This window comes from Varanus komodoensis, unplaced genomic scaffold (assembly GCF_004798865.1).
Source record: "Varanus komodoensis strain SLA01 unplaced genomic scaffold, ASM479886v1 scaffold1, whole genome shotgun sequence".
NCBI lineage: Eukaryota > Metazoa > Chordata > Lepidosauria > Squamata > Varanidae > Varanus > Varanus komodoensis.
The window spans coordinates 90249453-90321359 of record NW_025335268.1 but is presented as its reverse complement, the minus strand read 5'-3'; the positions used below and the strand labels follow the sequence as shown (position 1 = coordinate 90321359).

Here is a 71907-nt window from a genome sequence, read left to right as displayed (position 1 = left end):
GCTTGCAGCATTACGGTGGGTGATGAATTCAGGTGCGCACAGAGCTGAGCTCCTCCTCCTTTGTGCCTGCCATCCCCTTTGAGCATTGGCTGTGCTGGAGAGGGGAAATTCCTTTGCTGCAACATGAAAACCCAACCTCAAGAGGGCTGGGCAAAAGATGAAAGGCTCCCCAAGGCAGTCGGACTCCTCCTCCTCCTCCTTTTCAAGCTAGTTTCCATTTAAATGTCTCCAAATGCAGGCTCCGACTCTTGCTGACTTTTCTGGCTGGTAGGAAGTCTCTGCTGCTTCAGGATGGGGCACTTCAGCAACTAGACTCCAGCCAGCTGAGAAAAAGCCTCTTTTTAGGGCTTCCTCTCTTAAGGATGCTTCTGCTTCTCTGTTTGGGGACTGCCTCTCACCTTTAGTAGCCTCCTAATCATATCAACAAGCTAAGCAGGATTGGTGGTTTTAGAGGTGTCATTGGGAAGCATCTCCCACGGGAAGAGGCAAAGAGATTGCACTGTGGCCACCAGATACTCCTTGCTTCTAGGAGCAGCAGAAGGTGCAGAGGACTGGGGCCACAGACTGTGCCCCCCCAGATGTTTTTGTAAAGCCTCTGGACCAAGCCCTTGAGGAGAGGTTTAGGATGAGGTGACTGGATGATGACCAGGAGGGTTCCTCTGCATGGACCTGGTGACCAAGTTCCCCGATGTCTGCTCTGCTACTGGTTTGGGCTGTGCTTCTGCACTGGGGAATCGACCAGTCCCTAGCCAGAGGAGGAAAGTCATGGGACCACTGCACAGGTAAGAGCTGGGGCTTCTCAGCACAAATCCTGAGGGGTGTTTGCAGAAGGGTCGCAGCACCTGGCAGTCACCTCCTCACATCCCTTTGCACAGTTAGGTTACAAAGTGCAAGGCAAAGGGGCACCCAGACTTCCACCCTCCCCTGCTACTCTCCACCATGACACAGAGCTAAAACAGAAGGGAGTCTGCTGCAGTCCTTGGCTTCCTTAGCAGCCATGCATGTCTGGGGAAAGGAAAATGCCATAAGTACCATTGCGATGTCCAGGCTTGGCATTGTGCAGCCTGGTTGCTCCGGGAGCAAAGGACCCGGAAGCCCGTTTTCTTGCTTGGTAAGTCAGCTACGAGTATGCTGGGATAGGGAAAGAACTGTCCAGCGAGCAACATAATTCTCAGATGATTACTCTTGCATTTAAGGAGAACAGCACCGTTGCGTGGAAGAGAATCTATTGCAAAGGAAAAGCTGTCACTGCATTAGGGTGCCTTTACCGTATCATCGTCCTGCCTCCACAAAATTGCATGGGTGGTGTGTTTCTAACAGAGATGCCTTTCACTTGTAAGCCATCCATGTCTTCCCACTGCTTTATCTTTTTTCTGACTACAAAAGAAGAGCTAAGGAGGGAAATAAGGAATCACTGCTCCATTGCTAGTACTAGGATTGGTAGCGCTGGGTAGAATAAGGATGGATGACATTTCCCATCTTAGGTCAGTTTTGATGAGAAAGTTGCAACATTTTTCCATATGCAAGAGAAAGGCATCTTGCCTTTTTCAAACAAAAACTGAGATCAACAGATTTATCATCAAGGCCCAGGGGTCTGAGAGTTACCTCTTATAAGTCTGGTTTTGAATCCCTGCATATTTAACCATGTTAGTGTTGAATTGGGGTGCCGCCTCATTTTTTTGATGGACTCCTATAACAGCTGTATAGCTCAGAGTGATGATGTCGCCCTGTCCATCCGTGAATAACTGCAAATTTGTCCCGTGCAGATGGGTGAGAGTTTTGCTTCAGTTAATTTTGATTAGAATTGACTAAACATTTGCCAAAATTCAGAAGGTTCTTCATAGTCTTCAGAGAAATTGACTTTAAAAATTGATGTAGGAGAAAGTAAACTGACAGATGTTCACATCCTACTCTGGAAGCACTGACAGTGTTCAAACATTATCAAAGTCCAAGAGTAAGTGGTGCTTCAGTGCGGCCTGTCAGAAAGAGATCTAGGTATTTCATTGTCACAAAAAGGACAGCCAGTATCAGGCACTCTGTTACCCTACAGGCAGTTAGTTGTAGGTGAGGTTTTCATCATGCAATCACCAATGCTCATTCACAGAATTTAATGCTGGGTTCAGATCCCGACACCTTCTAGTTGCACCTCTGCCCTGTTCTCTCACCACTTTTTTCATCTTTTTTCTCAACACAGATGATGTCTTAACAATACAATGTCTTCAGACTGGTAGCACAGGGATACCTTTGTCTGGGGCACTCTTATTTGAGCCAGAAGTTAATTTTCTTTCGATTCTGCCACTTTGCCTGGTTGTGGATAGCAATACACTTCTGAGAACAATGTTCTTTTTCTCACAGCTGTTCAGTTCTTTGAGAAATTTCAGGTGACTGAAGCAAAACTGACACAGTACCCAATCTTCTTTGTTGAATAGGCATTTCTTTCTAGTGCTTATCTAGAGGGTGACGACCAAAATGACATCGGATGGACATTTCCCCAGCATTTAGGAAGAACATTTTGACACTTGCACCCAGCTCCAGTTTATTTTTTTCTCAAGTAGCCATGTTTTCAAATTAGTATACTCTGAAGTTGCCACAGTGTGGAACTGTTCAATATAGACAAAGAGAAGGGTTTGCCTGGGTCCCTCCTGATGTTCATGGCCCCAGGCTGGCTTTGGTCTGAATGCTCTGATTCCTTTGACTGATAGAATCTCAGCCAATGCAAGTTGAAGCTATACCTGCTAGAATACTTCAGATTCAGAAAACCTCATAATTGTTGCCCCTAACGGAATCAGCTTTTTAAATGTGTTGGACTTGGGGAATGTAATTGTAGTAATAAATTCTGTCTTAACAGTTGCTTGAGGTGCACCTCCTTCTGGTTTTTTGCTAATTTTGATGCTGTCCTCCCTCCCTCCCTCCCTCTCTATGAGCTTGTAGTCCTTGGGAGATTACTGTTGCTTCACATGTAAAAATGTTACTGCATAATAGAGAATATCTGTCTTTATATTAATGTGTAACCCACATATAGACCATCACAAATGATAATTGCCCACATTTTCCCTCTGTGGTCATGAAGGATGCATACACTGAGAAGCTGTGTGGATGACAACTTCCCAACATATGCATGGCTAAAAACTCACCTGTGCAAACATCTTAGATTATTATCTACAGGTGAGATGTATATTCATTTCTAAAAAAGATGTGATTTCTGTACTGTGGAGCACTGTGACCAGTACTGGATGGACTGGACACTTTAAGAAGGATGTTCCCATTCTGGAGAAAGATCCACATCATTCTTAACTTCCTGGCTTTTTAACAGTTGTAACTTTAATATTGCTTGTGAACTAAATAATAGAAAGCTGATCTGAATTAAAATGCATCCGAAAGGAATATTGAGCTATAACTGAAAGGAATATTTAGTTGCAGTTATAAACCAAAAGAAATGCAGAGTTTTAAGTGAAATTGCAAGGCTTAAAAAATAAAAATAAAAAACTTCATCATGAAAATACACCTGTTAGGGGAGTATCTTTAAGTATAATTATATCTGGACATGCCTTCTCAGAATCTAAAAATACCCAGTCTCTTTTAGCCAATGTGAATGCTTAGTAAGAGGCAGTGATTTATTTCTTGGACAAATTAGAGTGAGTTCAGTAGTAGTCTCCTAAAAATGCACATTCACAAGCCCACATCTGTTCTGACCTTTTTTGTATTTATTCAAGCATATTCAGCAATATCCAAGAGCTGGGACAGGCCCCTAAATTAGTTAGATCAACAGTTTAAGCAATCTTTTTGTTTTCTTCAAATGTTTCCATTTCACCAATTGCAAAATAAGGAACAGTTTCATTGAATTGGTTCACTTGAAAGCAAGGCTGAGTAAAGTACCCTGGAAGTCTGGTTTGTCTTAAGGTGATATCCCTACCTAGATTTCTGGCTTGTTTCTCCCCCATAAACCAGAGAAACGACACAGCAATAAACCTTGAGTTATTTCACTAGCTCATTGGAAGGCAGAGTTTCAAATGCCATACTGAAGAACTCCGAATGCATGTACAAGCACACTGCTTCTATATGATGAGCCAGGATTCTGGAGGGTTCTGATGCACAAAACCGCCATCATCATGAGTGAACTAGATCAATGAAATTGTGCATCATTTTTCTATGTTAGCATGTTGCTTATCAAGGGCAATCACATTTGCAACTAACCTGAATTTATAAGATCTTCAAAGCTCTTTGTAGTTTATTCATGCTAAGTGTCCTTAGACTTTGAAACGAAAAGTTCAAACAAAATCTAAAAGCTCCTGTTAAAAGAGTTTAAACAGGAACACCAACTATGATGAATGGTGGGCAATGATTTCAGTTCAATGAAAATCCGCCTGAGATTTTGGATGCATCCCACTTTGTTTCTTACTGGCTTTGGAACTATTGGAGACAGTCCCATTTGTTAAATCTGTGGTATGTGAATGACCAAGGAAAAAGAAAAAAATGAATAGTGTAAAATGCGAAATTGCACCACTAAGCATAACTCAACTAACTGTTATTCTAGCTGTGCTTTAAATAAGAAAGGACATTCCATACTTTGAGTTGTTAATTTGGACTAGCATCTTGATTCTGGGAAAGCGGTTGGAATGAAGCTGTGTTTGTCTGCTGCAGAAAGACAGCAAAACCTGATTTTGTGCTCTTATGTTACATGTATATGCCTCCCTCTATATTTGAGTTATTATTCTGGAGGCACTGAGCTATCTTTAGTGATGCATAATTTCTCTGTGAATTCATCCTGCTTCCCTGTTTCCTAGGTCTTTCCTATTATTTTAAAGCACTGAAATAATTGTAGAGTTACGCAGTTCTGGAAATGATCTTACTTTCAATCAGCTAACCTTATTGGAAATTGTAGTTGTGTTATTGTGCTGGGAGGGTGTAACATAGAAAATGTTATATTTTGGGCCAGTGATGAGATTTTTTTAACAGTATGCTACTTTAAAGCATGGATTTTTCCCCAATTCATGCCTAATACTGTCTTATACTGGTTTCCTTATTTATTTATTTCATTTCTATACCACTGCATAGCCAAGGCTCTGTGGGGGCAGGGGATACAACAGTGCATAAAAACAATACGATCAGAGTCTGTAAACAGAGTATAAAATCTTATCAAATGAAACATAAAAAATAAACATAGTTACACAATACAGTAAAGAGTGACTCTGGAAAAGAAAACCATCTGGAGTGGGTAATCCCCTCAAGCCCCTGGATATCCAAGTATATCCTTAAAAGTCTTAGGACCATAAAGGACCATCTTAACCTGGTACAAAAAGGATGACAAGTTAGCACCAGGTGGACCACGATGGGGAAGTTGTTCACTGAGAAAGCCCCCCCCCTTGTCGCCAACTTCTGTGCCTCCCTTGGAGTTGGCACTTGGATGAATGCCCCAGATGCTGCATGTCATGCCTGGGTTCATTGCAAATGGGAGTGGGACTTGACAGGTATTGAGGTCCTAAACCTCGTAAGACTTCATAGGTTAAAACCAGCATCTTGAATGGGACCCAGAAGCATACAAGAAGCCAATGCAAGCAGGCCAGAACTGGTCCTGTGTGTTTGAAACTATGGGTCCCAGATATTTATCTGGTTGCCACATTCTTCATGAGCTGCAGCATCTGAAAGTTATCAAGAGCAGCCCTATATAGAGTGTGTTGCAGCAATTTAGAGATTGCCAGGGTGTAGATGACTGAAACCAGGCTATTTCTGACCAGGAGTGTAGCTGGGGCCACCTGAGCTCCAAGTGACAAAGAAGGATCAAGAAGAACCCCCAAGATACGAACCTGCTCCTTCAAGGTGAGTGCAACCCCATCCAGAACAGGTTGAACACCCTTCATCTGGTCAAAGGAACTGCCTGCCAACAGCATGTCAGTCTTGTCTGGACTGAGCTTCAGTTCATTCGCTCTCATCCAGTACCTTGCCACAGCCAGGCAATGTGTTTAGCACCTCCACAGCCTCATCTGCTGATGATGAAAAGGAGAACGAGAGCTGCATGTCATCAGTATACTACTGGCAATGTACTCCAGAGCTCCGGACGACCCCACTCAGTGGGTTCACTTAGATGCTAAAGAGCATGAAGGTCAGAACAGACCCTCGAGGAACTCCATGCTGGAGAATCAACAGGCTAGAACAATATTCCCCAAGCTCCACCTTCTGGAGGTGGCCCTCCAAGTGGGAGCAGACCCTCTTCAACACTGTACCCTCTACTCCTGACTGAAAGAGTTGGCCCAGAAGAGTGCAATAGTCAATGGTATCAAAAGCCACTGAAGCTGAGGAGTATTAACTATGTCACACTCCTCCTGCCCTCCTCCCAGCATAGGTCATCATGCATGATGACCAAGACTGTTTCCATGCCAAAACCAAACCTGAACTCTGACTGAAATGGATCCAGATGATCAGTTTCATCCAAGAGTGCCTGGATTTGATTGGCAACCACCTATTCAGGAATCTTGCCCAGGTAAGAAATATTTGCTACCAACCTAAAGTTATTAAGATTCTCCAGGTCAAAGGAGGTGGTCTCAACTGCTGCCTCTTTCAAGCACTCCTTCTCACCTCCCTGGCTAAGCTAGTTGTTCCTTGCTTGCTGGCTTTCATAAGCCAGGAATGGCAAGGATCCAGTAAAGAGGTGATTGCACCAACCTGCCCAAGCATCCTGTCAACATCCTTGAGCTGTCCCACCTGAAACTCACCCTGTAAAACTGGACCAGGCTGTGCTCTGGGTATCTCAACAGATTTGGCTACTTTAACTCTGAAATCTAAGTCCCAGCAGATCCAAGAGATGTTTTTCTGGAAGTGCCTCAGATGGTTCTAAGATGCACGTCTTGGATGTGACATTCTAAATCACTGGAATTGTGATAAGCTCAGGGTCTGCTAACTGTTCTGTATACATCTGTTAACTAATCTAGGCAAACAACATCATTCCCATTCTAGATGACCTTAACTGAAATTGGTTTGGCAATAGGAAAGATTAGGTGTTCGAAGCATTAGAAATAGGGTTGGGGTGTTTTTTGTTTTTTTGCATTAATAGCAGATTGCAGAGATGGATATACTAACAGATTATAGTTGAAGAATTTGCCTCCAAGTCTCAAATGTGAACAACCTTTGTAAATTATTAGAACAGAAATTGTTTTCATTATCATACTGGATAGAGATTTGGGTGTGTAACTTATATTTTTATTGTCATTTATATACATCTTTCTGTTTTTTTAGTTGAAAATAATAACTGGGTAGTGGCAGGTACAGATGGATGAATATCTTGGCCAAGCAATAGCCCCAGTCGAACAAGTACGGATATCTTTGGGAAGAACTTCCAATACAATCTAACTGAATGATCAGGGCCTTTGATTCCTTTCTTGGATCTTGTTTATGCAGCAAATAGCAGTGAACCAATCCGGTTCTAGAGCACACAAAAGGAAACATGAGGAGTGCTCTTTGGAACGCAAAGCACATTCCCTCTTAGGCTCCTTCCATTCTCAAAGTGGAAAGTCAGCTTTGCAGATATTTCAGAAGAAGTGTGGGCAGTACAGCAATCTCCATTTGCTTCTCTGAGTGCATTAAAACTTCAGATAAAATAATGTGTAGATGAATTGCAGAAACTTGCTCCATAAGACTGAATTGGGAAGTGTCTGTTTTCTGAAGAGTGCAACTCTCTCTTTCTCTCATTCTCTCAACAAAGTGCATAGGAGTTTATAAGACCAGTGCAAATATACATACTATGAGTTAGAGTCACACCATACTTGGACTGAGTAGACACATTTAAGTTTGTCAGTGGGGCTATGCTAAGTGGGATTAAGTCAGTCTGGATCTACCATGTAACTTCAATGTACATTAGATACTGCAACCTTGTGTATCACGTGAATTCTTGAAATTATTAGACTCTATTTTCTTCCCTGGAAAGGAGTATTTTGCTAATTCACCTTGACATTAAAAGAACTAACTGGAGCATATTCCAGAGGAGAACTCAGCCAACTAGCCTTAGGTCCCACAGTTGAGGTGAATGCCTATCAAGGGATGGTGTCCTTGGAGCACTGCCTCCATCTCTTAGGGCCTGGCACAGCGAGCCTCCTCTCCCAGCCAGGGAACAACCGGGCTGATGGATTGCTGGCAAGACTGATCAGATTACGAGTACGGACAGTGCGAAACACGGATTCCCTCCACGAGGCTTCACAGCTCTGTGTCACCCCTCCCAGCACACCTGGCAGGTGCCTCAGTCATTATCTTGCCCAGCTGCCAGATCATCCTATTGGCTGGACGGGGCTGTGCTGGAGCACCCACGTAGTTTTGTATGACACAAATGTGATGCAACACTTTCCAGTGGTTTTGCATATGACATAACAAACACATCCCTTTCCCCAGGAATGTGCCTTTATTGAAACTTCTGAGTATTATTTTATGTATATGGGAAGAAACAATTTTAAATTTGGATGACTCCATGGTACCTTGCTTGTCTGTTTTTACAGACGTTTTGTGTTAGCACTGTTGTGGGGTTTAAAAACAAAAGTTAAAGGAAGGACTCTGGAGACAATATCACTGCCTTGTGAAAATGTGTAACCTGAGTGTCTGCGACATCATTCTGAAGATGTACAAAGGCCAAATCATGATTTCTGGGTCACCTCACCCTCACCCTTGGGGAATGGCCCCTCCCTCAGATTTGTCTTAATAAGCATGTAGGATTTTATGATGGGGAGTACAAGCCCCAGTGGCTGCCTCCGTGCTTGCCCAACCTAGCCAGCCAGAAGTTACTCATGAGTAATTGGTAACTTGACTTGGGTTTTTTATATATAAAAAGTTGTTAGGCGTTTGTAACTAAAGGCAATGAAGTTAAAGATGACAGGAGAGAGAGAGATTAATCCAAAATCCTCAGTTAAGCAATACCTTTATTAGAACCCACAAACATGCCCATTCTTTTATGTTCTCCAAAACTTATCATCCGCCTAGGTGGTACTAAAGACAGGGCATTGCGGAAGACACAGGGAGTTGTGTTGGTTGTTCATAAATCCTGATGGGGCACAGAACAGGGATGAGCAAGAGCAAAGCTGTAAGTGCTCTAGCTTGGGTGGCACTGCCTACTCGACAATCTTGCCAAATGCTACCTGGGCTAAGCCGTGTCCTTTGGCTTCTAAGCATCACAGGCGCTGTTGTCTCTGTGTGACAAGAAGACCCGCATTCCATTGTGTTGTGTGTTCAGTTTATGCACTTCAGCTTAAGTTTTGTCACCTCTGAACTGATGCAGGCCAGAGGCTGATGTACATATTCCATCTGTGCAGACCACTTGTTTGAAAGATGTGTGTCAGGGTGATTTTGCCTCAGCCTTTCCCATTTCTCCGGTTCAGGAGCCGTGGGAGCCAGCCTCGGTTGCTTTGCCAAGCCCCCCCCCCCCCCGTGTTGTGCGAAAATGCAGCCCTCCATCCAGCATTCCCTTGGGTTGTGTGATGTGACCATCTCCACCTCAGGTGAAAGAGACCCAGCCAGAGCCTTTGCAGCAGAAGCTGCTTAACTGTCTCTTGAGTTATTCACAGCTGCTCTTCTGTGATCATTAATGAGAATCTCTATAATCCCTAACTCATTTTCAGCTCACCTCCCACATTATTCAAACCCCCTTAATTATTAAAGAGAGTTTGTATGATGTGGGAGGTGAGCTGAAATGACTGCTTTGGCTTTCATTTTACTCAAATTTGAGGAAGACTTGCTCTTCCGTCTCCGAGGAATCTGTCTGCAAGCCACAGGCAGCTGAGATGCCCAAAGCACTTCTGGTAACCTACCACAGTCAGACGTTCCACTGGGAAGAGAATGTGAAGTCATTTGGACTAGCTGAGAAGAAGCATCCTGTTCTGGGCTGTACAATAACCGCTTCGTATTTTCCAATGATTATGATACCATTATTAGCAGTAGTAGTATTAGAATTTTATCCCGTCCCATGCTGAGGTTCTGGCTTTAGAGCATGAAAAAAACATACACACTGGAATTTCCCAATGTGCTCAGCTGTTAACTTTTGGCTCAGTTGTCTTTTATCTTGCAATTGTTTTAAAGTTTGCATCACTGGAAAGATCCCAAGAGATTAGAGGGGAGAGATTTCCTTTGGAAGGAGTAGCCACAGAAATCATTCTTTATTTTCCCTATATCAAGAATTCAGGAACATGATATAGTCGAGTAGCCATTCTTAGAATTGTTTTATATAATCCATTTACACAGAGAAACACAAGAGATCCTATACATGCTTTCTCTCCCTTCCTCTCTCCTTCATTTAGGGCTTCTCTGGATGTGCTGTCCCGATTCTTCTCCCACAGTAGTTTAGGGATGGTTTACACAACGTCAACATCTCCAGGGCCTCTTCTCTGTTGCTGTTGTTGTTTTTACTCTTATTTGAAAAAGGGGAGCAAACTATTAAGGACTTCTCTACTTGCCATTTTACATTTTCTTTTCTTTTCATTATGGTAGGAAGAAAGTGCCCTATACACAGTCCCCCCTCCTGCACCAGTGTTAGTATCTCTAACCAACTACAAGATAGTGCTGTGTGTAGCCACACTCTAGCAGAACTGTGATTCTACATGAGGCTTTTGTTCCAGTTTGAATTTTAATAGCTGACCTTCCTGGCTCTAAAGAAAGCCAGGCAAATACTCAAAAACACAGGAGAGGTTCTAACAACATTCTAACAAGGCTTCTCTAAGTGAAGGATCACAAACATACAGTAAATTCCTCTTGAACTGAAGCCCAAAAGTGCCAGTATGCTATAAAATTCTACTGAATATTTGTGTAGCTTTGCAATTCCACTATACCTCTACATCACCTTGTGGTTGTGAAATGGAGCATATAGAAAGGCAGAGAAATAAAAACTGATGGCAGGGTAGGGTGGGGGTGGGGTTAACATGTAAGGAGCCAATCATCAATTCCTCAAAAAGCCCAGAAGCAGAATCATGGTCAAGTGGGTTAAAAGCCTAATGCAGATAAACTGCTTTTCTCCATGAGAGGTTTAAGTCTCTTGGTGTGCACTCTGCCTCCCTCCCTGCCCCCCACACACAGCTACTTTTTCATGGCGAGGCTTTCCTTAGAAGTCACCATGCAGTGAAAATGTATAAACTGTATAAAGTCACAGCATTAAATCTAGAGGTGTCCCGCTTTAAGTTGAATACGTATCTCACTCACAAAAGTTTGTTTGACCCCTTGTGTTCAAGAATTGTATGAGAAATGAAAGCCAAAGAGGCTTTTCTATTTGTGCAAGCCTGGCATCTGTTCTCGAGTCCACATCTTATAACACTGCCCAAGCTCTTGTGCACTTGTGTAGTGGCACCCAGGGCACTCGCCATCCTTTGGATCCTCTCTGTCAGTCTTACCATGGAATGAATAGTTCAAGGCAACCTTCCAGAGAGGAAGGGACTAGGTCATTCCAAGTCTACCTATGGCTATTTGATTTCAGGACTGTTCATCCACCCTGGAGAGCTGTTGTAAAGTCTCTTGGTCCCCGGTCTGCAGATGAGGAGTCTTTCATGTCCTGCTGGGGGCATAACAAGCATATGAAAGCATAGGGTAATTATGTGCCTGTTTCTGTAGCACTGACACCAAAGTCCTTCCCTACCCCCTGAGCAGAATTTTATGGCAATTATTTTATGATGTGCAATTTGTAACATACAAGAAGGAAGAAGCATGTTCAAAAAGCTGCCCCAGGTCACTATTTTCCCCATTACTTTGATTTGCATGATCGTGTAGCTGTGGTCCCAATGAATGTAGAAAACCTAAAGGAAACCCAATTTTTAATTGAATGTATAAGAGCAAGTTCACATAACCCAACCTCTCATGCATTCATTGTAAGAACTGAAAGAAGTCTCACACATGGAGCATTTTCCATGTAACGGGAAATCCTGCTTTTCCAGATTCCTGGATATGTCAAGAGAGCTTTCTGTGCATGAGTTTGTAGAACTTATAGTAAACTTGCACACCTGATTCTGTTCTCTTCCGTCCGTGTAATCATGACATCTGCAAAGGGCTAACATTGAGGGGGTGCAGCTCCACCAGTTATTCTGATCCACCAATGCAGGATAGAGTTGGTACTGACAGGATAAATGATAGCACTGCATAACTGATGGTTAATTAAATTGGCAAAGAATCCTTAACTATGACTGGGACCTTATTCCCACTTACCTAGCAGTAAGTCTGAAGTCCATGGGACTTGCTTCTGAACAGGCAAGCATAATGGTTGCATTGTTTGTGAACTTTCTGTTGGGATGCAGGGGGGTGCAAGCTGTCAGAATTGCACAGTTGTAATTATGCACAGAATCAGTAGGTCCTGCTTCATTCAGTCGGGCTTAGTCCCAAATATGTGTGCTTAGGGCTTCAGCCACAGCCACTTTCAGTGGCAAGAGATCTAACTGTGAAACAGTCATCAAACTCAGATCATGGGATATTGTTGTACTGGCTCACCATGTCTGTTGTTTTTTGCTCCCGAGGCACAGAATAGCAGTTAATTTAATGTGTTGCTGTTTTTTCAAGGAAGGGAATTAGGTAAGTGTTATATAAGCATTTGAAGCCTCCAGGTAAGGTTTATCCATTCTTAGTTGCCCAAAAACATAGTATTTGAGAAGACATCAAAAGGTGGGTGTTTCCCCTGCTGCTAAATGGACCTAATGTGGTCTTGCTGGTGTCTGTTTGAAGCACTGAAGAGACGCTGCACATGGCTCAGATGGCACTGCAAAACTGAGCTCTGTGCTTGCCAGATGTTTTCTGTCAAAAGTCATTTATCCTGCTGGCTTTTTAAAAAGTCCATGTGATTGCCCAGGGCCTCACATGTGTCTTGCTTTCTTCCCTAAATAATGCAAACTATTTGGAAGCTGTAAGTCTTTGTAGGAGTGTGCACATGAATGTGTTTGCCCATAACAAAGGCCAAATTCTTGAAGCCCAGATCCAAATCTATATATAATAGTGGAATTGTTAGATTCTGTCAAATGTGTGCTGGGATTGCAGAGGCTTGGTTCCAGCAGTGCAGTGAAAGCTGGATCTTGGGTCAAATTCCAGGACCCTGCAGGGGGTGGGTCCTTCCAAATGGCCACCCAGACAGTAGCATGAGGACAGTAGCATGAGGCCACCCAGACAGTAGCATGAGAAATAATCTGCATTTTATTCCTGCACTCATAAATGATGCTGTGATTTAGAGCTCAGCCACATGGTCCCTGGAGAGCATCCCAGGGATCACTTTCTTTTGGAGCATTCTTCCCCAGCTGAAGGCATTGCTATGATTTTTGGAGGAGGAGTTCCAAAACCCAATCCCTCCCTTTCCCCTCGTTGTTGTTGTTGTTGTTAGTCACGAAGTCGTGTCCGACCCATCGCGACCCCATGGACAGCATTCCTCCAGGCCTTCCTGTCCTCCACCATCCCCTGGAGTCCACTCAAGCTCAAACTGCTTCTGTGACTCCATCCAGCCACCTCATTCTCTGCCGTCCCCTTCTTCTTCCCCTCATAGCCATCATGAAAGGGACTGCAGCACCTGCCTTCTGAAGTCACAAAATTAGTTTTGGATGACCTTGCAGAGGTCTGAAGGGGGGTGGGTAGAGGAAAAGAGGGGCCAGGTGATGAAGACTCCCAGGCCCTCCTGAGCCCCAGCTCTGCCTCCACCAGTGCATTGCAGAGGCTTCGTTAGAGGAAAAAGAAGTAATGGGAGAACTGGGAAGTGATGGTTGCCTCCACCGCTCCCGCCTGCAACCTGGCACTTAAGGGCTGTCCTCCTCTGGCCAGTTCACAGCAGGACACAAGAGGCCAAGCAGAGATTTGATAAAATATAGCATGAAATACAGACATCGCAAAATACAGCATGGCTTTTTCACTACACAGCGTCTGAAACAGTCTAAACAGCTAAAACAATTTCTTTTTAAAATGCAGAACTGCAGAGGCTCGGAATATTTCCCCCCACCCGCAGGGTTGGTGAGCATCCTGACCCCCAAGGCACGTGGAAGCAGGTATAGAGCAGGGATGGTGGCTGCGGTGTGCTTTTCAGTGGCCCTCTAAAGCCTCACCACCACTGCCACCAGGAAGTCCTGGGTCGCAAACTGCCTGGCTGCAGCATCACCTGGCTCTGCGTCTGAATGCCACTGTAGTTCTTTGGTCCCGTAAGAGCTGGGGCAACACCTGCCGCTCCACAAGGTTTCCCTTTTAATGTCAAATAACTGGCAGGGTGACCTGTACTTTGTTCAAATAAGTATATGCATGTGATAAGTACAAGCACTTGAAGGAAACTTAGAGAGCTCCAAGTGGCAGAAAAGCGGCAGGTTAAGCACTAAAATGCTGACAGGAGTGACTGTCGGGGTAGGAGAGGGATTAACATCCATCCTCAACCAGTGAGAAAAGTGTAATGGAATTCCTCCCAGAATGAGGACAGCCCCTCAAGGGTTGATTGTGCAAGCTTGCAACACCAGAGATGATGGAGAAGATTATGTTCCTCTTGCTCCTAAGGAACAGGAAGGCTCAGAAGGGGTCAGACACCCACTCCTTTCGGAATGCAAATTGCTCTCAGTTCCTCAACTCCAGGATACCTCAGACCGGACAAGCTGCCTGAGGAGAAGAGCAGCAGTGAGGTGTTGGATAACAGGCCTCTGGGAGCTACGCAGGCTGCCCACAGTGTTCTCAGAGATACTGAAAGGTTCCATGCTTGCTTCGCTCATCCTCCTTCTATGGAAGATGGGGTTTGTCTTTGGGGTTTGTCTTAGGAAGCAATATATATTGGGCCAGCCCTGTTGAAGATCCCATCCCTCTTCTACCAAAGTTGCTAGGCAACAATTTGAGTCAGCAACTCTCAGGGGTGAAATGGGCCTTTGAATAAGCCAGCGCAAGGGGGCTGGGGGTGGGAGTGCAGGCTATTCAGAAAAAATCCCACTAAGATCATTTTCCTGGTTAAGAGTTTGTGGCCAGTACGGATCCTATGAGTATACAAGTTTGATTTTGTGTCCGACCATGTACCTCTTTAGATTTACTTACAGTGGCATGGTGATCCTCTGTACTAGCCCCATTGGTTTCAGTGGGATTTACTTCCAGGTAAATGGATGCAGAATGGAAGCCCAGCTCTCATCTGCCATTTTGCTGACTATACAGCTACTGTGCGGGATATTTGTGTAGCTCTTCACAGTCTGCCTGAGTTTGCACTATCCTGGATAATTTGGAGTTCATCAACTTGCCAACTCACTGCTCACCTTGACCTATGGATGACTCAGATAGAGCTAGTCACAATACAGATTCCTGGGAACGCTGATGTTTTCTCCCTTCCATTGTGAAAACTGTCCACTTACTCATGTCCCTGCTTCCACTTAATTTAACAGTTACTGTTCAGGGGAGGCCCTGTCTTCTTCTTATATGACTCTTGGTGCATGTCTTTGACAAGTGTTTCTTTGGAAGTCCAAGGACACTCTGCCTACCGGTTTATTGCTGCCTTCTGTTCCTTGATATGCTGAAATAATTCCAAGGTTGGTGAGGCTTAATTATTTTTTCATGATTCTGTCTCGATTCTTTCCCAAGGAGGCATTTTAGTCTTCAATATTTATTTATTCAAATGATTGAATATTATACTATCTTTGATGATAAATTCCAGTAGCCACTCCACCAGGCTGTACTGATTAGATGAGAGGGAGAGCAGGCTCATTCCATCACCCCTGCTTGTGGAATTATTTTTTCCTTCTTCCCTTACCAGCCCTTTTTCCTTGGATCTCATTTGTTGGTGGGGGTAGTTGTAAGCCTTCAGGCACTGACTGTCATTATATATAAGCCATTCTGGAAGCATTTAAGAGTGGCATAAAGTATTTCAGATAAACAAATACATAAAAATGAAAAAAAGCCAGACTTGGGCCATACCTTTATTAGGATTACCCTAAATGCGATAATTATGGCAATCTTTCAAGTTCTCCAGAACTCTTCTTCAGTCTATGTGGCCCAAAGGACAGGAGGAAGGAAGAATAGAAAAGGACAACAATTGGACAAGGAAAGTTCTAGATAGTTATGGAAACTTGAGAGAACAACAGATTGCCTGTGATTGCATGTGGTTTGTCTACTCTATGAATCACTTGGAAAGTATGAATATTATCTGCAGAGAGGATGAGAGGATGGGCTAGAGGTAGTGTTGGTGTGGTAGACTGTGGAGAATGATGCCACTGAAGCCTGGTGATACCCTGGAATTTCTGCATACAGTAACACAGGAGAGGCCGAAAAGGGGCTGTTTTCTGGACTGTGATACTGAGTAATAGATTTTAATTGCAGAAAAATTGTGTGTATGCTTCTTTAAAACCACGTAAAAGCTGCAAGAAACACTGGCAGTGCAACACATTGCATTGAGACATTGCAGACCCAATGTCTTCAATGCTGAGGGGGAGGGAAGAGAGCCTATTTCAATTGGAAAGTTCATGATTATTCCTCGTGAGCACTACTATCACTGATTATTATGTAATATAGCACAGTCACCACAACAAATGTTCTAATTACATAGCTCCTTTTTGGTAATATAATCTTGGATATCTGGTGTTTAAACCTTGCTGTGAATCTTGTCTCTTCTGTTGAAATCTTCCCCCTTTCCAGTGAAGCCTAAAAGTATGCTTCTGTATATTTTTTCTTCAATTTTTAAAATCTTCTGATATTTGTATGCTATATTTATTGTTTTGCTTGTTATTGTCATGTTGTTTGAGGGTCTTTCATGACTCTGAATTACCCAAAGGACACCTGTCAATTGGGTAGTATATAAATTTATTTACTAAACAGATGGCACCTTTGGCAGCATCTAGGCATCACTGCCCTGTTTTATGCAGGGATAACATTAAGCATACTAAACCAAAAGTTCCAGATTAAGGGATACACTCAAGTTGTAGGGTCTGAATGAAGGAATATGTTTGCTATGTTCAACAAAAAATTGATGAAATAAGATTAAGAATTATTTCCCAGGGTACTGAGATAATCTAGAGTAATCGCTAATCTTTTAAATGAAAGAATATCCTTTAAAATATGGGATGTCTGTCAACCACAGATAACGGATGGCAGTAGGACTTGATGGGCCATTTTCAACTTCATATTCCTTCCAAGTTTATTTCAGTGACCTTATCTCTTTTGGTGAGACCACCCAGGGATTTTTCTTGATCCAGTAGATGCTGCCAGCTAATCAAATCTTCCCATTATTTTTTAATCCATCTGGAAGCTGCTTTGGTGGAGCAGGTACATGGCCTTGGCCTATCACCATCATTCAGAAGCAGCCTTTATGGCTCGCTGCTGTGTTCCCCCAGTTTCGGTAATATGGCTTTGTGTTTCTCTGGCATAGATTTGCATCCTCTGGATCTCCTCTCCGAAGTGGTTCCCATGAATGGGATGAAGAGTGGATTACGAATGATCCAGGTACAAGGAGCTCGGGGCTTCCAGTTCACTGCAGTGCGCCCTCGCTTCCTCAGCTTTCCAGCATCACGGCTTTTCATATACTGTGACCTCTTCCCTGAGGAATTCTCCATTGTGTTCACCCTAAAAGCATTCCACATGCAATCCAAGGTAAGCATGTGGTGGATTTTCACGCTAGCATGGAATTATTTACCTACTGATTAGATCATAGTTGGCGTGATTAATACATTTTATAAACTTGGATTTAATATTCTAATTAATTTGGCAGACCTTGCAAAATCATGCAACTTGTTAATTATTTCACACTACGAAGAGAGACAGAAATTATTATAAGCATATTTACTTGCTTGCCAGTGGACTCAGATGTCTAACAGGCTCATAATGCATGACAGTATTTCAATAAAATGGAATAGAACATAATATTTAATTATCATTTTAAGTAGGAATATAAAACAGCCCCAGATAACAAGATACAGATTTAATTGACTGAGCTTAATTATTACATGACTTACAGAACTTTGAAAAACATCCTGGGGTTTCCCAGTGATCTTTTATGAATTGTGAAAACACATACAAGGATAGGATTTGTTGGTTGACAGCAATTAAAGAGAAGGTAGAATTAGGCAATCTGCTAATCCATTCACACCCTGATTCTCTCTAGATCTATTGGCTATGGATATAGATAGAGTAAGGCTGTATTCTTATACCAAAATCAATGGGACTTACTCCTGAGTAGGTATGTATATGATTACAGTGAAGGATTGCAATTATATACATACTTTGGAGTAAGTCACATTGAAGATCATGGGGATTACTTCTGAGAAGACACATATAGGATTGCACACACAATAAATCAATTCACTGTGCAAGCAAAGCTTCAGGCAACTAGTTTGTCTTATGTATAACATAGTCAGAAACCACCAAGAATTAGAAAAAAATGTGTAAAGCCAAAGTGTGTTGTTGTGAAACGCTGAATTTTTTTTTCAAGTGGAGCATATGCTAATTCAAAGGGTTAGCATTTGTGAAATGTACACTGAAAAAGCCCTGCTTGTTTCACCTAATTTGGAAAGCCTTGGCCTGCGCAGCTTGGCTGGATAAACCAAAAACTGCATCTGAACCCCTTGAAACATTGTGGGATCAAGGTTTAGCACTCAGAGCTGTTGCTGAGGGCCAATGAGGCTGAGGTTGTACCTTACCAAGAATGTCTTTCTTGATGCCTTCATTGATCTGTACCAAGTGCAAAAGAAGTGGCTGCAGGATAAGGGCCTTGCTTTGCTACGGAGTGCTTTAAATTTCAGAGAAGGCGATGCCTGATGAAGAATATGGTACAAAGTCTTCTTTGTATGAGCAGCCTACAATTAGCACATTAGCTCCCTGAATCCAATTGAAGTTATATATATTACTACAGTACTGAGTGCAGAAGTGTATAACTGCCTTTAGAGAAGCCTGTGTTACCCAACTCATAGCGAATACAAGAGCAGTTTCATCCTGCAGTATGTAGAATCCTTCTAATAATGGGAATTGCGACTAATAATTTCTAATAATGGGAATTGTGGAAAGCGACTTCCGTTCTACCACAAGAAGTTCAAACCTCCTCATTCTAATAATAGTGAAAGGGAGAGAAGGAAGGGTCAGGTCATGCGGTATTCTGAACCAGTTTTAGACTCCTTCTCTTCCCTTCTGAATCCTGTTGCTGGGTGGCTGAACATCTGTCTAGTGAAAATTTCCAGAGCTGGAAGAACAGGGAGTCGGGGACTGTCTCCACCCATACTTCTCTGCAACAGATGAACACGTGCTTCCATGTTTACTCAATTGTATAGGATTGCACCTTTATTGATTTTTCTGATCAATCACATTTTATCTCGCCTTTCTGGAACCAACATTCAGAAAACAAAAATCATAAATAAAATGTTAAAAACAAGCAGTAAAAACAGAAGGGAATGTGAGTTATATACTGATAGTTCTTCTGGCCAGCCAAAATTATAAATGTGACACCTGGGAAAGGAATGGAGAATTCTCAATCTCCAGTTTTATTCTATTTGTTAATGGAATATTTATGCAACTTTTTTTTACTCTTAGTCAGATTTGGAGTACAAATATAAATTGGTAGTAAAACAGAGAGCACTTAAAACAGGGACTTAAAATATGGGATTCAGCCAGTAGATAACACATTGTCCATTCACTGTTTGTATTCTATTGAATTCTGTTCTGTTTATCAGTTTCTTTACAAAATTTATACACAATGCACTTCAGTTTAAATGCTGCCACAGCAGCTTCAAACAATGTAACTAGTCAGTTGAAAAACCAGCAGCATTGCAAAAGGCAGCAGATAAAAACACAATTTCTAAACAAATAATAGAAACCTAAAACTTTATAGTGGCCTAAGAGAACTATTACATTATTAGCCCCATGACCTAGGACTTCTCTGCATGAAGCATTTACTGAGCTACCTTACTGTGGCTTCTTCTTTCATTTTCATTGCAAGAGGAAAAATGGCTTGCTCACAGTATCCCCAAGATTACTATTTCTCTGCCTTTCTATATATTCTATTAAGTAAATACAAGGCAGCATTGTGGTTTGTTCTGGTATGTTGCAGTTTTAAATTCAATACCAGATTTTGCTTGTGGAAAAAAGAAACCCACCAAAAAGAGTGGAAATCACAGGAGGAGAATGTCTGTGAGTGAGGGTTCATGAGAGCACTTACTGCTCTCCGTTGCAGAGAGGTCCCTAATTTGGCATTGTGCTTTGTTTGGAGTGTGATCTGTTTGATTTCAATCAGCAGTTTAGACCCTGCAATCTTAGAGTCAATCGTAAATCTTTGCAAAACAAATTAAGATGGCACCAGAAGACTAGGCTATGGAAGAAGGCAGTGGTTCTGCGACCAAAAATATAGTGATGTATGCTTCATTGGGAGAGCAGTAAAAGCTGCTTGCCGCTTGCATCACCAGGCACGGAGGCCCGAACAAAAGCTACTTATGTTTGCATCTGCATAGAGCAGCAGGCACTTGGACCAATGGCATTTTTTCACTTGAACCGACTGATGCTTTGCCAGTAAAATGTATATTCAGTGGGTTAACTGGAGACTTGGTCATGGCAGCCTCACTGAAAACATGGCCATGTTAACACTCATTCCTTTCAATGGATCTACGCTAAGTTTGACTGAGGGCTTCTCTGCATGAGGCATTTATTGTGCTCCCTTCGGTCATGGAGCTTTGTGGGGTCTTTTCATGATGTTTCCCTCTGCTGGAACCTCTCTTGTGTTTTCCAGCCTTTTTTGTGGGCTTTCTTAGAGCAAAAAAGGTCTGGTATTAAATGTGAAATTGTGACAAAGCGGAACAAAATCCTCACAAAGAGTTGCAAATCTGTTATACTGCAGTTATACCACAGCACTGCCTTTGTGGTTAGTTAATATTTATTTATTTATTAAAACATTTTTATGCTGCCCCATTCGCCGAAGCCTCGGGGCGGCTTACAACAGCTTAATAGGATCTATAGTTGTTGTGAAAAGCAGAGAAATACTCCTGGGGCAGGGGGCATGTAAAGGACAATTTTTTCCTCCACAGCAAAAACATAAGACGCAACCTCAATAAAGCATTCGTTTAAACTGCTCATATTAAAAACCTTCAGGGTGCTACCAGACGAGAAGATCTAGTGGTAGCAGGCAGAAGGCACTGTGCGCCATCATCTCTGACTTCTGGTGACCCCATGAATGAAAGCCCTCCAAAAGGCCCTATCCTTGACAGCCCTGCTCCGCTCTTGGAAATTCAAGGCTGTAGCTTCCTTTAAGGGAGCAATCTATCTCATATTTGGTCTTCCTCTTCTTTCTCTGCCTTCAACTTTCCCTAGCATGATTGTCTTCTCATGATGTGTCCGAAGTATGACAGCCTCAGTTTTGTCATTTTTACTTCTAGGGAAGGTTCTGACTTAATTTGTTCTAGGACCCACTGGTTTGGCTTTCTGACAATCCAGGGTGATTGCAAAGCAACCCTCCATCACCATGTTTCAAACGCATCACTTTTCTTCCCTGTCTAGTTTTCACACTCATACAGTATGATTGGGAATACAGTGGTTTGGATGACCTTGACTTTGATTGTCAGTAAAATGTCTTACATCTAATGATCTTTTCTAGTTTCTTCATTGTGGCCCTTCTAAAACTAAGTCTTCCTATTTCTTGGCTGCAGTCTCCCTTTCAAATTGATGTCTGACTGAGCCGAGGTATGTGAGATCTTAAAGACGAACAAGCCAATGGGACTGCAGCTAGCTAGAATTTCCAGCCAGCCTGGCCAATGGCCTTCCTTCCACATGCAAACACTGGCAAATGGCCATGCGGGGTGGGAACTGGGTAAGGCTTGCTAGTTTTGCTGCAATGGACTAACATGGCTACCCCTTCAAAAAGCCAAAACTCAAAAAGTCCCCATCTTCTCTTCTGGGCTGTGGTATGTTAGGAAGATGTGAATAGATAAAACAACTGGATAAGTGGTGAATGGTCAAGACAGAACCAAACCACCAATAGCTTGGGTGTCCAAAGTCATCCACTGCAGGCAATATGAGTGCCTTGCTTTCTAAAAACATCCATAAGCACCACCATTTTCTTTTAGGAACTTTACTATTTCTCTGAAACTTAGGATCAAAGTATATATAGGAAAAACAAATCAAAAGTTGATAAAAGAAAACACTGCCTTTCAGGCTAACCGGCTTAACTGTGTTTTTCAGAGGAATGAGTACATCTTTACAGTTTTGGAGGAAAATAGTGATACTCTGCTGCTTGGACTTCGATATTCATGGAATAAACTTCACTTCCTCTTCTGGAGCAGAGAACTGTCTAATGGCTGGCAGACAAGGGTTACCTTCCAGGATGTGTTTTTGGCAGACAACCGGTGGCACACACTGGTACTGGCTGTGTCGAAAAACTCCTTCTCTCTCACTGTGGACTGCAGCATCCCCACAGATGTGTATGTGACGCACGTACAATTCAGGGGTAATTTAACCACTACCCCCCATCCCTGGGATGGGGCTGCATGGGAACCAGGACACCCCAGGACTGGGAATTCTACAGGCTGGGTGGCGTTCTTGTCATCTAATAGCACAGGTTTTCTCCCAAAAATGGCTTAAAATGGTGAACATGCTCCAGATCCAAATAGAAGCATTACAGATCTTAACAATCTAGGGCTCTTCTACATCAGGCCATTCATCATAGTATTTACTTTTGCTTCTGTTGCAGTGCTGAGATCCTACCTTTGTGGTTTCTTTCCTGTTTTGCCCTGCATACCCTCTTGGCAGAGCTCTGCTTTAAAATAGCTCAAATATACAAGGCAAAAGGGCAGCATTCTCCCTGTTCTGATGTAATACCTCCTTTCCCCTCCTCTAAAAGACCTGGGGATTTGATCTGCAAGAAACAGGAGCAAAACTGGAGGATCATGTTATTGTCTAAAGAGCCAATAAACAAGTCTGGATAAGAAATCAGAAGCAAACAATAAGTGCCTCATGTGGAAAAGTTCTTAGTTGCAGCTTCTAAACAATGGGTTGCATTTCTTAAAGCAGATCCATTAAAATTAATTAGACTGAGGTTAATCATGGCTACCTTAAATCCCATTGATTTTAATGGATCTACTCTAAGTAGGGCTAACCTACTCAACCCGATAACCATCAAGATGGAACTCTTCTGCGAGCCATTAGCCTGCTGAAGTAGTGAAAGCAAATTGATGGCACCTACTGACTGCAGAAAGAGCAGAGAAATAAAGTTTGTTAGGTAGGCAAACATCCTATAACATTGTTAGGTAGGCAAACATTGTTAGGTAGGCAAACATCCTATAACATTCCCAACCTGCATGTCCCTCAGAAGTGTTGGATTACCACTGGAGTTTCAGGCGAAGATGCCTGGAGGCCAGGTTGTGAAGGCTGCTTTGACACAGGGAAAGAAACAGGTGTAGATACTTTTGTGGATTAGTGAAGCCCAGTTCAGCTAAAGTTCTCCAGAACATTTCTTCCAATGAGAACAGTCTAGGCCTGGACTTGCCTCTGTTGTTAGTAATGACAATTACTTTATCTCTCTAGATTCACATGTGTTTTTCTTTTCACCCACTTTAGGATTGTGGAAGCAGCTTTCCCCACATCCTTGACTGTGACTGGATCCCGCTTTTATGTGGGAAGCAGAAGGAGAAGAAAAGGTTTCTTTAGTGTGAGTATAACTTCTGATCTTTGCTGAGGAGGTTGTTATAACCACTGAAGAAACAATAAAGGGACTCCTCTGTGCTTGAGTGAAGGCACGGGTGTGAACTGAACTTGTGTCCTTTTACTGTCTCAGCTTTCTTGCAGGCAGTTTTGAGAACTGTAGTTGGCTGTGGGTTCTGAGAATCCCTTGTTGGAGATTTCAAGTCCCCATTATGGAAATACAGCTTCCAAGCCATCCTGAGAAAATAGATTGCTATTAAACCAGTATTGATATGAGTGGGACCTGCAACAAAATGTTCTAGTTTATCCTTCCCTCCAGCAGGAATGCTGCTCTCCAGGGTTCTGGACAGCTGATTGTACCACAGAGTCATTTCTATCTCTGGCACTGTCCCCATTTTCGTTTGCTTGGCACACGTTTCTGCTAAATGCGTGGACTGGGAAGTGGGATCATAACCTTCAGCCCCGAACTCTCTGCACTAAGTAGAAGGCATGAGAAGCACTTAGGGAGTTTCCATACAATTGGGAATCTGATCACATGGAAGAATCCATCAGTTGTACCTGCAGAGAAACCCAGTCTGCAGAAGGCATAGAAATCTGGGGCAGAGCCAGCAAACACAGAGGGCAGGCGCAGTTCCATATTGCACTCCATGTATTCACTTGATGCATGCACTGAGCAGGTAAGCAAATTGAATATGCAGACTCATTCTAGCAGACAGGCCAACTTCAAATGGGAGCTTTAAAAAAGATGTCAGATTAAGTTGAAAGACTTCAAACTCAGGCACAGCAATGCCCAGAAGAACAGATACTGAGGTTTTGAGGCCCAGGCCATGAAAGGATACCTGTGATGTTAAGAACTTGATACAAGGGGGAAAAATCACTAAGTGCATTGGTACAGTGCTGTAAAGGGAAAATTCCACCAGGTGAGTGTCATATTCAGGCCTTGTTAAGCTACCCAGAATGTACAAAGCTCAGCTCTGCACAAGATCAAACTGTCTGTGCTTTGCAGAACAGAGCTTGAGAAAATTAATCACATGAGTAGAAGCCTAATCTTGTAGGAATGTTTTGGCTTTTTCTTTCCCCTGTGGCATTTCCAGATAAGCTTCATAGATGGAACAGCTTCTGTTCATTTCTGGGTGACTGATGATAAGTGTTAGCCATTTTGTTGGATGGGGCAACAGACTTCCTGAACAGACATTGCAACACATACACAATATGGTGTAGCTGGGACTGGAAGACATGATTGAATGAAAGATAAGCTTCTCTTTCTCTTTCTTTTAAATGGACTTGTGGAAGAAAGCCCACAGGAGCCCAGGATTATCTGTTCTTTTGGGAGGATGATCTGAAGGTTCCACATTATCAATTTGAGGGTGAAATGGTAATTGATAACAAGCATTCAAAGGCAAAGGACAGCCAGTCATAACTAAAAATCACATACAAAAAGACTAGAGGCAAGACAGATAAATCCAAGTAGTTGACATTAGAACATAGACCCAGTTCACATGTCATAGCAAATATTGGTTAATTAAGTCACACTTTGAGAAAGAGCAGGCGAGCTGCTGCAGTATGTCAGCTAATTTCACTTTTACTCTACAACATGTGATTGGCTAAGTCATCGGTTATGTGTGTGACATGCCAACGCAGGGAGTACTGGATTGTTTAGAGTCTAACCCATGGTTGTTGCTGGACTAACCTCTGGGTCATTTACCCTCTATGAACTCAGAGCACTGGGTTGTTTAACCCTTGAACAACATACTGCTCTTAGTTCACATGTCACAGTAACAAACTATGGAATTTCATAACAAACAGCTTTCTACACAATCAAGTTCTTTTGCATCCCAGAAAAGATTGCTCTTCCAAACATTTCTTTACAATAAAATGCTTTGCCCCCTACTTAGAAATAAATGACCATTCACTTTCTTTTAAAATAATGTTTGATTAAATATATATGTATCTTAGGCAGAGTTTTGCAAGAACAGATAGGGCAAACAGGAAGGGAGGAAGACATTAGCTGACATGACTTAGATTGAGTTTTATCCTGCATTTAAAGGGGTTCATTCAATTTGTTTTATGAAAAAATAGCCTGAAGCAAACATATCAGTGGAAAGCCGAACTATTTGCACTGACTGTGTTGGATGTGTGCTTAGGATGGGTGGCTAAAAGAGAGTGCTAGAGTATTAAGAGAGTGCTAGAACCAGTTCAAGGATGTAGAAAAATGTATCTAAAATGCTGTGTGTAAATGTGGGATGTACCATAGTGTGGGAAAGTAATTAAAAAACTAGGTTTCAGACACAAAATTTCAGTGATTTTTTGCTAGGTAAATACAAACCATGGATTAATAGAATAGTACAGTTCGAGGGGGCTAATAAAGTTGTCTGGTCCAACTAACCACCTGCTCAGTGCAGGACTCCAAGTTAAAGCATCCCTGACAGATGGCTGACCAGCTGCATCTTGAATGCCTCCAGTGTGGGAGAGCCCACAACCTCCCTAGGTGATTGGTTCCATTGCTGTACTGCTCTAACAGTCCTCTAGAATCTGGCTTCCTGCAACTTGAGCCCATTATTCCATCTCTTGAAGAGATCCTGCCCTTCCTTTTTGTGATAACCTTTCAAGTACTAGTAGAATGCCTCGGTCTTCATTTCTCGAGGCTAAGCATGCCCTATTCTTTCAATCTCTCCTCACAAGGCTTTGTTTCCAATCTGCTGATCATCTTTGTTGCTCTCTTCTGAACCTTTTCCAGTTTGTTTAAGAAATGTAAACAATGGCACCCAGAACTGGACACGGTACTCAAGATGCTAAATAAGCAGTGTTGAATATAGGAAACTAGTGCTTCACTCGATTTGGAAATGATATCTCTGATAATGCAGCCCACAATAGCATTTGTTTTCTTTGCTTTGCTTTCCTTTTTTCTTTTCCTTTCTTTTCTTTTTTTCAGCTGCTTGACAATATTGACTCATAGTCAGCTTGACTCACCTACAATACTTCCAAGTTTCTTCTTGAGTGTAGTATTGTTGAGCCAAGTTATCTTGCATCTTGTAAATATGCGTTTGTTTTCTTTATTCTAGGCTCAGAACTTGGCATTTATCCCTACTGAATTTCATTCTGTTGCTTTCAGCCCAGTGCTCCAGCCTATCAAGATCACTTTAATTTTTTGTTTCTCTCTTCCAGGGCGTTAGCTATCCCATCCAATGTTGTGCACATTTGATGAACAATCCTTGCACCTCTTTATCCAAATCATTAATAAAAATTTTGAGGAGCACTTGGCCCAGGATTAAACCCTGTAGTGCCCCAGTCATCGTTTTCCCCTGTTTGAGAAGGTGCCATTGATAAGCACTCTTTTGGTCTGATTCTGTAGCCAACCGTGGATCCAAGTGGTTATGCTCCATCTAGCCCATTTTTAGCTAGTTGGCTAATCAGGATATCATGGTGTACATTGTCAAGGTGGGTAGAGACCTGTTCTCCCCTGCAGATGAGGGCAGGATGCATTCCAAAGGAGCCAAGCGCAAGGAACAAGGTTCAATTTGGATGCCAAGCAGTACTTCCTGACCGTTAGGACCCCGAGGATATGGAATTGGCTTCCACAGGAGGTGGTTGAGACCACATTGGTGAGGGTGTTCAAGGATAGGCTAGACATGCACATGGTAGGCATGTCGTGAGTGGAGCCAGCTAGAGCCAGGGGTCAGACAAGATGGCCTGGGAGGCCCCTTCTGACTTGCTCCTATTTTTCTGTTTCTATCTCCTCATTCCTGATTCCTTGCTCTAGCTTGAAAGAATTTAGAAGGGCTGTGTCATGCTTTTTCGTAACCTTAGAAGCCACTGCTCTGTTGTTCCAAATTCTTCCCCAGTCATTCTTCTCCTGCCCCCACTGCAACCACATGGGATCATTAAAGAGGGTTTGAAACCCTAGACAAAGAGGTGGGTTGGCTGAAAGGCCCATTGTAACAAAAGAAAGAGGCATTCTCTTTTTCTAGCCTTCATTCCTTTTCTAACCAATAAAGTCTTTACATGGCTTGGGACCACAGTACCAGTGCATCCAGGCACTACACCCAATGCCCGAGGCCTTCCTCCAAATGGTTCCTCCAAGGGATGCTTGGCTGCTGGAAACAAAGATGAAACCCTCCTCTGCTGTAGCCCCCAAATTATGGAACAAACCCCCTACTGAGGCCAACTCAGTGCTATTTTTCTCTTTTTGGTGCCAGGTTAAGACTGCCTTGTGGACATTTACCAACTCCAAACAGCACGTAGGTGATGCTGACTTTTTTCTTCCAAGCAGGCCCAGCATCATGGACTGCATTTAGCTGTTCAATCGTTAACACATGGTTTTAACTTTTAATATACTTCTGTGCGGCTATGTTGTTGTTTTATTTTAATATTGTATTCTGTTGCATTTATCATTTTATGTTCACCATCCAGAGAGCTTCAGCTGTTAAAAAATAAAATAAACAAGACCAATAGATAATAAAACAAGCTCCTATTTTCCTAGGCGAATGGTCAGCATTTGTGACACACTTAAAGCATGGAAGGCATGGTTAGGATCAGCTGTGCAGGACCCATATCAGAGCAGGGGATACCTGGCAAGAATCCCTGCATTCGCTTCCTCTCTTCCTGGCCCCTGGCTGTGACTCGGACCATGGCAGTGGTGGGGCTGAAGAGCAGCAGGTGTCACTGCCTGGCCTTGTAAAGCCAGAGAGTGGCAGCAGTGATGAGAATGTGGTAGAGGAGGAAGAGGAGGAAGACAATGGTGGGACAAAGGGAGATTGACTGTGGGAGAGGGCCCCCTGAGGGTATCTTGTCCAAGGAGCCTCCAAACCTGGAACTGGTACTGGTTGTCCCCTGAATGGGAGAGCCACTGTTTCCCTGTTTCAGTAGTAACATTAGCAATTAGCACTTAGTTTTCTCCACATTAACTCCAGTAATAGCTTAATTCCTGCCAAAGGAGCAGTGCAAACATAACAGAAGTGATTTATTTTACGACAAAGCAATGCTAACATGGGTGTAACATGGGTGTTGTCGAAAAGGCAGGTGCAAGCATACCTTCATATCAGCCTTTTTCTGAAGGACCAGAATTCCTGCCTGTGACATTTTGCTTTGATCCACAACTACAGAATGATGCGGTAAACAATGGTCAGGACAAGCACTGTTAGCATTTCACTGGTTCCTGAACTTTACCCCAAACATGCATCAAAAGGTACTACTCATTGGCACTGCATTGTGCCCATCATGGGCACAATGGCACAAAGCTGCTCCTTTGATCATACCAAGGATAAAGGAAAATGCATCCAGCCCTGAAACCCACAAGCTCAACCTCAGCATCTGCTTTTAGCTGCAGAGCTGGGCCCTCAATCAGATGAGGCAGTAAAAATAGGATATCCCTGAGCCCATGAAGAATGTAACCTCTCTCATCACTGAAACAACACATTTAGCTCCAAAAGCACAAAGTCAGTAGAACCCAAAGCAAGTAAAGCAAGTAAAAGTTCTGTTACTATTAGAAATGACTGTGCAATGCATTATCATGATACATTAAGAAATGCATGTTAAAATAACACATGCTGCAGCCAAAAGTCACTCAGATAAACTCTAAGTATATGAAACAGCAGTTGTACGCTGGGTCAGAGATGACAAGATTTCTGGATTATGCCCCAGAGTAATCTAATGAAATTTCCTCATGCAAGGCACCCAAAGACATTCTTCTGTCCTCTGAATATCCCTTCCAAGGAGTTGTCATCTGATGTAAATCCCCCAGAATGTCTTAATCAGAATTCCCCCAAAATGTTTATTATTCCATGGAAACTTCAATATGAATTTGGAAACATGTAGAAAACTCTCCAAAACAGAGCATGGTTTAAGGCTACTGAGCCCCCATCAACTCAAATACTTCTGGCATTGGGACCTTCAAGGTCAGAGATTATAATTTTCAGCCAGTTTTAAGTTGTAGCACCTCACATTCATTCATTTATTTAGCATTTGTATGCTGCCCCATAATCTAAGTGGAGTCTCTGGGTGGCTTAAAATTACTCAATCATTATACAATAAAACTAATACAAGCATACAATAATAAAAACAATCAACTATAATAAAACAGTAATGAATAGGTCATTACAATAAATCCATGGGGAGGACAACTATAAGATGATAAATTATTACAAACATTAAAATTAATTGTTAAAATTTAAAAACAATCATAAAATTGTTAAAATTTTTATGATGCCTGGAAAAGAGAAATGTTTTCACCTGGAGCTGAAAGGAGAGTAATGTTGGCACCAGGGAAATTTCTCTGGGGCTCATTCCATAAGTGGTGAATAGAATTGAAGTGCAGTGTTCAGTCCACTAGTGACCATTGTCCCAGAATACCAGCCTTGATTCCCTAGCCTTTCTTCCTTTCTTTTTCAGGGCTTGCTAAGACAGCTAGTCCTGTTGCCAGGATCTGATGCTACCTCACGGATGTGCACTGGCATGCAGTTTAACCTAGCAGTGCTGTCCATCCCCCAAATTCTGCAGGACCTCCCTGTGAAACCAGTGGATAATGAGCTGCTGAAATACCCTTACGGTCAGTAAAATGTAACACAGTTTTTGAGAAGGTTCACCAGCATCTGTTAGAAAAACATAGAAGAGAGCTGTGCTGTAGTCACTCTGACTGGATTCAGGTGGCACACCATGGCCCAACATGGGTTAATCAAACGGAAGGTGCTGCAGCATTTGCTGTCACTCTCTTGTTTGTGAATTGCTGTGTTCTGTGAACCCACTGAGAAGGGGTTATGTGAGGGCTAGACAGCCCTTGGATGGCTCTAAACTGGATTGTGTTTGCTGGGTTCTCAGAACACAACAAATCCTGTGTTTTTAACATATAAAAATGGTGTTTGCATGTACCCTACATATGCTGCCAGTTCTCTGTGGCTATTGTGTCATACAAACAGCTCCTAAGTTTCTGTCTTTTTTTAAAAAGATACCTGTACTAATTCATGTGGCCTCCCCCAGTCCACAGTAAATCAATACTTGTATTATTGGTCTCCAGGTTAGCTGGTAAAAAAAGCATGGGGTGGGGGAAGAAACAGAAACACCCCCAGATTTGACCAGTCATGACCATGATGTCTTCACGTTAGGCCAAATCCACGTTGAGATTGGCAGTCTGAATTAATTGGTTAGTGGCTGGTGTTACAGGCACCACACAAGGCATTCTGGGACAGAGAAGTGGCAGCTGACCTCCATTTCTGAAACCTCAAAGGCAGGCTATAGCGCTGGTGCCTCCTTCCCTGGGTGAAATGCACAGGCCCCTCAGTCAGCACAGAGCTGAAGTGGAGAGAGCTCTTATGTTAGCAAAGCATTATGTGATCCTCAGTGGTGTGCTAGGGAAAAATGCGAGCTGAGGCCAAATTGTTCGGAAGAGGGCCTGGGGACTGAACAAGCCCAGGCTGACTGTGCTGCAGCATCAGGAGGGTAGAGAGCCACCCTTTTTCTCATTCATTCTTTCTTCCCTTAGTGATAGTGGGGGGTTCCTTCCTTGTAGCTGGTGAACCCTTTTCCCATGCACTCCTTGCAGTCTCCAAGCATTCACTGAAACACTTGCACATTGGATTGGTTTCAAGTGCAAAAGAAAATGGCATGAATGTGTTTGCTGCTTACATTTTAATGAACAGCAACACACAAGGAGAGTACCTTGGCTTTACCTGCCTTAACTCCAGGGGGCAGTACTCACATCCTCTTGTGAAGATGTCACAAATCAGGTGTGTGTGTGAGAGAGAGGGAGGGAGGTTCCTTTGGGGCATTCTGTACCCTAAACATTGAGGATTAAGTTGCACCCAGCATTTCACATTGGGCCATAAAACTAAGTGAAAGCTGCTACAGTGCTTTGAGGTTGCACGTAATATATTAACTCGGACATTCAATGGCTCTGCTGGTTGGAGATAAGGGGGAACTGCATTCTGAAACATCTGGAGGGAGCCAGGTAATGGGAAGCTATAGCCAACTGCCTTCTAGGAGAGGAGCAGCCAGGGCCCTCTTGGGCAGTTGCTGGAATCCCTCAAGGAAATCATACCAGGAGCTGGAGTTGGAAGGAACTCACCCTGTAGAAAGGAGGAGTTGGTGGATCCAGCAAATGTTCAAGCAGCAGGCTGAGTGTGGATCCTCCCGTAAAACAGCATGGTGACCTAACTAGCCAGCTGTAATAATAATTTATGGCTGGCTATAAATTAGATCAGCCAGAGCCTGCTCTTCGTGGCAAACAATAAGAATTTTTATAGGCATCTTCAGCTTCGTTAAGACTAATCAGATACCTAGAATGTTGGCTTCCTTCCTGGACATTCTTTTGGGCACTCCTGCCTGACTTTAACTCCGGATGAACAAACCATGCGGCCTTGACCTTTGGACTGAATTGCCTGATCTTTTGGAAGGTAATGCAGGAACTTGACATTTGTGGGCACAGAGCAGGACGGTCAACCCCCCATGGACCTTGGAGCTACCAGCCACCAATGCCCATCTCAAGGCTTGCAATGCGTCTGCCAGTTATTGGTTCCAGTTGCTTGCTAGGGCACTCCAAGCACTCACCAGGGATCGAGGAGGAGAGATGCACTTGGGTATTCGGCACCTCACCTCCTCAGAGGACTTCCCCAGTGGCGTCATGTAGGTTAGGGCGGGGCAACATGTTGCCCTCAAGGTCTTATTGGACTGCAACTCCCATCAACCCTAGCCAGCACAGCAGTGGTGAAAGGTGAGTGGTTTGCGGTACAATGACATTTGGAGGGCTACAAGATGCCCACGGCTAATTTAGATATTAAACCACATGAGGGACAAATGTAACTCTGTGGGATGCCATAGAATGATCCCCCAGGGGCTAAGCAGCAGTCTCATAGGATAAACTGCTAGGGAGGGCATAGTAAGAGTTTGGTCCTGTGTATGTTTAGACAGACAAAAGTCCCAACATTACAATGCTGGCTGGGGAATGCTATAGGGTGGCACAGCAGATGGGTGTGCATGTGTGCATACACTCCTATATCTAGGTATACAGTTGGAAGATCTGAAAGAACACTCCTCCAAAGGCAGAAACTAGAAAGGAACAAAAGAACCATTTTTCTTTTACTGCTAAAACCCCCAGCTATGGTAGTTCTTTGCATTTCATACTACTTAAGCCAATCTCATGATATTTTATGTTCAGTCTTGTTGGCTTGGGTGGTTTGGCAATCATGGGCATTGCTAGAAAACCAGGAGTCTAACATCCCAAGCCTGCTTTACCTGTGTCATTTTTATACATGGAGATAATTTTCCTATAAGAGAACATCTGCCCACCATCTTGTGTGATGTAGGTGCTTATTTTGCCATGAGCACATGCCTTTGGAAGCCAATGCTGCACCACAACTTGTTGGCTCTTGTATTTGCAGAAAAACAAGCAGGCCAACTTCACAGATTATAAGATACATTTTCCCCCTAGATGGTGGCTATTTCCAAGTAGAGACTAGTTTAAACAACTGTATTTCTGTAATGGAAATGGGTGGATTTCCATGTGTGAAGATAAGTACTCCCTCAACACATTTTGAATTATGGCTCTGTTTAGTATTAGCCTTCCCGGTCCTGATTCCCTACTACAGTTTCCAGCATTCCTGAACAGTGGCTGATTGATGGGAGTAGAAGTCCAAAATCTAAGAGGGGATGACACCTTCCTTAGAGAAAGAACTACGGGGAGGTAGAGAGACAACCAGCAGATTTAGAACTGAGAGTAGGCCTTGCCTCTAAAACCCCACTTACTCTCACAGAGGCCCCGATCCAAGCAAAGTTATTCATGCTTAAAACTTACTGAAATCAACATTTCTTAAGTTAGTTACAAGTAGAGTTGTCCTATTGGTTTTAATAGGATGCAGTCACAACTAGTTGGATGGGAACTACAGAACAATGTTCATGGGTGCCCATGGGCCACAAATTTTCTCAAAATCTATCATGGCAATAGAGCTATATGAAGGAATTGAAAGGAATTACTTCAGTGTCCCCTCACTTCAATGGAAGCTGTCTTCTACTTTTCCTTAAAGGAATGAAAGTATAGTTTTGTAGAGCTAGACTTCATGCAAATGATTACTCATGACACTCAAAAGACCAGCAGCAGTCAAATAACAGAGAAAAGTGAATTGTGTAACTGCTCTGGCTAAGTGTACCAAGGTGGATAAACACACTGGCTTCTATGAAAACCGTCTTGTCCAGCAACAAACGAGACAGGAGGAAAACGGGGCAGGAGGTATGGGTTGGATTCAGACTTCAACATAATTAGAATAGCAGATCCATTGAAATTAAGTTACTTATGACTTAATTTTCACTATGCTCTCAGTGTGTAACTGAGAGCATAGTTGTTAAGACATGGGACTGAGACTCAGGAGATCTGGGTTCTAGTCCCCACTTGGCCATGGAGCCAACTGGGTGACTCTGGGCAAACTCTCAGCCAAACCTTCTTCACAGAGTTGTTGTAGGAATAAGATTGAAGCAACAGGAGGAAAATGATGTAAGCTGTTTGAGCATGTTGGAAGAAAAAAGTGGGATATAAATCTAATAAATAAATAATTTGGCCCACTGATTTCAGAGTTTCTACCTAAACATAACTAAGTCTGGATATAATTCAATTTATATGTAGAGGGTTACAGAGGAAAAGATGCATTTACGAAATCACTCATGTATTCAGGGCTCTCAGAGCTGTTTTAATTGTTTGCCATTATCTTGTGATACTGTGTGGGTACATTCTGCCTCTCTCTCTGTCATTCTACACACATATCCAGAGACATATGCAACAAACATTTCTTATGGTGCCAAAGCAAGTATTAAGCTGCTGTTCATGTTTTGTTTCATTTTTACTGTTTAGAAGCAGACATGAAGGTGACTTTGGGGTCCCGCCCTCCCTGCACTAAGACTGAAAGTGGCCAGTTCTGGTTTAATGCTGCTCAGAAAGGACTGTATCTCTGTAATGGTAGTGAATGGATTTCCATGCTAGAAGGTAAATGCTTTCGGCACACTTGCAGTGTAGTTCTTTGGGGCTTTTAATGGTACTAACTCAAAAAAGGAGGGAAATATGGTGATTCAGAGCAAAGAATAGGTTATGTCCTCGAAACCATTGTTCTCAAAGCTTTTGGATCATTGCTTTAGTCCTTATAGTTTATTAGAGCCTTCCTCAATCCTGTGCCTTCCTGTTGCATTGGACAGAAAGTCCCCCAGTTCCCAGCCAGCACAGGCCTGCGATTCCCATTGGCTTTGCTGGCTGCAGTTATAGAAGTTGCAATCCAACACAGCTGGAAGGCACCAGGCTGGGCCAGTTTGTCTGTCTTACTAGAAAGAAGGTCAGTGTGATTGAAATAAGCACTTATTTCTGGGCCTTCCAATGCCTCCCTCTCCCCACTTTTAATAACGTTTCCCTAAGGCTCCTTTGATTAGAATCCCAGTGAGGTTTGTATCTATCATACCAGTACTTTGTAAAGCTCCATATTCATAGATGGCATTCATATTATTGTGCTGTTTATCTACAGTAGGCATATGTATACTACAGCAAAACTGGTTTAAAGCCATTCCAGTTTCTCAAAGGACTTTGGAAATTGTAATTATATGGGGTGCGCAGGAGGGAAGCTGTCTCTTATAGGATATGCTCAGTAACAACATTACACTTCCCAGGATTCTTCAGGGGAAACCGATGGTTGCAGAGGCAGATGATCAACCAATTGATCAATATTCCCAGAGTGCTATGCCATATATTACCTATTATGCTAGACAAGTCTCCATTTTTCTTGCCAATGTAGAGGCAGCTAAGAAACTTTCTCAAAACATTTGTCAAGGAGAAAGGGATTCACTGGCTTCAGCCAGGTTTGTAAGATAACTTACAGGGATGTGAGAGTAGTTGTATTTAAACCTGGAAGGTAAGTTGAGTAAGGACAAGTAAAGGCAGCTTTGGGGGACAGACCACAAGGGCATTTCAACCATACACACGTCTTGAGAATCACAGAAGGGAGTGGGGTGGGCTAGAGTGCAAAAATGCATTTCAGAATTGTTTAATTTAGTGGATCACAGACTAGATTGCAGAATCTTATTATAATATAATAAGTCTTATCTTATTATATAATTGCCCCTGCTGTCTGTTGCTTTCCAGTTGAAGAAAGATTGGACTACCTAGAAGAACATCAAAGTTTGGTGACAAATTCTGAAACCCTGGGCATTGAAGTCTTCATCATCCCCCAAGTGGGACTCTTTGCGGCTACTGCTAATCGATGTATCCCTCGTGGTTCAGCTATCTACAAATGGACAGATGAGAAATTTGTGGCTTACCAAAATCTCCCCACCTACCAAGCACAATCCTGGAAATTCTTCACTATTGGGAAAAAGGTAAATGGTAAAATATTTTCCAGTATTATTTGATGCAAAAGCAAGGATACACCTGCTCCCCCCAGCCCCACCTCAAGCCACTTAAAGTTTCAGAAATGTTCATTTTGTCAGGGTGTGTCTGGAAATTCCAAATACTTACATTTCATTTACACATTTGAAACATTGTAAAATCATGCCTGGCCTATCATTTAATATGTTTTTAAAATAATTTAAGACTGCCAGAAAAAAGATAAAAGGCAGACAATAAGTTAACTGTTTCAGTCAATATCAACAGCAGAACTATCCCATTGATAAATAGTTTTGAAATAATTTCCAGATGCATGTAAAACATTAAGCCTTGTATGGAAGGAGGGAAGGAAGGAAGTTAAGGATACCCACTGCTGTATTTGAAAGTCATTCCAGAGTTTCAGGACTGGGATGGTGGTTCACATGCCAACTCAGCCATGAAGCTCAGTTTGGGCCAGTCACTGAATCCCAGTTTAATTCATCTCACAGGATTGTTGTGAGGATAACATAGAAAGAGGATGAGTCATGTACACTGCCTCAGGTTCCTTGGAAGAAACACGCAAAATAATAGAAAAATCTGGGAGAAGGGGTTCTAAGAGGGGCCTTGCTAATAGATAATAATAGGCTGGAAGCGCCTATCAGAAAGCAATCCTATATATGTCTATACAGAACCATTATTTCATTGAGGTTTACTCCTAGGGTAGTGTGTAGAGCAGGGGTCCTCAAACTTTTTCAACAGGGGGCCAGTTGAAACCTGCTGGTGCTGGGCACGGGCCAGAAAGGTGATGCTGGCGGTGTGCATGGGCCGGCATGGGGGCAACGCATGTGGGTGTGCTTGCTGAGGCAAGGCCGGGGCGCTTGGTGAGGCGAGGCGAGGCGAGGCACATGCCACAAGGTAGGCACACGAGGCAGCGGCTTGCTCGCTTGGAGATCGTTTTCTCCGAGCGAGCAAACTGCTGCCACCCTGCGCGTGGGGCAAGGTGGGCGGCAGTGGGTCCAAATGAGCATGGTGGGCCGGATTTGACCCCTGGGCCTTAGTTTGAGGACCCATGGTGTAGAGAAATGCAGCATCCATTTGTGTGCAAGAGCTTTTTGAAAAATGGCTTTTCTTCTCTTCATTTTATGGCTCTACTGTGTCTTGTTTTATTTTGGTTAATATGACTTATTGTTTCAATAATGGTTTTGTTATTTTATTGTAAGCCATACTGAGAGCATTTGCTGGAGTGAGCTATAAATATCCATAATTAATAAAAGTCAGGGTGGTAAAGAAGGGGCTGAGGAGAAAAAGTATAGCATGCACATGCTGGCAATTTTCCACTTCTGTGCATTCTTCAAACTTTTTGAATGTTGGGAGCTGAGGTCTGGGGATGGGGGTTAAAAATAGTTCAGCAAATAGATTAACTTTGTGAAACCTTCTTGATCCCAGCCAAAGTGCAGAAGAATAACTCTGTTGTTTCTTGTGGCAAGAAAAATAACTAAGACTGCGGCACATCAAAAACCTACAAATGTATTGTGGCGTGGCCCTATTGATCAGATTCCGCTAAAGTTGACGGCCCCCAACTGTCCATCAGAAGCTGCCAAATGCATGAACAAAGCAATTAGGTTTGTAGACTTCAACAGCCTGTTAGGAAGTTAAGCTGACAGCTGCAGTGAGAACTAACTGGCATCACTGATATCCAGTGGAGTTTGCCTGCACATCATGGCCAAATTATGCCCTTTGCCTCTTTTTAAACTTGCTTTCACCGTATTTGAACAGCTGACTTCTTTGTATGCTTTAAGAAATAAAGCAGGGGTGGGCAACTTGTGGGCCTCTAGAGGTTTTGGACTGCAATTCTCATCATCCCCTATCATTGGCTATGCTAGTTATGGATGATGGGAGTTCTGGGCCAAAATGTCTGGAAGGCCAGAGTTGACCTTTCCTGGCCTTACAGTTGAGAATGCCATCATTGGAAGGGTTCCTGAGGAGGTCATCTTGAGCAGCTGCCATCCCATAATGTTCTGATGCCATAATTGTCTGTGAAAGCTAAGACTGTGGTTTGGCTTTTTCAGCCATGCTCTGAGCCAGTATTGAGCTGTAAACATTGTAGAATTGACCGATAAGCTTTCAAATCACTTATTCCAAAATAAATCATAGTGACAGATTTAAATCAAAGCAAGTAAAAAGATCTAAATAAGAATGAGAAAGAAACTGGCCAATTTTATATTTGCTGGATTTTTAAAAATTTAGATCAGGAAAAAAGACCTTTTTTAAATCATCAGTTCAAATCAGGTTACTCACTGATATAGCATGAGTGATACAAGGCTGACCACTAAGCAATGTTCATTTACATCTAAGTGTACGACCTATGCAAGTTTAGACAGCATGATGGGCACTGTTGGTCTTTTTTCTGTCTAAACTTGCATAGGATTGAGCTGTGTTCATATCCTTGCATATTCCGCAAAACCAGACCTTACATCTCTTTTTCACACTGTATACATTTTGCACATGCTCGCTTTTTCACACTGTATACATTTTGCACATGCTCGCTTTTTCCTTTAACCTCTACAGGGAATTTCTTTAAAATATTTCTCTCTATACAAGGGCTTTCTTATGACCAACATGCAGGACAGTTTGTGAAGCTAGCGAACTGTCTACTGAGATGTTCCAAGGGCAGACTCCCAAGCAAGTCCGTACAGCACAGTAACACCCTGTACAAGGGACATGATCCTTTCCTTTCCTTTCCTTTCCTTTCCTTTCCTTTCCTTTCCTTTCCTTTCCAGTATTGCCCCTTTTCACTCTGTCTTGGCTCAGCCTCACCTTCACAAGAACAAATAAAACAGAAATGCCCATGGCTGGCAGGCAGAAGTAGAACATCCCATGACGCAGTCGTACGGTCACTGGATGCTGCCCCAGCTCCAATCTCAGAAGCACAGTCCAAGGTCAGAGTTTCTGACTGCAGCTCCTAGTTCACAGGCGTGACCTTTGCAATGGAGTTGGATGGGCATTCTAGGGAGCAGGAGATGGGCGCTTCCAGCATGCGTGGTATTCTGGTGGTACCTTGGCCTTTTCACCTCACACTACAGGGCAAAGCACTTGGATGGTGGAAATCAGCCAACTAAGTGTTTTGCAAGAGCAAGAAGTGCAGAGGCAACCTCCACCTTTGTACCCCTTTGGCCTTCCATAGGATGTCCATCATCCTCCCAGGGACTGAGGAGACTTGAACACTGTATTTTCATCAGGAACTTAAATCCATGTGTTTGGCAGGTTGTGAATATTCATATCTGAGAAATGATCAAATTAGTTCTCGAGATAGAAAATCCTCTTTAACACCATGTAGTGGCATCAGTTCAGTTTAGGTGTTGCACTTGTACAACTAACATGGTTTTATCCAGATTAGGTAAGATTAGTCTAGCTATTGCATACAAGAAATATAATAATTACATATTAAAATTTGAAATCTAATTTAAATTTGAAAAACCTAATTATGATTTTTAAACCTGATCTTTTTAAATTATTTTTTCATTCTCCCTGAAATAAATTGCCAGCTATGAACATTATGAGAAATAGCATTGTACTTGCTTTAAGTTTGCATGAAAATGTGTACAGATTTTTGTTCTCCTAATACGTGCTTTTTGTACACAGTTTTGGTCAATATACAGATTTTTGGGGAGCACAAAGTGTTTTGATTGTACTCCATAGCAACTCCACAGCAAAATGTTGAGGGATAATTGAATTTTAGTTCATACAGTGGTTTCAGAGGCCAAAATTAGGTAAGTTGACATTAAAAATCAAGCCAGATAAGTTCCTCCTCCATCCCTAGGCATGAGTTCTTTTTCCCTCTCCATGTGGATGACACCCCTGCAACTTATTTGCTGCAGTTCTGGTTGATCTAGCTCATGTAAGGCAACTGGTGATGGGAGGATACGAAGAGTGGTACTGTAGACTTCCACAGAACTGATATGGCTGTGCATAATACCCTTTGGCCCAGCTGTTGCAAAGCAGATTCACATTCGATTGAGCATGAAGCCAACAACCCACCTGTTCTTGGTTATTTTGTGTCAGAGACTGAGTTGCTGTGGCTTCTTTTATTTCAGATTTTCCTTGCAGTGGCAAATTTTGTACAGGATGAAAGGGGCAAGGAGTTTTCTGTAATTTACAAGTGGAACTACAGAAAAGAGAAATTTATTGTCTACCAGAGGATCGCCACACACAGTGCCCGGGACTGGGAGGCATTCACCATTGATGGAGAGACTTTCCTTGCAGTGGCTAATCACAGAAAAGGTATCCCAACACTAATGGCAATAATTCTGATCAGCATGTCCAAAACCCTTTCCACTGTCATGGGACAAACTCTTTCTTTCCTGACACTGGCACTGTGCTTGTAACAGCTGCACCACATGTGTAAAGTCAACAGATGTAGCATCTGGCATGGAAATATAATGACAAGGGCAAAGCTGCTCTTGGTTAATTGATGCCTATCATATATTAACTGAATTTGTACCTTGCTTGGAGAGCCGAAGTAGCTAGGTTGTCATGCGGCTGATGAAAGTTGTGCCACACACAAACATAAAAATCTGCTCCTAGATTAGAAGTAGAAATTCTCTTTCAAAGTTGCAGTTGCCAAACAAGACTTGGGCCCATTGTTTGTTGAAACTGAAAAGTTTAAAAAGTTATGCATAGTGGAAAGAACATGAACAAGGAGAGTGTTCTGCATTCTACAAAAATATAAATGGAGCAAGAAATAGAAGGAGCACAATGGTTGGAGTCTATTACCAACCACCCAGTCAAGGAGAAGACGAGGATGAAATGTTTGAAAAGCAAATTTCTAGTGTTACAAGGAGGCATGCCGTCATTGTTATGGGGGATTTCAATTTCCCTGGAATCCGTTGGGAGACAATTCTGCCAAACATGGCCCCTCCAAAAGTTCCCTAACATGTGTTGCTGAGAACTCCCCCCAACAGAAAGTTGAGGAAGGAACAAGAGGAATGGCTATCCTTGACTTGATACTAGCCAACAAGGAAGTCCTATTGGGCAAAGTGGCAGCTATGGGAATCTTAGGAGAATGTGACTATGCCATACTTGAATTCTTGATTCTAAAGGAAGCAAAAGCCAAATGTAGATAAACATGTAACCTGGATTTCAAGAAAGCCATTTTTAATAAACTCAGACAATGATAAGTCCCATGACACGTGAGAAATGGAGCAAAGAAGTCTAATGAGAAAAGGAGTCCAAGATGGGTGGGGATTTTTGAAAAAGGAAATTCTAAAGACACAATTGCAAACAATTCCAACAAGTAAAAGGGTAGAAGACAACAGAAGAAGCCCATGTGGCTTCACAAAAAGCTCAGAGGTGATCTGAAAACAAAAAGGAAGTTGAAAGAAGGCTAGGCTGCAAAGGAAAAATGCCAGTAGGTAGCACAGAATTGCAGGGAAGTTGTCAGGAAGGCTAAAGCTAGGAATGAAGGGAGGGTAGCAAGAGATGCTAAATGCAGCAACAATGAAAAGCTTTCTTCAGATATGTCCAAACTAAAAGACAGAGGATAGAAATAGGGGTTCAGCTATTCAGTGTGGATGGCAACATGATAAGAGATGACAAGGAAAGGCAGAAATGTTCAATTCCTATTTTGGTTCATTCTTCTCCCAAAAGAAGATATATGACCTTCCAGAAGAAGGGGAAGTACAAGCTGAAGAAGCAGGATGGCAGCTCAAGAATGATAGGCAAATAGTCAAGGTTCATGTAATTGGGTTGAATGAGTTCAAATCTCCAGAGGCCAATGAACTCCATCCTAGAGTCAAAAGGCAGCTGGTGAAAGAACTCTCATAACTGCTGTTTATTATTTTTGAGAAATCATGAAGGACAGGGGAAGTGCCAGATGACTGGAGAAAGACTAATGTTGTTCCTATCTTCAAGAAAGGAAAAATAAAGAACTCGGGAACTACAGATGAGTCAGTCTGATATCAATCCCTGGGAAAATCCTGGAGCAGATTATAAGATTCCAGATTCAGGCTAGATATCAGGAAAAGTGTCCTCACTGTCAGAGCAATATGACAGTGGAACCAGCTGCCTAGAGAGGTGCTGGGCTCTCCTACACTACGGACATTCAAAAGGAAACTGGACAGTCATCTGAGTGAGATGGTGTAAACTGGTGTCCTGCAACAGCAGGGGGTTGGACCCGATGGCCTTCTTGGCCCCTTCCATCCCTGCTATTCTATGATTCTATGACTATAATGCAGTCAGTCTGCATCCACCTGGAAAACTATATAGTGATGATTGGAAGCCACCATGGATTTCTCAAGAACAAATCCTGCCACACTAATCTGATTTCATCTTTTGATTGGGTAACCTCCCGGATGGATGGTGGGAATGCTGTGGACCTGATCTATTTTGACTTCTGCAAAGCTTTGGCAAAGTGCCCCATGATATCCCGATTAGCAAACTAGCTAAAAGTGAGCTAGATGGACAACTATCAGGTGGATCCACAGCTGGGTACAGAAATAGGTTCAAATAGAGCTCATCAGTGGCACTTTCTCAAACTGGGGAGAGGTAACAAATGGGGTACCATAGGGTTTAGTCCTGGGTCCAGCACTCTTCCACATATTTATTAATGATTTGGATGAGGAAGTGTAGGGAACAATGATCAGATCTGCAGATGACGCAAAACTGGGTGGGATAGCTAATACCCTGGAAGACAGAAACAAGATTCAAGGTGATCTTGATAGGTTGGAGCTGTGGGCTGAAAGCAACAGAATGCAATTCAATAGGAGCAAATGCCAAGTTCTGCACCAGGAAAAAAGCAGAGTTTCAGGATGAGGAATACTAGGCTAAATAGTTCTGCACATGAGAGGAATCTTGAAATTGTGGTAGATCATAAACTGAATGTGAGTCAACAATGTGATGTGGCTGCAAAAAGGGCAAATGCTATTTCAGGCCGCATTAATAGACGTGTCACTTCCAAATCCTATGAAGTACTAGTTCCCCTTTGCTAGCACTGGCTAGGTCCCATCTAGAGTGCTGTGTCCAGTTCTGGGCATACAGTTTAAGAAGGATGAAGACAAGCTGGCAAGGGTTCAGAGGAGGGCGACAAGGATGATCCAGGGACTGGAAGCAAAGCCCTGTGAGGAGACATTGAAAGAACAGGACATGCTTAACCTGGAGAAGAGAAGACTGAGGGAAGATATGATAGCATGTTACAAGTACTTGAAATGCTATCACAAAGAGGAAGACCATGGTCTCTTCCTGATCATCCCAGAGTGCAGGACATGGAAGAATGGACTCAAGTTACAGGAAGCCAGATTCCAGCTAAATATCAGGAAAAATTTCCTGACAGAGCAGTACAACAATGGAACCCCTTACCTAGGGTAGTTGTGGGCTCTCCCACACTAGAGGCATTCTGAGAGGGATGGTGTAACTTGGTGTCCCTGCACTGAGCAGGGGGTTAGGCCCAATGGCCTTTTGGCCCCTTCCAACTCTACTCTTCTATGATTCTATGAATTCTAGAATCTGGGGAGAGTCCAGGACAGGCAGAAGAAAATAGTGCACACAAGGCAGGATTAACTTGTAAGAATCCTGTAATTAATTCATTAATAGAATTCATCACCACAAGATCTACTGCTGATGGCTACAAGCTTTAACACAGGCATAGACAAATTTGTATAGTGCAAGCTTGTCAATGCAGCTCAGCTTTCCCCAAGCTGGTGCCCTCAGATGTGCTGGGCTATGACTCCCAAGATCCCAAGACAGCACCAATGGGGATGTTGAGAGCATCTGGAGTGTGCCAGGTTGCGAAGGGCTAATGCAGTTCATTAAAGCCACCAAACATCAGGTGCCTGGGCGCAGGGAATAAATAGCATGGGGGATTTGTTCCTTTGGTGTCCTGCTTGTAGCTTCTTGGGGGCATCTAGCTGGTCTTGTAGGAAACAGGATACCCAGTTAGATGGATGTTTGGTCTAATCCAGTAAAGCTCGTCAACCAGAAGGAACACTTCAGGGAATGGGAATGTTGTCATTCTTACTCTAATCAGCCCTTCAGTGAACGGAGGCTGTTTTTGACATGAAAGTGGCATTCTAAGGGCATTCATTTTTGTAGGGGCCATGACAGGGAGGAAAAAAGACCCTTTCCCACCATCCTCAGTCCCAAAGTTGGCCCGCAGTTAAAGGCAATTATACTGTTGCCCTGCACCACCTTTAAGCCCATAGTACTTAATTGATGTTTTCAAATGGATGTTTAATGCTGGATCTCATTTGCTAAGGACAGGTCACATCCTTTCATTTGACACCCGACTCTTGCAAATGTGCAGCTGCAGTGTGCAATGTGTGCCCCTTCAATGCCATCCACCCCTTTTTCCTGCTGAACGTAATTCTGCACCATTGCACAAGTACATATGGGCTGGCTAGCCAGAGGAAAAGGCAGAGTCCTTGCTGTAACCTTGGAAAAGCCTTCCGCCCTCACAGCAAATGTACTCGTAGGTTGTTCTGTGCTGGCTGAGACCCTGAAGAGAGAAGACTGTCTTTAGGCCAAGCACTAGGGGGCATTCTGGCCCCAACTGCTGCTGGCTTCCACCAAATCTAACATCCTGGCCTCTGTGCTTCTCCTGTACTTGATTGTGTTCCCATTACCTTCCAAGTCCAGAAGATTATGGGCAGACATACAGCGTCGTGCCCTCAGTTGCCAAGAGCTTATCTGTTGCTCCCTTTGTCTGTCACACTACGTATGTTAGAAGACATGCTCTGGAGGTCAGCAGTAGGCCACTACTATAGTGGGAGCATCAGCAACTGGCCGATAAGCCTGATCCCTGATCCTGGGCCTGCTGAATCCAGGCTTTGAGAAGCCTGTTGATTCTCAAGTTCCTGCAAGCAGATTGTGAGCAGAACTTTTGTTGAAAGCCTGGCTTGCTATTTCAGGCATTTAGGTTCAATTAAGAACACCAGAAAACCCCCTGAAGCAGACCAAATGTCTCTCTGGTCCAGCTTCCCGTTTCCTGTAGGGCTAGCTCTGGCAAACCCACAAGCAGCACATGAGGGCAACATTCTTCTGCTGTTTTTCTCCAGCAACTGGCATTATCTGCATTGTACCTGCGTCCTGGAGGGTAGTATATTGCTATCATTAGTAATAGTCACTAGTACACTTATCCTCAATGAACTGGTTGGATTGCCTTTTAAGTGTCTTTGATAGTCTTGGGAAAGCTTTTGGGATCCATAATCATCTTCAGACATTGCATTTTATGGGAAATGGGACGTTCAGCATGTCCATAGAATGGACAGCTACTGCCACCCAGTGGAGTCTGATAGCATTTTTTCCAGAAAACAATATTTACCCTCATTGTGTTGTATTATTTTGGCATTAATAAACATGGATACTATCAATATAAATTGGGTCTTCTCAGTCATTTTCTTTCTGAGTTTCCTTCCACACACACTTTGGCAAAAGTGGAAGATGGAGGAATACGATTTAAACCAGGGGTAGCTGTCCTGAGACTTTTGTATAGGACAGGATAGAAATACCTTAATAAAAAATCAATCCAATCAATCAATCAATCAATCAACTTGTTGCAGTACCCAGTGCAGCCCATGTTGCTCGTGCAACAGGAAGTTAGTGCTTCGTACTGCATTAGAAATGAACCACAATGCTCATTCTGGGGACAGTCCTAGAACAGGGCAGTGGAGCTAGTAGAAGGGAGCTCTACTGACTGGTCCCATTCCAGAAATGAGTGTTAGCTTCCCACTGTGCTAGAAATGGGTCCCTCTGGCACACCAAGATCAACGGCAATGCATGGGGTTCATTGCGTGCCTTCCAGGCCTCACAGTGCCTTCCAGATGTTTCTGACTAAGCCTCAACTGGCAATGGCCAATGATAAGAAATTGTGGGAATCACCTTCCAAAACATCTGGAGGGCCACCAGGTAGCCAACCCCAAAATGAACCTTTCGCTGAGTTGATTTTTCCCTTCCATTTTAAAATCAATATTCATTTTTTAAAAATATCTTTTAATTTCAGAAATCACAGAAAGGCTCAGCTAGTTAGCATGCAATAATTAAAGAAAGAAGCACTGGAAGAACAAGGGGAACCCGAAAAGAGCTGTAATCTGCAAAGTGTGGTCCTTCATTTCAGAATCTTTTGCTGAATGTTGGCCAGGTTTGGACATAACGCTAAACTATGGTTTAGCTGTGAACAAGCCCCAGGTTTGCATGCTCCTTACTCCCACCTTTCTCAGCTGCAATTGTAAGATGGAGATAGAAATTTTCACTTCCGGTTTTAGATTTCCCAAAGCACCTTGTTATGTCAAAACTTGGAGAACTCCAGTTAGTTACTCATTAGCTGGGGCTTATGGGAGCTGTAGATAGCTCCAGATGGTTGACTGTCATTTGAATAAACCTGTAAACATCTGTTGTTCTTGTGCTTTTCCTTTCTTTTAGTTTCTCTGATTGACTGTGAAGAGGAGATTAGAAGCTTTTATGTCAATGTTTAAACTAAACAGTGTTCTCTTTCCTCTGAATTTGGCGGAACTCTGGCTCGCTTAAACTGGTTTGTTCTAATCATAGTGTCTGGTCCTAACTTGTACACTAACCCTAGTTTAGACTAACCAGAGTTCCTCAAGTTATGGCATAACAAAGAACTCTGGTAAATCTAAAAGTGGACAGGAAAGCCTCTGATCTATTTCTTGCAACTACACCAGAGAAAGGCAGTGTAGTGAGGGGCAAGCAAGCCAGAGGCTTATTCAGGGTCAAACCATTGCTTACATGCAAACTTGGTCAGCACAGAGCACAAGTTTCTGAAGTGAAGAACCATCTCATCTTGTTTTACCATTTGTCTATACCATTTCCATACATGCCATTCTTTTCTTATTCTTCCCTAGGGAATAACCACAATATAGACAGTGTCATATACAAGTGGAACTCTAGGACAGGGCTTTTTGAAGCCAACCAGACCATTCCTACCTCAGGAGCCTATGACTGGGAATTTTTCAGTATTGGCCCTTATTCCTTCCTGGTGGTGGCTAACACATTTAATGGGACATCCACCAAGATCTACTCTCACATCTACATCTGGCTCAGTGGATCCTTCCAGCTGTTCCAGTCCATCTTGGTAAGACACAGGGGTGGGAAAATGAATGCAACTTATCTGAATGCTTGAGCAACATCCACCAGCATGTTCAAGTAATCGGTTGTACTCATGGGTTTAGTGTGTGTGTGCGTGTGTGTGAAGGCCAGCACTGGTTTGGAGAGAGAAGACACAGGACGGCATGCACAGATCTGCACTGAATGCTGCTTCTGCTCTAATTTCCATCAGAGGCCTTGTTATATGTTCCTCCATCAAGACAGACTAGACTGGTGTGGGAACACAGGAAAAGTGTTCTTTTCTGCAGAAGCACTCTGCCTGAGGAATTCTCTCCTAAACATTTCGAATTGGCTCCATCTTTGCTTATTTTTCAGTGGGCCACTAAAACATGTTTAGTCCAATTGGCTTTTGACACATTTCAAAATGAGATAAATTCTACTCTTTGATATGTTTTAAAGATATTTGTATTCTCAATTAGTTAATTGTACTGAGAGAGTTTTCAAGTTTGTCTATTACCTTGGAGTACTTTTTGGACAGAAAGGCAATTCATACTTATTTTGATTGAATAATTGAACTAAGAAAAATGATCCATCCAAAGATTTGTCTCCTGTACATGTAGGTTGGCACTGGATGCCAATGCACACAGGTAGCACAGCCTGTGCCTGCAGATGTGATCATACAGCAATGGATTTACTATTGCCCCTGCACAGTGCAAGGTGCACTTCACAATATACACCCACACGCTGTTCTGAATCACTGTACACAACTTTAGCCCACATGTGCACAAATACCTGCAGCAATATGGCTGGTCAAGGGCCATTTATTTTAATGCAGGGCATCTCGAAGCTCTTCCAGCCTGAGGAGGGAACTCAATTTCTGGGAAGCTCTAGCAGACAGGTGTGGGGAGAGGCACATTCCAGTGGTGAGCAGGGCTGGCCATCAAACATGCCGGCATATTGAAGCATCAGTGAGGACACTAGTTGGTAGTAGGAAATAATAAAACTGTCTTTTAAAAAGTTATGTGGGAGTTGGTAACATAAGAAATTGTTCATGCTGGGAAGTGGGACTGGGAGGAAGCTACAAGTGGTGTAAAATAACAGTATAATCCAACCATGTGAAAATTTGGCAGTTTGGGCTTCTTCCTATGTCTTTTCAAGCCTCTCATGAGCAATGAGGAGGGTCAAACATCTGCTGGGGACCCTGAGCCACCTGGATGTATGGCTTCGCTCAGTATCACCTTTGCTAAAGAGTTCTGGGGCTAGAAGAGGCAGCTTGTCTTGGCCACCTGGTTAAGGAGTGATGGAGAGATGGCAGATCAGACCAAGGATGTACTGCCACTCCGCTTGCAGGCATTTCCAGGGATCTCAAGAGTGCTCTCTCCCTGCTTATCTGCCTCCTGGACTTATCTGTCTATCTTATCTGCCCTTTATGCTTCTCAGGCCTGCTTCCACAGGCTTGCTGGATGCTGGGGTACCACTGAGGGACATCCCAGGCATCCTAGAAACCAGAGCTCGGCTACAGTGCACTCTAGTTGTCATAGCAATGTGGCAGCTGATCTGTTCTTGACATTCTGCAGCATTCATCTTGGTGGCCCTGACAGGCCAATTTTGGCCACACCTTCTCATTTTTGTTTAGGACTTATTATATTATATTGTAAGCCATCCAGAGACGACAGTGATGGCCAGTCTATAAATGCCCTAAATAATGAATGAATGGATGGATGGATGGATGGATGAATAAATTTTGGAGGAGGGCAGGGCACTATTTTTATGCTAGCTGGTTTAGACAAGTGGTGAGCAATTGTGAGGAGAAGTTTGAAGGCAGCTGTCCCAGCTACATGAAGTTGCCGCTTGGTGGGGGTTTGGCTCCGTGTGTGTACGAGAGGTCATTCCAGTTCCTTGCCTAGAGCCAGCAAATAACTGAAGCAGGCCCTGCTTTTCCTCTGTGGTGTTGCTATTGGAATTCTTCCCTGTGAAGGAACACATTGGGAAAATCTTCCATCAGGATTAACAATGTGCATGGACTTTTTGATCAAGCCAGGTCTAAGACTCAGCTCAGAAAACTTTCCTTGAAAGAGCTTGTTTGTTTTTCTGTCTGAATCCTGTTGCTGGCAACTGTGAGTGTCACTTCTTTTGAAGAAAGGCAGGGTAGAAATTAATAAATAAATAACCCTGAAATAATTGTAGTTTGGCACATAAGCTGAGCTGAATGCTTTGGATCCCTCTGTATTTTCGTAGTTAAAGATGGAGATACAGTCAACCCTAAAGATGAGTTACTGCTAGGATAATGCCCTGGTGCAGAGCTGCACAGGGGGGTGTAGAACAATTACTATAGTAATTGAGGGTCCTCAACACATGTCGCTTTCAAAAGAGATTAGACAATCCATGGCGGGTCAAGCGGACCTGGGCTGCTAAGCAGGATGGCCATCGATGCTTCCAGTGTCAGGGGCAGTATGCCTCTGCGTGCCAGTTGCTGGGACTTCTGCGAGGAGGGGGAGGCTGCTCTTGTGCTTCCCGTGGACACCTGCTTGCCACTGTGCAGACAAGATGCTGAATTAGACAGGACTTTCATCAGATGCAGCACACCTCTTCTTTTGTTCTCATGCATGAAAGAGAGAGCAGAAGGGGGCATTTGCCTTACATTTCCCAGCAGTATCTCCAGGAGAATCTCGCTGTCACGCAATCACTGGAATGAGGCTCTGCGGTAGCTTGGTCTTCTTCAGAAATGTAAAACTGTTGCGTATGCATATAGCTCAGCATAACCTGAGCAAAAACCAGGAGAGCGAACAAGTTGACTTGCTTGGATGGCTTTTTAAGTTAGCAACCATGCAAGAAACTGCTAGGTCTGCCTCTGCAACTGTGTCCCATAACAATTATTCAGACTTGTGGTTGTTGCTGGAGAAAAGTATCTTGATTCCTTCAAAAATCATAAGGATGTTTCTTCAAGTGTGGGAGAAGAGGAAGCGGTTACCTCAATCGAAAGGGCAGTTCTAAATGGGGGTGGCAAGGAAAGGGGGTAGCTCTTCCTAATTTTGGTGGAGTGCCTCTTTTTAAAGGCTAAGTATTTTCATATATGAAAAGATAATATGAGGGTTCTTCAAAAAGTTTCCACACTTTAATACTGTATTTATTAAGAATTTCAAAAACAAATTGCATCACTTTTCCACATAGTCACCTTCCTTTGCAGTGCATTTTTCCCAGTGTTGTACCAACTTTTTAATGCCACCACAAAAATATATATAAAATATATTTATAAAATATAAAAGTGTGGAAAATATTTGAAGACCCCTCATTAAATTCTCACTGCAAAATGGTCAATCAATTCTCTCAAATTAATTCAGTCATTTGGAGTGAGAAGGGAAAGTCAGGTTGGATTTTTCTTTCCTTATCATGAGTAGAAGTCACTAACATGCCAATATGCCAAGGTGTACCTGCGACAGTCTCATAATTACCTAAGTGTCCACTTCTCCAATAGCTGTGCTGGTTGCCCTTATCAGGAGAGAAGCATCAGGTAAGCCAGCGGTTATGGCCTGTGGTCCAAGTGCCAGGAAAACCAATTTTCTGAGTAATGGAAATACGTCGTGAAGGGGAAGATGCCTGAACCCTTCACAGTCAGAAGTCTGGGGTTACTTTTAACAGAAGTCATACTATTCACACCAGCTCTTAATGGAACCTGACAGGCTTTTCTTTTTGGCTTCTCTTTTGCGTAGACTTTTGGTGCTGCTGACTGGGAGTTCTTTCAAATCCGAGACAGAGTCTTCCTCGCTGTGGCAAACAGTCATAGCTATGACAGTAATCCTGTTGCCCCAGACAATAAATTTGCCATCAATTCTTCCATATATGAGTTAAACATCACTGCACAGATGTTTGTCAAGTTCCAGGACATTCTGACTTACAGGTGCCTCTTTTATATATTGCTAAAGACACCAATATTGTGCCATTCAAATACAGGAAAAGATATGTTTCGGTTTTCAGGAATGTTTTGATTTCTCCATTAATTATAAGATATGACTAATTTAGAATTCTGCCTTACATTATTCTTACTAGTAGAAATGTATAGTAGTAAACTTTCATTATACACTTGAAAACTTTCAGGAAAGTACTAACTTAAATATTTCACTATACACTTTCCTGAAATTACACTGAATTTGGAAAATGATAGAACACATATTAAATGGGGAAAAGATGGGCTTTCCAGTGATTCTAGGTTTGCTGCTCTCTTTTCACATTTGGCTGGTTTCTGCTGCAGTGCTCTGGACTGGGAATTCTTTTCATTGGGTGAAGATATGTTTTTGGTGGTAGCAAATTCGTATGATGGAGTGACCTTCTCTGTAAACAGTATTATTTACAGGTAAGAAGTCTGGAGCAAAACTTCTGTCATAGCTTGATTCATACCTGTACCTTTTTATAGCTAATAAAAATGGGCAAGATCAGTATTCACTTTGTTCAGAAGACAAGATGCATTAATTTCTAACATTGCTGGTCTTTTTTGTCCAGATATGTTATTAAGATAACCAGAATAGAGAAGAAACCTTATGATGCAATTATTCACCCTCTGTTTCTGCCACTTGAATGGCAGCATGGTAGGTTATCTTAAAGAAATGGATCATTGGAAGGGATGAAATTATGTGTCTAGCACTAGCTCAAGGATCTCCGCCTCTCAAAACTTCCCAGACCAAGGCCTTTGTACCTTCCATGAATTGTACATTCATTCTTGAGAGTTCACTCTTACAAAACATTAATTAAGAACTGGTTCAGAATTCATATTCATCACTTCATATTTACATTCATCACTTGTTAAATGCAATTTCAAGATATGATTTGCATGTGTGAATGCTCATCACAAATGGAAGCACCATAGACAGAACTTTCTCATCACCTCAAATCAGTATTTTGTAACAGAATCTATTCACACATTCTTTTTTGAGTAGTTGACGAATATATATCTGTGAACCTGTTCAAAGATAATTAAAAGTTCTAGATTCTGTAGAATGCCACTAGATAACCTCTATTGATTACTTACCCTAATTTGCTATTTGAATGTAATTCCCAACTGAGTACCCATGTTCCCTTGCCACCCTTTCCTTCCCATGGTCCAGAAAGTTTTCCAGAAAAATCTCATTTCAGTTTTTGGCTAAAGGTCTTGTACAATGTTGCTTCCCTTGTTTGTTAAGCCTTGATCAGAGAAATAACCTTGGTTAGTCTGTCTTAAGAGTCATGTTGACTGTTCATAATTACTCTGTTTTGCTCTAAATGTATAATTTAGCTCTAAATTAGGTTGGTTCCAGATTTTATCATACATTGTGCAAACCCATTAAAACAAATTGGATCTCTGTTGTGTGTTATGTGTCACCAAATCGTCTCTGACTTATGCTGACCCTATGAATGAAAGCCCTCCAAAATGTCCTGTCTATAACTCAGGGAACCAAGGTTCCATTTGGATGCCAGGAAGCACTTCCTGACAGTCAGGACCCCGAGGGTATGGAATGGGCTCCCACGGGAGGTGGTTGAGGCTCCATCGGTGAGGGTGTTCAAAGACAGGCTGGACATGCACATGGTGGGCATGTTGTGAGTGGAGCTGGCGGGAGCCGGGGGTCACACTAGATGTCCTGGGAGACCCCTTCTGACTCGCTCTGTTTCTGTGGGGTTTTTTTTATATATATATATAACAACTCCATACAGCTCTTTCTAGTTCAAGGCTGTGGCTTCCTTATGGAGTCAATCCATTTCATATTTGGTCTTCCCTTTCATTTTCTGCTTTTGACTTTCCCTAACTTGATTGTTTTCTCCAGTGAGTCTTGCCTTCCCATCATGTGTCTGAAGTATTGCAGTGACAGTTTAGTCATTTTTGCTTCTAGGAAAAGCTCTGGCTTGATTTGATCTAGTGCCCTTGAATTAGTCATGACTAACTGTAGTTGCATTGATTTCAGTGGGTCTGCTTTAAGTGTAATTACATCTGGCTCCAACCCATCTTTTTTTTTTCATTTTTTGTTTTTGTCTTGTTTTGTATCTTTCTAGGTATTGAAGCCTAGAAAAAGCCTATATTTTTCTTGGTTTTACTTCTTCTCCCTTGAAAAAGAGAAATATTCTATTGTTGGGGAGAAAGGCATAGAAGCCTGCTATACCTGCAGTTCATTCCAGAAACCAGGAACCAGGGTTGTGCATAGATATCAGCCATCATATCTATCAGCCATTTGGTGAGGAAGCATCAGGGTGGATTAAGCCCCCATACTTGTCTCCTACTGAGTCAGCTGAGCTGCATGATGGCTGATTTCCTTTTCACCATGATTGCATGGATAGTCCTAGTAGTCAGTTGAATTTGGACTCACATTGATAGCCATGTATGTTACTTTAAAAACACCATTGTGTCCCCCACCACCCAGAAGGACAATATCAAGTTACCCCATTTTATTGTACCGGTCCTCTGTGAAGCAGTTTTGGGTGAGAAATAGCAACATGTCCATGGTCACTCAGGCTGAATCCAATGTCCACTTATTTGTGAATAAGTTCTAGTAAACTTAGTAAGACTTACTTGTAAGTAAACTCACATAGGAGGAGGCTGAATGTGAACTTTACAGCTGAGATTTCCCTGGTTGGTGTCCAACATGATCTGACCTTTTCTTATTCTTCATACTGATCCCTTACCTGCTTGAATGTTTTGCCAATGATCACCTTAAAGCAGGTTCGCCCAAACTGAATACCCTCCTGGTGTTTTTCAGCACAATTCCCACAATTCCAGTCAGTGTGGCCACAGGTCTTTGGTTGAAGGGAGTTGTGGACCAGAATGTCCGGGGAACACCAGGCTGTGGGAGGCTGATCTAAGTGCTGGTCTTTGCATTTCTTCCTAGCTTGACAAACAACAAGCATTTCACCAACACTGGATGCTCAACTCCACCTTCAGAGAAAAGCTGTCTGGTGCACTATCCATTCTTGATTGTGTGTGTAGTTTTTTCCTCCTTTATAACATTAAAATGTATATTGTTGCAAAAATGTGTATTATTCCCAATTCATTGTGTATGGGTATGAAATCTGGATAGTGAAGGAAGCTGGAAAGAGGAAAATAGATGTGTTGGTGCTGGAAAGGAGCTTTGTGAATACTCTGGATGGACAGAAAGACAAATAAATGAGTCCTAGATTAAATCAAGCCAGAATGTTCCCTAAAAGGAAACATGATGAAACTGAAGCTGTTGTACTTTAGGCACAACATGAGAAAGCAAGATCCACTGCAGAAGACAATAATGCTAGGGAAAGTTGAAGGCAGAAGAGGAAGACCAACTATGAGATGAATCAGTTCTATAGAGGAAGCCTGAACTTTGAGTTTGCACAAGCTGGGGAGAGCTGTGAAGAACAGGACATTTCGGAGGGCATTCATTCATACGGTCACCATAAATCAGAGATCATTGGACAGCATGTAGCAACAAACGATGCCCACTTTATGACATGGTATATGTCCCTATGTTCCTGCGTTATTGGAAGATAATAGCAAAGGGCTGCACATAAATCTCTTTAAAAAACTAATTTTGTGGCTGCCAAGGGAGGCTTAGGCTGGGTTCCTTTCTGCTGTCCTTCCACCAGCAAGCCAGGACACTTTTCTTCAAGTAGGTCTTCAGCATGTATGCTGGTCTATTGGGTTGGGTGCTGATTTTCTTCTTTTATTGTTGTGTTTGCATCTTTGGTTATGATGCACCTATTATTGTTTTAACTAAACTTTATTTTGAAATGTGGGCTCCTATGATTGTTATCTGCCTTGAGCACCATTTTCTCATTAGAAAGACTGGGTACAAAACAAAGCAATCAATATAGGTTTAAGCTAGCCTTGGCTCCCCAGATGTTGTTGGCCTACAACTGGGTCTGACTCTGAATGGACTTGATGGGGGTTGTGGGTCAACAACTCAGAGTTGGAAAAGTCTGGCTTCAGTAATGCATTAGGATATAAAAGTGCCACCAGCAGCAAATTTAGCATTGCTATATTTCATTTTTCTGAAAGCTGTTTGAAAATGGTGGAAGTGAAGGAGAATCAGATCCTGTGGGACTGGAAATCGTCAGTGCTGAGTTACTCCTTTTGTCTCTCTTGCAGATGGCAAGGATATGAAGGCTTTGTAGCAGTTCACCACCTTCCAACATTAGGCTGTAGGGACTGGGAAGCTTTCAACACTACAACTGGGTCATACCTCATGTATTCCAGTGCAAGAGAGCCACTCTCCAAGGTGCTGAAGTTGAAAACCTTTTGACCTGGAAAAAGGTACTTTGATTTACTGCAAACTAGGAGAAAGACTGGACCCGGGAGTAACTGCTCTGACTACTCAGGCCTAGAAAAGGAACGAGGTACCTTGGAGTCACTGTAGTAGATGCCACCCAAGTCATAGGACTGATGCTGCTAGGCCGAGTGTGAGGTGTTCAGTGTTGGATTTTAAGCTCTCTTTTTACATTAGTGTTTCTGGAATGGGCCAGGAATAAAATTAGAACTGGGCTTTGACAATAGTGAGGACAATGACCTTGATCTCACTGCCCCAGCACAAACACACTTCCAAAGGTTAAAGAGAGGGCAGTGTGGTTCAAAACCTTCATATAAACTGTTCCGGAGGCAGAAAAACGAAGCAGGAAGAACATCTGATACATTATGGACTACCGATACACATATCAGAACTATGGAACAAACACTAGCATTTGTGCTGATTCCTTTCAGATCCCAGATATAACAATAGCTGTGCTGCTTCACTTTGCAGGATGGGTGACATGGGTGTGCACCATTTGGCCATGTTCCAACTCTCCATAGGCAGGGACTCCATGAAAAGAGCAAGAGCTCTGGTAAAGATCCCAGAAAAAATGAAGGAGGTGTCCTCAGAACATGACATTCTGTAGTTTGTGAGTTCTGCAGGACTCACCAGCTTGGAAGATCCTGCTGTTTATTTGGTTTCTGTAAAGTTTTGCAGGTAGCAACCAGCTTGGAAATTATGGCTCTGTATCTCAGGATTTCAAGGGAAAAGATCTGAGCCTTGCTGAGCAAGGTTGAAACCTAGTTTCTTAGTAAAAAAAAATGTCACAGCTATACCAGACAGCATGAAATATATCCTGCCTCCAGCACACACACTCAGTGTCAACCCAGCAATGCTCAGGTCAGAGGACTAAGGGAATGCCCTGTCCCTACAAAGGGCCTATAATTTGTGCTCAGGTACACAATTTTGTCCAATTTTGCCACCTAACTACAAGGAATAGAAAACCAAATGTTTAATGACCTTATTTTAGGCTTCAGGAAAACATCACTTGTAGATTTCACACACATGTGCATCGTGACATGGGGAAAGCCATTAGTCTCTTGTCATCTATAATAAGTTCCTCCCCAGTGTCATTGGTGCTTGCTCAGTCCTTGCTTCCATGTTAGTATGTGAAGAACATCCAAAGAATATCTTCTTTTCCTTGCAAAGGATTTCAGCATTGTCTGTATATGATTGTTTATATTGTATAAATTGATACTATTGACAAATCACATTTATTATACGAAGATGGAATTATTTATTATGGGGAGGCTATTTGCAATATTGAAAGTAATCTCCAATAAAACCAACAGCGACTTGTGCATTTAGTGCTGCTTCAAGGCTTACTTGTTAGCATATTCAACACCATCCCAACTAAAATACATGAACACGCACATCTCCAATTGTTTTAACTCCATAGTTACACATTACTTGGCTACTGGGAATAATTACATTAGATGCAGTTTTATGTATGTAAAAAACATAAACATAAGAAGATGTTCATAAGAACATAAGACCATGTTAACATAAGATTCAACTACAGTTGGCTTGTGTGTGTGTGTGTGTACATATGTTTACAAGTGTGTGTGCAAGCCATCTGTGTAGTTTCCTGGAGTGGCAAAACATTTTGGGGAAGAGTCTGCTGCTCTCACTACCACTGTATAGAACTCTAAATAGTCTTTCTCCCATGCTTGGTCAGTTAGGTCCTGCATTCTTCTCCATCAGTGCTCTAGCCAAAGTCCCTCCTATTTCATTGCTCTCAACTGGCTTCACCAGGAGGGAGAGGTTGCTGAGGAGTAACAGCGTCCTGAGCCAGTGCCTGAGCCATTTCAGTGTTCTGAAGATCAGCCAAGGGTTTTGACCATACTGCTGGCAAATGAGGTAGGAAATTCCTCAATTGCATCCAGGTAACTAGATGGATCCTTCGGGCACCTGTGGAGGACCAGTCTATTTTTATCTCCATCCTGAAAAGGTCCTTACTAGAAACCAGTCCAAAACTAACCACATAGCGATCTGTCCATGGCCACTGAGTCTCATGTAACTCTTCTACTGCCACCCAATAAAGGAATGTAGAATAGTGAGCCTTATTTCAGTGTCCTTCAGATGTTTTGTAGCATAACTCTCAGAATTCCTGCCCATGGACCATGCTAGTGAGGACTCATGGAAGATGAACTCTAAGCTATTCGCTGGGCAACAAGTTGGGAAAGGCTAATATAGAGACAACAGAATATGCAGTGAAGGGGGCAGATGAGGCTACAATCAGAGGCATAATTTCCTAGGGATGGAGGTATCAAGCCTTTTAGGTGGACTCTTCCAGCTTGGGGTCACCCAAATGTGAGACTACAAACTCCATAACCCACAGCACTGTGCTCGATGACCAGATGTGACTGGCGTTACAATGCAACATCATCTGGGGGACCCAAGTTTAGAAAAGGCTGCTCCAAGGACTAAATAAGCATGCAAATAGGTCAACCAGCTGGGAGTTGTGGAGGGAAGCTGGAGCTGGTACCCACCAAGCTGACCAACTGCAGCCTGTCTTAATGCAAGATTATGCAGTGCTTGACATGTGTTTACAGTGAAGGCTGCAGGGCACGAGAATGAGAGGAGTAGAGCCATTCCAGATTATCCAATATACAGTTACAGCTCCTACCTGAACAAAGTCTTAGCCAAGCTCATGATCACACATGTCTAGGGCACCACCACCTCCCTTGCATTTTTTCCTCACAGACATCCCCTCTCCTCTACAGAGCCGGGCTCTGCCTTCTTCTTGGAATTAATATAAAATAAACCAAGCAAAATGCTGTAAGCTCTGCTGCCACTTGGAGGGCTTCGAGTGCACCAAGCCAAAAAGGAACCCTTCCATCTTTTACTTGAAAGGTTTTTGTTTTTTAAGGAAGGGGAAAATTTATGTTTTTTCCATGTATGGACCTATCATAAAATTCTGTTAATGGGGGTAAAAGTGATTGTGAGATAAAAAGCCTCATCTGGAAACATCCCTGTGTCATTACTACTGTACCTGGATTTAATGAGTACAATGCAGTTTGCTCAGCACAGGCTAAGAATGCCTCTGCTCCTTATCAAACACAGCAGGGGGCAATGCAGGAATATGCTTGATAGGACAATTAACAGCCCAAAGAGGACATGCTTGGATGGTTTGTAATAATAATTTCCCAACCCACAGGTAGGTCCTCTGGGCAGAATAATCTCCTTGGAGGAAAGAGGCCACAGATGAAGAATCAGTGCTTGCAATTTGCTTGCTGTCCTGTATCCTCCCCATTCCCTTTTCTTTTTGCAAAAGGTCTATTGAATTGTAAGGCAGCATGCAGAGAGGGTAGGTTTAAAATATATACATATCTAGCACTTAGACTGTATCGACATTAAAGAGAAAATATTCTCAAAATAGACCAGAGGACAGCATTACTGCTTTTAAAACATTTTTGTTTTTGAAGCAGCTCTGGCTAGGCACTCCAGTCATGGATGTTGCTAAGCACTTTAGAACAGGGTTGGTGGGCCATGAATCTACATACGATTTGCATATCCTAATTTATATTTATATAGGCAAATTCTAGCCAATTCATTTTTCATCAGATCACCTCAAATAAAGTAAAATTCCTCAGGTAATTCAAATCCTGCTCCAGTTCATCCCAAATTGGTAATTTCTCTTTGATTGTACTTGGTTTGCAATGGGATGAAACTATGCAAGAAAGGAGACTGGCTGGGTGGTGTTTTCATAAACAAATGCCCTCCATTGGCAGCAATGGACACTCAGAAGTCAGCAGAACAGATCAGGGGCCCTGGTAAATATATCAGGGTCCTTGGGAACCAGGCATGAGTGATCCCACAGCTCTGACTGTGACATGCAACAACACGCTCTGCACACCTCGTAATAGTGAAGGGTGTACCCAGCAGAATAAGACCCGTGCATCCCAGGACACAAATGGATGAATAGCAAAGGTGCATAAACTGTACTATAAAACTGATCATCTGAAAAAGGCCCTGAGCTACTGTCCATTTCAATGCCCAGAAGCATGTCTGGCATTGTGCTATCCCTGGTTTTTGCTGTTATTTGTTAAAGCATTATTTCATTAGTTGCTATGTGCAGATGCCCCATGTTCCCACAAATGCTATCAAAATGCAACCCCAAAAATCTATCCCACATTTTATTCAACCATTCCCATGCATTTTAATAGAAAGGAAATTACTTTGAAAGGAAAATCAAGGGGGAAGAAAATTTTGGAGAATTATCTTGAGTTGGGTTCCGATTCCTTGTGCTTCAGTGCCTACTAGTTCTGATGGTTCGATGCTACCTCCACATGTGGCTCGCCTAGGTACCCTGGCTGCTGCAGAACATGAGCAGGACAGTGCTTCTGCAGTATCCCAAAACGTCAAACAAAAGTCAGCCATGTCCATACTTCCTCTTGAAATTGTGAGCCTCTTTCACATCTCTTCTTCATGAGTCAAATCCTGATTGCAGATTTCTGTGTCCACAGTCAATCGCCTACTGTCCAAATATTCTCCTGGAAAGCAGCTCATTTTATACAGCATTGTTTCTGCCGAGACCCCACTGTTTATAACGTAACGCACAACATGGGGAACCTCTATGCTGATAAGCAACAACAACAACAACAACAACAAAGCTTTCCCTTCCTGTTAAACATGTTTTAAAAAAATAGAAAAGTCCGTGAAGAACTAGTAGGAAATAAAAGTCCCAGATCCCACCCAATAGCCTCTCCTGGATGCTCAGCTGAGGGTCACTATTCTTGGCTGGCTACAGGATAGTGCTGATGGTCTCTTTAGGAACCCTGGTGCTAGGCAGTGATTTCAGGTACTCCAGGTGCTTCTTTGTGTCCTCTTGGTTGTGCCGAACATAGTACACCACATAGCTAATGACCAAAGTAAACCAGCTGAACATGGTAACAAACATGGCAACATCGGTGGTTTTCTGGTGCATGTTGCAAAAGTTGATGCCTGAATCCAGAATGTGGAGCAGAGGCTTGCCAGCATATTCCTCTTGCACTGATGTTTGGCAGGTGATCTCATTGACTGACTCGGGGTCCAGTTTCACTTCCCACAAGACTTCCTGCAAAGTACATTCGCAATGCCAGGGGTTGTTGGATAGACGGATCATGGCATTCAGGTTGACCAGGGCTTCCTTTGGGATCCTCTGAATATGGTTGCCAGAGAGATCGAGCAGTCTCAGGCCATCAGCAACCCCTTTGAATGCTGCAGAGTCAATCTTCTCGATGGCATTTTTGGAGAGGTCTATCTCTTGCAAGTGGGCCAGATGCCTGAACGTGCTGTTGGGGACAGCAGTGATTTTATTTGCATCCAGCTTCAAAAACATGGTGTCTTTGGGAATGTCCTTTGGAATCTCTTCCAGGTTGCTTGCGCTGCACAGAACAGCTGTTGCTCCGGAGTAGTTGGTACACTGACACTGCTCGGGGCAGGAAGTACAACAACCAGAAGGGGCACAGAAGAGGAGGCAGAAGAGAGCTTGAGACCACAACCACAGCACAGGCCAAGATGCCTCAGCTGCCAGAAACATGCTGGTCATCCAGTCATTCGTAGGCAGTCCTGCATGGCTGCTAAAGCAAAGAAAGGGAACCTTTCTCTCAATCATTTGAACTGAAAATTCCCACAATACTTTGTTCAAACAGCTGGTGGTTTATCTGCAGGGAGCTCAGGTGTGACCCAGCCACCCACTCACTCCTCTCTTCTCTAGAGCAGAGGGAGGGGCAAGGATCCTTTACCAGGGCAGACCATATGAAACGGAGCAAAGCTCAGGGAAACAAGGTTCCATTTAGATACCAGGAAGCACCTCCTGACAGTTAGGACCCCGAGGGTATGGAATGGGCTTCCACGGGAGGCTGTTGAGGCCCCATCGGTGAGGGTGTTCAAAGACAGGCTGGGCATGCACATGGTGGGCATGTCGTGAGTGGAGCCAGCTGGAGCCGGGGGGTCAGACTAGATGGCCTGGGAGGTCCCTTCTGACTCGCTCTGTTTCTATGTTTCTAATATGGTTTAAGCTCATGCATCACATGACAGCTGACCTAGTACCTACCACCATACCTTGCTGGAGGACCTAACTAAATGTTAGCTACAAATATGAACAACACAGTCCTGAGAGCCAGTCTTCCTCCATTCCTTCATCTTTTCCTAGTTCAAACTGCAATGGATGAAGAAGCCAATAGGAGCCAAAGGTACCAAATGTTCCCATGGCAAATGCGTGTGCCCAAATCAGCACTGGCTGAGAGAATACAGATGCAGCTATGGTGCTTACAGAGGGGTAAAAAAAGAAGGGATGCTTCATCTATGGAAGAAAACTTTACAGTTCATGGGGGAGACTCATCCCATAGGAGCAGGGGAGGATTAAGAGAAATACACAAGGGTTGGCAACCTTGCATTTTCTTGGCCACATCTAGATCTGCCATTAGACTGAAGGATCTATGGGAGGGAAGAGGCTTGTCAACACTTGACTTCAAATTGTCTTTCCAAGCTGCCCTCCTCCTTCCCTGAGGTTCAAAACACATGTTTGTGAGCAGAAGGATACCTGCACGGGAAAACTGCTGGCAGTGCAACTTGGAGTGGGAAGTGGTGGGTAGGAAAGGGGTTAAGTACCTCCACTCCCTGCTGCTTTCCTGTGTTGAATCACTTCCTTTGGGAGCATCTTCCCCCTTAACAACAATGCAAATGGCCCTTGGCCTTACCTTGGTGCAATTCCCAATGAAGCCCTCAGGCACCAGAAGGAGAGGGACTGGTTCCAGCTTTACTTATGCGAATCACTTTCACATAATAGCACCTACTCCACACACTTGCTTAGAAAATGGATGCAACAAAATGGGTCTGTATGCAATAAAATGCACAAGATATTCTACACATTAAACAACAGCAACTCTGTCTCCTATTTGCTGTCATTGTTAAGCCAACTGGGCTCCCAGGGCTATCCTGGCAAATGTAAAGATAACTACAAACTTGCATAGCTTGCACCCTGGCTCGGCTCCATTGCCAGGGCTCCCTCCCACGCATCCTGGGAACTGTGCGTGCTGAGGGGACGCAGAATTCCGGCACAGAATTTTATCCCAGGCTGACAGCGAGGGAAAGGAATGACTAGTAAACCAGCTCAGGTCAGTCCATCCACCTATGTCCTTCTAAGGACCGACGGAAGTCATCCACTGGGGATCTGCAAATCTGCCTCCTGGATTGCCCAAAGGCGCCCGGCTGTGCGGCTCTGCCATTGCCAGGCTGCTGTGATCGAGAGAACGCCGGCAGGTTGGGATGGGGATGGTGGCGGTGGCGGTGGCGGGGTAATCCTCCCCGCCCTTAGGAGAACCCCTCCGACTCCTCTCCCACCTCGCCCCAGAACCCATTCCTTGGGGTGACGCCTTCCCCATCCCGGCGTCTTTACCTTTAAGAGACGTGCGGATTAGGGTATTCTGGTCGGCGCAGCTCTCCCAGCCCCTAAAGCCCCCAGGGCACGACAGGCGGCACCGGCCGCCTGTCACCCCGCTATCCAAGCTACACGAGTCACAGCGTAGCAAGGTTGGCCGGTCGTCCCTACCGTGCGCCCGGCGGGGGAAAACTGCTCATCTTATCATTCCTCCCAGGAGATGTAAACATGACAGTAAACCGGGATGCTGCTGCTGCTGCGGCTGCAGCATTCCGCCTACGTTTTCTTCCGGAGTTCTGCCTGCAACGAAAGCAGCACAGATCTCCGCGAGCCGCCTATGCACAGGGCGCGGGCCGGCGCGGGGGAACGCGGAGCCCGGTGCCCGGCGGCGCAGGCGGCCCTTCTCCAGAGACGCGGGTCTCCTTCCCTCGCGCCCCCCCACCGCGCGGCTCCGAGCGCGCCCCATCCCGCTCCCCTGCTCAGCCGGATGCTGCAGGCGCGTTACCTGAGCGGCGGCCACTCGCTCCCCGCTGCCTCGCCCGTCCCAAGTTTGTGGCGCGCCAGAGCTCGCAGCGACGCGGGCTGGCCGCGGCCCTCTCCTTGCCACGCCCTGCCAGGGTGTGGGTGCAGCCGCGGGGGCTGGCGGGCTGCGCACCGCACTTGTTGCTGCCGCCGCCGCCGCCGCCTTCCTTTCGGTCGCGCACCCAGCCATTCATGCGGAATGAAGGCTGTAATTGGAGAGCGCCTGCTTGTCGCTGGCGTCCTGGAGGCGCTTCCTTGGGGTTTTTTTAAAGGGGCAGCTCCTTCACGAGCGCCTGCTCTGCTCCAGCCGCGGAGAGCAAGGTCTCACGGCCATACTGAGGGGTGCATTTTCCTCCCCTCCCGCCTCGCCGCAGAACCCATCCCTTGCGATGGGATTCACCAAGCCTTCCTCGAATGGCAGCTGAAAAAACAGCCCTCCTGGCATGCTTTCGTTTCTTGCCCGAATGCCTGGCTCAGCTTTTCTCGGTTTGGTGCCCTCCCGATGTGTGGGACTGCAACTCCCATAATCCCCCAGTCAGTTCTGCTTATGGGAGCTGTAAGTTCAACACACTGGGAGAGTCGCAGAGGGTGCGAGGCTGAGCCAGCCCTCCAGCCCACTGAACTGTTGGCAGGAGTGCTTTGTGCCCAGCCAGGGGCCACTTTCAGGGTGAATGCGCCTTTCCACTGGCATTAATGGCCTCAGATCAGAACCTCTGTTTCTATTTGCGTTTTTGCTTCACTGGTAAAAAGATGGCCTGATAGGCCACTGCATGCAAAACTGGGTGGAGGTGTTTGCAGCATGCCCTGACATCTCTGTGGTGAAGGGAGGGAAAACCATTCATGTGCACAGACATGCACCAAACATCCTTTGCAGAAATGCCTTGCCATATTTTGAAGCTTTCCACTGGACCTTTATAATGATGGTGTTGTCATCTCTTTAACTTATCTGGCCTAATATTTGAAGGGCACAATCCTATGGGTGTTAAAGCAGAAAACAGTTCTTCAGCTTCCAGCATTTCCCAGCCAGCCAGTTTGGGCACAAGTTTTGGACTGCTAGGATAAGGAACACAAAAAAGTGAAAATTCCTTTATGCAAATAACCTCGGGCCAGTGGGACATTCTAGTCCCAGCTGTGGAATCGGACTTACAGATTGGCTAAGAAGAAAGATGTGAGGGTGGTAACCTGGCTCTCATTTGGAGACGCTTTGCTGCATAGCTGCTGTGTTATGCAAGGAGATCTCTAGACTTCTCCTAAAAGTTAAGCTTATATGGACTGTGCTTGATAGAATTGCATCATTCTTAAAACTTTCAGATTCTGACCTCTGGAAATTATTGGCTTGCCCTGACTTTTAAAAAAGTCACAAATACATTTGTGTATTGCTTGGTGGGAGCTCATAGCCTCCCACCAAGATGTGGACCAAGTTGATACTAGTCTAGCTTCTGTAATACTACCAGAGCATTCACAAGTCACAAGTTTGTTGGGAGCATTTTAGTTTTAGTTTGTACATAAGACAAGTGTCTGATCCCCTCCCCCAATCAATCCTGCTGCTCAGTTGTACACCACAAAGTATTAAGTGATTAAATTATTCTGTACATGGGAATGGGTATATATCTTTCATAGAGGGGTATGCAACCTACTGCTCTCCAGATCTACAGCTACCATAACCTTTGACCATTAGACAAGGTGGCTGGGAGTTCTGCCCAAGACATCTGAAGGGCAGAGGTTGCCTTTACCTGCTTTAATACAAGTGATTTTTGGTGATGTCTCTGCAATAGCCTCTTCACTCAAAGGGCAAAGGGAAGTGCAGACATGTCAAAGGATGCCTCAGTAAGAAGGCAGGAAAGGAGGATGGAGATGCCTGCCTAATCCTGTCCTGCTTGAACTGTGTAAATATTGCCTTTATAGGCACACATCCAGTTCTATATACAGCACCAGGCTCAATAAGGATCCAAGGCATAAAGGTCCAGTTTTTCAGCTGTATGATCACCGCTCAGCAAGCTACTGCCCCAGACAGCAAGAGCTCCTAATGAGATACTGTGTCCCCACCTCAGTCGGAAGCCTCTTCCTGCAATTGGATCAAGAAAGGTGGTGGGTCCAAAGGTTATGATCAAAGAGAAAGCAAAGCTAACGCGGCTTCAGCACCACATGGAGCCTGGCTTGACCTTCCAAGGAGCAGCACTGATGGTTTTCATAGTTTTGCTGGGACAGTTGCTTCTATATGCAATGTTAGAGTAAGAGGATCCCCATGGACATCCAATAGCCAGTTGCATAAAATGCTGTTCTTCAGCTGTATGCTGTAGGTTCTTTAGCCCATTCAAAACTGAAGATCTGTAAGGAAGAGACTTGGAATTGGAATGATTTTTCTCACCAAAAAGCCCTGTGAATCTTTGGAGTTGCTCAGTCACATTAGAAATTGTATCAGCATAATCAGCAGTGGATACAGTGTGCTACTGCAATAAGAGAAATCATGTCTGGGTGAGTGTCTCGTTATTGATGGCTGGGTCAAATCCTGCATTAGGCTATCTTCATGAACATGAATCAGCAGGATGCTTGAAATCTACCTTGTGAATCACTTTTTAAGATCTGGGCCTTAGAAACCTAGCCAATCTAATCATCAACGGAGCAATAAAAAGTTTTAATTTTAGGCTGTGACTTAGCACTTAATATGAATTGGTTTTCTGCTGTGGGGACCTTCTCTCTGTGCCTTTATTCCATTAAGGACATGTATATCTGGATCTAAACTGAATGCCAGTCTTTGGGGTCCTCAAGTGCTTTTCATGGTTATCTCACCAAACATTTGCTTATCACTTGACTTATTTTGTTAAAGTTCATGAATGTTTTCAAAAGCTTTACCAATAAAACAAAAACAAAACTGTTTTGAGGTAGGAGTGGAATTATGATTTACACAAATGTGTGTGTGTGTCTGTTATTGTGCGTGTGTGCATGGATACTAATTAGCCTGTACTAATGTGACATCAATTGAAAACCAAATTTCCCTGAGCATAATTTGGGGTAGACTATACAGAGCTTTGAACCCATATGGAGGGCCATCTAACTCTGCCTCAATTGCATGTGCACTTCCAAGAACTAACGACTAAAATTATATACACTAGTGCACACCATGACTATGCTTTCCATTCTGTGCAGCCAACTGTTCAACTCACCTATATTAATATCATGGCTGGAAGTTCATCCTTCATTGACCTCTCCATTTCATATGGCTCAAACTTCTATAATGCTTCTGCATAAAACTAGGAATAAACATCTGAACCAATAATTGAGCTGCTTTGCTACTGACTAATGGAATGAATTAAATTTCAAAGACAACCTGGCTGCTGTCCTCCTTGTAATGCGCAGCCTATTCTGTGATATAAATAGCTGCAGCAGCAATGGAATCTCCGGCATGAATACATCAACAACTTGGCAAAGCAGAGTTTTTTTTTATTGAGAAGCAACAGACCAATGTGCGGCATAAGCTCAGATTCCATCAACATTAGCACCATTGGACTAAAATAGACGATATCAGGAAGTCCCAAGTATTAAAGTGAATATCAGGAATACAAGGAATGGAAGCACTGCTATCAAGAGCAAATCCGGAAGTGAAACATATAGAAGTTCTTTTAATACATTTTGCTTATTGACTTAGTAGTAGCATATATAATGGCTTAGAGCTACACCATTTACAATGATGACAAGCCTTGTGAAATTGTGCTCTTCAAAAAAGTCGCAAGCACCACCTAGAATAGAATAGGGCAACTTTTGGCCTACAAGCCCCATCATTCCTAACCCGCACAGCCAATGAGGAGGGATGATGGGGCTGTTGGCAAAAACACCTGGAAGACCACAAGTTGCCCACCCTGATCTAGAAAAAAGGAACTTGTGGGTAAGAGCTGGAGTGTAGTCCTGTAATGCGCCCCCCAAATCTTCCTGTGATTGAACAGTCTGTACTGAGCAAGAAAGGACATGTGCATCGATTTCCTTTTCACTTGGTCCAAATTTTAACTGCTTTTCTCACAATCTCTGGGAGTAGTGTTTTTGAGCAGGTAAATGGTTTGGGCCTAGGGTGCATAGCAATCGGTGCAGGTGAGTTGTGCATCTCAGCATCATCAGCAGTGATAGTGGGGATGACACAGGAAAAGGATTTTTCAGTTCTAGCATCCAGATGACTATTCCAGGGTCCCCAGTTGGCCCCTCTTCATTGTTAAGATTTGTTCTGCTCTGCATTGGGGTCTCCCTTTTCTCTCCACTCTGTTACTTCTATCATGGTTGCCAAACCTGTTTTCTGTTTTTAATGGATTTTTAAATTGATAATTTAAAGACCATTTTATAAGCTGCCTTGGGGCCAAAAACAGACTTTAACATTTCAGCAAATAAATCATTTGTTTAATCACATTTTGTAATTTTGTGTGCTGACATACCTCATTGTTTAAGCGACAGTTTATTTGCAAGTGAATCTATCAGTCACATTCATCCACTGTAATGAATGGGGATTTATGCATGCACAGAAGTACTGCATGTATGGATCCCATTCACTTCAAAAGAGAGGACTAATGCACAGAAGAATGGATGCACGCCTCGTCTTTCTGTGTGAAAACCAGTGGGGCGCCTAGTGTGGGTGGGAAACTGTGCATGTGTGTTATCTGTTCTCATTGAAAGGATGATTGGGAATCGGACTGCAGGGCCATCAGTAGAGTTACTTTTATCCTGATCCCAACCTCAAGCTCAGAGTCACTGTGGGAAGGTGTGCCAGCCAAGTTCTAAGACGACAGTGCGAGGGAACTGGACCAAGCATCCAACATGGAGCTGAGCACCTGAGAAGAGGAAGAATCTATACAATCTATACAAAGAGGTCCGCCTGGCACCGTCGTTACTGGTTTTTCGGCGCCAGGTAAAGACCTTTTTATTTAAACATCATTTCAATTGTTAAAACATATGATCAGGCCATGGCAACTTCTTCTTCCTTCTCTTTCTCCTCCTATATTTTTATTTTATACTGATAATTTTAATTTTATATTTGTAAATCAATGTATTTTTTGTATTTTTATATTTAATGGTAATTTATTATGTACTATTGTATTTCAATGTATTTTATCATGTTGTAAGCCGCCCCGAGGTTTCGGCAAGGGGCGGCATAGAAATGTAATAATAATAATAATAATAATAATAATAATAATAATAATAATTGCAGGCGAGACCTTCTTGGATATGCTTCCTTGACCCAGGATGCCAAACTCTCTTGCATTGCTATGCCTGCTTGGGGAGCACAGCAGAAGAGAAGCTACAGGCAGCCATGCCCATCCTCAAGGCAGCTGGTTGGCTCTTTAATGGACTTGAAGGGTGGTGCTTCGGAGCACTTCCCTTCTAGCCTTTGCCTGAGTGATTAGCTCACTAGGAGCTGTCCGTAGTGCTGCAAATCCAGTGCCCGCAGTGCCCCAGCTGGCTGAGGCAAACTGCAAGTTGGTGTACAAGACAGTCTGAGGACACAGGGTTAGAGAAGGCTCCTTTGTGCATTAGCTTCAGGCAGATCGGAACATGCGGAACTGTCTCAATTTCATTTTTTTAAGGTCTATTTTCAGTACAGTTTGCATTTGCTTAGTACAAGCCAAACTTCACAGTTGTCTTTTGGGTAACACTTTTCATGTTTTGAAACTATCTGCCCAACCTACTTTTAACCAATTCTTCCTACTATTAATACTTTCAATATGGCTTTGTCTTATAGGCTCATTCCTTCCACGTATATTCAGGCAAGCTATTTGATTCTATCCTTAAGTTCAAATGAATTGGTTTGGCTTTGAATAATTTCACTAATATGTTAGATAAAAGTCATACAGCTCCTAGCATAAGAAATAAAATAGAAATTATTAATTTAGACATGCTTGTCATATTTTACACTACATTTTTTAAATTTGAGGACTGAGGCTTTTTGTCCCAGGACAAGGCAAAATAAGATATAGAATATTCCTGAAAACAGAGAGCAGTAAAAAGATGAGATCAGTTGCTAGGACACAGTTACATTGCAAGAAAAGGTTTTCAACATCCAAGTGGAAGTACATACATAACAAAACATAAAGCCTTGTGCCTTTTTACTTCTCTGGATATGTTTGGGGAGAACTAGACCTATATCCTCACTATAAACTATACCTGGTTTATCAGTGGCTTTTAGGTAAAGCTGAAACTATTACATTTCAAGAGAGCAGGGTGACTCAGATGTAATGGTAAGATAGACTCCCCCCTCGTCCCGCCTTCTCCTTCAGTGTGGCAATTCAGAAGAATCTGGAAGTTTCTGCTAAGCATACCTTGCCTTTGAACCTGAACAAATGGTGCAATTTTAACTGTGATTAGTGGAAACTAGCCAACTTCAAACAGTGATTTATGAAGCCAATTTTAACTTTTCCAAAGTTAAAATTATCCACAGCTTAGTGTTCAGATGATGTGCTAAACTGTGGTTCATCTAAAATGGAAGTGGAAGCTTTTCAGTTCGATACCCACAGGGCAGAAGGGCACAGGCAAGTCTGAAGCTCTGGTTTAGCATTTTGTCTGAATTTTGTTTCTACAGAAATATGAGTTACTGGAAGATATGCTAATAAATACACAATTTAAAACACACACAACAGTTTATACATCTTCAGAAAGTTGTGTAGCTTTCTTTTGTGTACCCTGTTCACTGATTGTATACTGAGCTAAAAAAATGCACAAAATGTGCTAGTGAAAGCTATGGAAAGGGTTTTTTTTTTGGCATATTTTTCTGTCTGGGGAAAAATGGGTCTTTAAATGAGAGGGAGAGGGAAGGAAAGACACCTCACAATCTGTGAAACATGCATAGGACAGATTAAACAAAACATCTCTACTCTTAATGTAGTTAGGGTGTCTAGTGGCCAAATACTGGGGTTAAATGTTTTATCCCCCATGTCATATGCCTCTCCTGAGGGGCACCAGACCAGCCAGTGTTGGAAACAAAATGTCAGACTGTGTCTGGTTTAAGAGGGTCATTTTTATATCCTTGTGGATGATTTTGCATTTGATTGATTGTTGTGAACTCCCTAGAGTGCTTCAGCTACTGGATGGTATAGAAATGAAATGAATGAATGAAATAGTCATGTGAAGCAAGAAACCATAGAGTAAAAAACCCACAAAACAACCCTGCCTGCCTCCCCCACCGCCCATTTTCCATTCAAAAACTAAGCTCAAACGCGATGCAAGATTCAACATCTTTTCACCTAAATGGCACAGTGGCGAACACTGAATCACAGAGGTGCAAAATGATTCAGTAAAAGCAAATTATGTGGTGGGTTTCTTTGAATGAACTAGGCTTAATTCCTCCGTAATGTATATTGCAATTTAATTGTCAGCCTGCCTAAGAGATGGCAGTAAGTTAATGCTGGAGTAGATGCTCATGCAGTTGAAAGGAACCCTGTGTGCACGGACGGATGTGTATGCTGCGTAATTGTTGCCCTTGTGCCCTCCTGGGCTGAGCTCCACAGTGCGAGGCATGGGGACAGAGGCTCCTTGCCATGTTTCTGGCACTTCAGCAGACTGTGAGATCAGAGTCTGGCTACACTAAAGGCAGGAGTGGGGAACATATGGCTCTCCAGCTCTCGTTGGACTACAACTCCTGGTAGCCCTTTCCTGCAAGACCCCTGGCGAGGGACGATGGGCACAGCAGTCCAGCAATATCTGGGTGGGGGGGCTGCTTCATGCCCACAGCCCCACCTTAAGGAGAGCAGACGGCAGGTGCATCTCAGCATGGCCAGGCCCTTAATAAGCAAAGGAAAGGGCTAGATCTGGAGGAGCTCCACCACGCAGCTCGACCTTGGCAGTGCCCCTTCTGCCAGCTTCAGAGATGCTTCCTGATCTTCCCCAGCTCAGCCTGCCATGGCTGTCATATGGCTCCTATGCTGGGCTGGTACTCACTTTTCAAAGAGAGGGCTGATGATGAAGTCTCACAGCTTGACATTCACCCCCCTTCCCCTTAGCACTGAAGCATTGACTAGAGATCCTAACCAGGCCCAGGCCCTTCCATGCTCACTGGATGCTTCACAGATTCAAGATCCCCATCAAGATTCTCGGGATCCCTCGCCTTCTACACATTCCACAAGACAGCATGGGACACAGCTGGGTCCCAGTGCTCCAGGTAGCACAATGCAGGAAGGCTCTGCTTCATTTTCCAGGCAGGCAGACACTGGACTTGGAGTGAGTCTTGCTGCTCTCGTTTCTGAACTGAAAATCCAGGGTGTGGCTCAACTGATGTGGAAAAATACCAAGAACACCACCAGAGGGGAGGGTACCACTAGGTTTACTGTGTTTAGAAACTGCTGAGGGAGAGAAAGGAGAGGAATTTATTGGTTGTGGTGCTGCTGCGGCTGTGTCATCAGTAGTATGCTCCCAGGAGGAGAGATGCTTTCTGCAGGAGCTCTTTGTGGTTCATGTAAAGGGGCACTTTCTTGTCCACAACCTGCCACCGGACAGTCACCTCAAGATCACAGCCCTGGAGAAACTGGAGGGAAAAAACACCCAGAGAGCAAAGGAAGATTGGTTATTGTCAGCTTCCCATCAGTATTCCACAAACTATAGGGAAGCAGTCACAGAATGGGAGAGCTTTTTCCAGGACCATCAAGGCACCTGCTGACTAGGGACCATCAAGAATGTCTAGACTGACACTCACTCCAGGGGCTGTTCAGTTTCTCCCACTTAGGTGCTATATATAGCATGACACTTGACACCTGATTACACCTAGGACTGCTGAATGTTCCTGTTTACTGCACTCTCAGAAACTGTGTGATCTAACCTATTTTAAACACAAAGTAAAAGCTGTTCCCAATCTCTCTTCTTCTTTCTTT

General features: G+C 43.3%; 3 protein-coding genes across 3 annotated transcripts in view; 1 reads left to right on the top strand and 2 right to left on the bottom strand.

The window, feature by feature from the left end:
- Window positions 1-17268: 17268 nt before the first annotated feature.
- On the top strand, window positions 17269-55137 carry TSPEAR (thrombospondin type laminin G domain and EAR repeats). The gene is made up of 11 exons (XM_044431193.1): window positions 17269-17514; window positions 22078-22316; window positions 23452-23542; window positions 29923-30079; window positions 34364-34495; window positions 35636-35868; window positions 39949-40135; window positions 46705-46934; window positions 50617-50804; window positions 51156-51257; window positions 54984-55137. The coding sequence occupies exons 1-11, from the start codon at window positions 17269-17271 to the stop codon at window positions 55135-55137; spliced, it is 1959 nt and encodes a 652-aa protein (XP_044287128.1).
- Window positions 55138-58824: 3687 nt separating this feature from the next.
- On the bottom strand, window positions 58825-60754 carry LRRC3 (leucine rich repeat containing 3). Its single transcript, XM_044449950.1, has one exon. The coding sequence runs from the start codon at window positions 60713-60715 to the stop codon at window positions 59930-59932; it is 786 nt and encodes a 261-aa protein (XP_044305885.1). The 5' UTR covers window positions 60716-60754; the 3' UTR covers window positions 58825-59929.
- A 10684-nt stretch (window positions 60755-71438) lies between these two features.
- Window positions 71439-71907, bottom strand: part of TRPM2 (transient receptor potential cation channel subfamily M member 2) — a 38940-nt gene continuing 38471 nt past the window's right edge. The window contains exon 32 of the mRNA XM_044449936.1: window positions 71439-71564. Coding sequence (XP_044305871.1) covers window positions 71439-71564 — 126 coding nt within the window. The remainder of the gene's footprint in view (window positions 71565-71907) is intronic.

What these genes read in the sequence shown, in the direction of transcription:
- TSPEAR (XM_044431193.1), top strand. Translation starts at nt 17,269, where the DNA reads ATGGCTTTGTGTTTCTCTGGCATAGATTTGCATCCTCTGGATCTCCTC. An exon ending in GAAGAAAAGGTTTCTTTAGT is followed by an intron (nt 23,543 to 29,922) that starts GTGAGTATAACT and finishes TTTCTTTTTCAG; the next exon opens with GGCTTGCTAAGACAGCTAGT. An exon ending in GCTGCTGAAATACCCTTACG is followed by an intron (nt 30,080 to 34,363) that starts GTCAGTAAAATG and finishes TTTACTGTTTAG; the next exon opens with AAGCAGACATGAAGGTGACT.
- LRRC3 (XM_044449950.1), bottom strand. Translation starts at nt 60,715, where the DNA reads ATGACCAGCATGTTTCTGGCAGCTGAGGCATCTTGGCCTGTGCTGTGG.